The sequence below is a fragment of the Ochotona princeps genome, unplaced genomic scaffold, assembly GCF_030435755.1.
Source record: "Ochotona princeps isolate mOchPri1 unplaced genomic scaffold, mOchPri1.hap1 HAP1_SCAFFOLD_1443, whole genome shotgun sequence".
In the NCBI taxonomy this organism is placed as follows: domain Eukaryota; kingdom Metazoa; phylum Chordata; class Mammalia; order Lagomorpha; family Ochotonidae; genus Ochotona; species Ochotona princeps.
In genome coordinates this window covers 1-66,522 of record NW_026697448.1, presented here as the reverse complement: position 1 = coordinate 66,522, position 66,522 = coordinate 1, and the positions used below count along the sequence as shown (strand labels likewise).

The 66,522-nt window shown below is 48.1% G+C and overlaps 1 protein-coding gene across 1 annotated transcript; it reads left to right on the top strand.

Moving 5' to 3' along the window:
- Positions 1-33,620: 33,620 nt before the first annotated feature.
- Positions 33,621-61,710, top strand: LOC131478957 (staphylococcal nuclease domain-containing protein 1-like). Its single transcript, XM_058659640.1, is given in 18 exon segments — positions 33,621-33,693; positions 34,694-35,059; positions 39,661-40,059; positions 41,885-42,129; positions 43,321-43,350; positions 43,352-43,612; positions 44,878-44,934; positions 44,936-45,154; positions 47,392-47,616; positions 48,905-48,962; positions 49,062-49,219; positions 49,330-49,614; positions 51,014-51,190; positions 53,408-53,476; positions 53,478-53,589; positions 55,218-55,370; positions 58,109-58,304; positions 61,680-61,710. Coding segments are annotated over 18 exon segments (3,114 nt in total).
- The last annotated feature ends 4,812 nt before the right edge of the window (positions 61,711-66,522 follow it).

Sequence of the window (66,522 nt, the reverse complement as noted above, 5' to 3'; positions counted from 1 at the left end):
TATTTGCAGAACACCAGCATAGTGGAGTCCATTACATTTTAATACCGTCGATAATACTACTACTGCTACTACTACAATTACTCCTAGGGCCACTACTAATACTACTATTAGTCGCACCTCTAAACATGTATATAAAGAGGTACGCACATGTGTAAAAGGAGATGCACACAGCAACATGATATCATCTCCATGAGAGGACGTCATACTATATATGCAGTAGAATAAACTTTGCTTGACAGAAAATATATCTCTAAATCCGCTAAGATATATTCTACACGGAAAAGAGTCCTCCGATAGATGCACTAAGATACATTCTGCATGACAGCAAGTCGTTCAAGAGATGGACTAAACTATAGTCTACATGACGGAAAGTCCATCTAGGGATGCACTAAGTTACATTCTACATAAGAGGAATTCATTGTATGGATGTATGATTGCCATACAAAGCAAAAGCAGAATGAACAGGCGGCCAACACAAGGAGAGGACAATTATATGGAAAAGAGCTTCACTTATTCTATGGAAATGAGCGAAAACTATGAGTTTAGATTTCATATGTTTTCGTAAAAATTAGATCGCGAGTAATGCTGGAACTTGTAGTCCAAACAGCGATATTATGTCTCACAATATATATATAACTCACAAATATATATATATATATACAGCTTTTAATGCGTTTATAATGTGCGTCTATCAACACACCGCGTCGTTAGAAGGCGGCCGCGACTGCAAATAGTATGAACTCCAATCACATGGCGAGAATGGTAGACAAGTGCTGCCTGTGGGATGATAGAATTGTTAGTGTGCTAAATACATGCAGATGACTACCATCAAAGTGGCGTTGTGTAAGACTGGAGACCTCGTTCCTGAGTCACGTACCCCTACCTCCTTGTCAACACACCGGTACGACTTGTGTGCGAATTTCACCATCCCCTTTATACTACTCGCTGCTTTTCCATAAAAAGAAAGCCTCGCTCCTCTTGTGGTATGTATGAGGAGTGTTTCTATTCGTGACGTCTCCAGAGTGAACTATTGCTGTCCTAAGCTGATACACTATCACACTCAAACCTCGTGGCCCTGTCGACGCTACGCAGTTGAGAGAAAGAAAAAATAGATACTCAGCCGTATTTAAAGCCATTCAGGCGCCCAAGGAGACAAATATATGGAGGCACACGGACCCTAAGCAGGGACCAGGCACCCGCATACAGACACACCCACGAAGCACGTGCACAGACGCACACGCGCTGAGCACACATGCGTGAACACACACGAATAGAGGCACTCACGCTGGAAGGCACACACGCGGGGAGGCGCACACGGGGACAGCACACTGGAGCGGCGGTGGCCACACGGGTGCGGCATAACAGATATGGTACAGTTGGTGCAGTAGATTCTCTTGTGGAAAGACCCCTGTATCGGCTACAATATAGTTTGGTAGGCATGCAAAAACCTCTATTTTGTAGGTTTTTGACAACTGTGTGCCTTTTTTTGAGTTTTAAGGCTACATTCACAAAGGAGATTTGATGAAGAGTGAGTATTGCTCTTGGTGCTGACTGACTCCCTCTCACACGAGTGGAAAGATATTATGAAGAGATGATATTATATATATGTATATGTAGTAGTAGTAGCTTCAAACACAAAAGAGAAAAAGTACATCAAGGCGCGGAAACACCTGTCCAACGTGTGCGCACTGCTACTGTATACTTTGCATCTGATATATATGTGTATGTATGTATGTGAGTGTGAGTGAGTACTGGAAGGAGTGCTGCTGTCAATTTGCTTCCATCTGCGATAGCACGCGGGTAGTCCTGACTACTTTATAAATGTACGAGGAGGAGACGAACGAGAAGGGAGGAAGGCAAAGACAACTTTCGCGCAGTTCCAACGACAACTATAGATTCCCATACATGTGCAGAAAGATATATGTATACACACACATAAAGCTGTACTAGAGAACGCTACTGGTTTCATGCTGCGAGAATGGGGCTACTTGATACGTTGGACAGATGATATTTATTGTATTTGATCTTTCATATGAAAGACTGTCCGCTCAGAGTTTGTGCGCTCTGGTCCAGGAGAACAATCGGTTTGTTGTTAATATCGAATACAGCGCCGTTTCACGGAGAAGGCCCTGTGTTTGCAATGGAGTCACTCGTACCTTGATTCAATATTCATTTTCCATAGAAGTATAACAATACGCAAATGAAGAAAGAAGGCCATATGTATTTTAGGGGTACAGTCCGAAGTTTCGTACGTGGTATACGTTAACTATTGTAGAAGCCAGTGGCACCACACGTATTACGTGTACAACGGACTGAAAAGCAGCTCCGGGTGCGCATGAATAATATCAGTGGTATCACACATATTGAACAGACAAGGAACTGAGAAGCAGCTGCGTGTACGCACGAATAGTTGCATCATCAATTCTACACCTATTAAATGTGTAGACACATGTGCGAGCATCCACGTTGGGAAGGTGATCTGACCTGCATAGAAAGAAGGTCTTCATCTTTGCCGCCCTCCAGGCTAAAAAATGTCGCCCTCAGTACATCCCACTGAGGCAGAATGATATCTGCATAGCGCTTTCCTCCAGACCATCCGAGGAGGGGGAGAGCTTCACCATCGGATAGCCGTCTCTGTATGGGCCAGTCACCCAAATTAAGGACGAGCTCTACATCTGTAGTAGTAGGAGAAGGAGGAGGAGGCAGAGGAGCATTACTTGAAAAACTAAGTCATAAATAGCTGCACACGCGACTACCTTGCCCTTCCAACATGTATTCACGGTTCACCTTACACGTTCCCACTGATCATAAAATGAAAGAGAGAAAACACTCTGCCTGTCTTTCATTGCAATGTAATCTTCTATTTCATGCTTCTCTGTAGCCCCTAACTGCAACATGATAGTAAGTATGCCTGCTTATTCAAACGCTTTACGCTTTTTCTTCTTCTTCCTACTCTTCGCTTTGATGAGCACAGCCACCCTCTGCGACCTGCCTTAGACTTACAAATGCTTCTACCTGTTCTGATGATAGTGTTAGGAGGTCTTTATATTTATGCACATTTTGTATGCCACAAACAATAAGAAGAAGGCTTTTCTTCACACCACAGAGTGTTCACGTAAAGATATCTGCATACTGCTGTGCAGGCTGATAGAATGAAGAATACGCACATATACGTATCACATGCACAGGCGCTTGCAAACGCATAACTCTGTGCAACTAGCGATACAGCCATATTATGGTGTGTTACGAGGATGTGTGTTCATATCCATACCCCCGCATTTAGAAGTGGGAATATATATATATATATATATATATATATGTGGACGTTGTGTGGTATGAAGAGAAGCTTTCTTCCGATTGTTCGCGGCATACCGAAGGTGTATGAGTAGACAAACCTCCTATATGTCTCTCTATAAAAATACATGTATATATACACACATATTTTACATATATACACATATTATACATATACATATATATAATATATATATACATATACATATATATAAATATATACATATATATATACATATATATACATATATATACGTATATATGTATATATATATATGTACTCCCACATTCAAATGTGGGGAAAGTATATGCATGGATGCATACCAGTCATGATTGTTCATTCCTATAAATACCCATGCATACATACTTACATATATATACGTATATGTGTATATATATATATATATGTACTCCCACATTCAAATGTGGGGGAAAGTATATGCATGGATGCATACCAGTCATGATTGTTCATTCCTATAAATACCCATGCATACATACTTTCACACTACTACACACGCATGTGTATGAATGTGAATGTAGCTGTTGCCAGAGGCGAATATATGAAAACACGTGCCCAATGGTAGTTTATAGGGCCGTTTAATGTGCTGTTAGAATGTTGCTGAAGGCAGGTGCTATAGCTAAAAGGCATCACACGTGCTAGTGTTGCTCCAATACAATTAACATGCCATATTTGTAGCTGCGTAATCTTTGTTTGTTTGATCTACTGGCGCCACCCCCCTGGCTGTTGCTGAAGTCCTAAACGGCTCCTCGCAGCGCACTTTGCCATGCGTTTGTGGTAGTAGCACGTTTGGTGAAGGAAGGAAAAGCAGCGATTTGTATCCTACCACCGCTGTTGCCACCTAAAACCCTTTTACAAAAGGCTACCTCCCCTCAGTATAGCCGGCGCCCTCTTCCACCGCTGCCCTGTGGTTTTGAATGTAATAGCGCATGACTAGTGAGACGCTCAAGACCAGAGTTGATACATTTATGTACGTAGTACACGTATTAGGCTTTTCAAATACAGCCAAATGACAGTTCAGAAAAATAAATCAAGGCACATGATAGTTACTTGAAGAGTTACCAGTTCTGCAAATGTATTGGCACTATCTCTCCCTCGTGCTCCGCTCCCAGTGCTATATAACGTATCTCACTTGTTGACTGGGTCGACTGTCTATCTTTCTGTCCACTACATGATGAGATTTATGTGCCACGCTGCTGTGGTCATTGCTGTTGGTACCACGCCTGCCACTATATACATACATATAGATTGCACAGAGAGTATATGCGTCTCGCCCGTGCAGGAAACAAGGCGACAATGACCTTCTCTTTCGTATGCCACTTGCTACACGCGTTAAGTTGCGCAGTGAGGCTGAGTAAGATAGAGAAGAAACTGTACTCCTAACCTTTATTCGTACATAGTGTTGCGAAAGATTGGTGCTTTCCTACCAGGCAGTGTCACAACGGAGGTCAAGTAGAGGAAAATAGCATCAGAGAAGTACTGAAATCCTGGTAGGGGGCCGAGAGGTCTGCGATATACTTTGTTGTTCTTGATGACGTAGTGCACAAAGGTACGCAGTACCTGTGATCTCACTAATTTTGGTGCCTCCTCCCGAAGGCGGTGGAGATCTACCACGGGGAACGTAGAAATATCCTGTTCAGGGCGCAAAGCAGGTGGGGCGGACCATCCATTATGCAGAAGCAATAGCTGATAAAGTCTACTATCACACAGAGGGACTGGGCTGCAGCAACACTCAACATCAGGCTCTAAATAAAGGAGACAGAAACAAACGCTATCAAGTATAAGCGCCCTGCAACCCCTCTTAACGAGTCAACGGTTGATAAGGAAGGAGCAGCAGTAAAGCGATAGAGGCTCTGTTGGGGGTAATCAGCAAGGAAGAAGCAGAAGCAACAGAGGTGGGGCCTGGTCTAGTCGGTGGCGCTGTAGATCTCCCACTGCGGGAGAAGAGAGATAATGCCCTCCTACTCAAAGCAGGTAATTACTGGCAATCAATAACGAAGAACGGACAGCTCAGTAGGTAGCAGTCATCGAGGAACAAGCACAAATTACAGAGATGGATCTCTGTGTACTCGTCTTTATCAGTCAAAGGAAATTGGTCTTCGACACACCAATGGCAGTAGCCACTGTTGAACACACAAAGGCATACATAGGTGACTGCGGCACGTACACACAGTACATACACGTCCACCTGGGCGCATAGGTTAGTAATTGGGAGTATAGATGCAAAGCATTTCCCCACAACACAACCTCCTTCAAAAAAAGCGAAAAATTATTCGGCGATGTCCTTTGCTTTAGCTACGCTCCACAGCACACATTCAAGGAAAGCCTAAGATAATGGTTGAGGTTTAAGTGTGGCTAACGTACCTGGGCGTGTGCGATGGACTACGATGTGGAGCATCATCTCTATCTTTGTGTCTCTGAACGCTCGATACTCGCTGGTGCTACTGGTAGTTCCTTATCGTCTGTAAATACTAGTGACCTGATGATATTCATTGGGCTGCATCTATCCATGAAGATGGAGAAGCACATCAATCTTTGTCTGAGGGACAACATTGTGCATAGGAAGTTCCAACTTTCACAAGAGCACTCAGGAACGGTTTTGCCTTAATGCTGCAGATTCAACCCCGCCTTCAGGCAGAAACGTCTAGTGTAAAACCGCAGCAGCAACAGCCGGTCACAGCTCGCTACTCACAGACCATCAGTGACGCTAATAAATGTCCAGTTCCCCTGGGAGAGTCTCGGAAAGGTTTTCTCGCAGTCAGCTCAGATACTGTATGCGCTACCATATCCACACATACGTGCGGTTCACTGTCAAAATCTTGTCAACCACCCCACTTCCTACTAAAACAAGTGTGAGAGTTTCTGTTTTTAGAGCATCCCTATCTATTTATGTCTGCTCCACCACAATAAGCTATACGCCTGTGTTTAACACGCTGTGCTGGTGCTGAACATACACAACGTATGTCAAAGCATAGTAGTTGTTGCTCAGCGGTTTAGAATCACAGAAATACAATGTACATCGAATCACAAGTGTACACTGTGCACCGCGAAAACAACATAGGTGATACAGGTAACGTAGACGCGTAGATTTGCAATGTTCGTTGAGGGACTGGTGTTTTATGAATGTCGAAGCATGTGTATTTGTACTTTGTACATCTGAGCAGAACATAGAGGTGAAGTAAAAGACAGTGCACGTCGAAGCATGGGTTGCACCGCGCACATTGACGCATAGATTACACAGTGTGCGTCAAAGCAAAGATGTCTTAGTGTGTATGTCGAGGCAACAGTCATATAATAGCATACGTCGCTGGATCGGTACAATACTGGATACGTCAAAGATAGGGATACGATCCACTCAGAAAACTTCAATCAGTCCACTTCCACCAGCAGTTTACCGCTGTAAGTTGTGTGAATGTTTTGGGGCATTGCAGCGCTTCAAGCCAGCCATCATTTCCATCTCTTGCCGGGCACGGACAGGAAGAGGGTACGTACACCGGGCCCTTCATAATAAATGTTTGAGGCACTATCTGTATCTGTGCGACGGAGGCCGAGGACTGCGTATCACGACGTTCCCTTTCTACTCTCATGCTGCGAGTTTCCCCCGAGTGAGATATCGTAGCCTCCAGTGTGTAATCTTGCGGGACACTTTGCAGCAGGCGGAACCGTAGGATAAAATCTCCACCACCATCGCCATCACCACCTCTGTCAACGACGCTGGAAACAGCGAGTCTTCTCCCCGCGAGCTTACGAGGAGTCGATGGCCTCAGTCTCCACGTGACGTTCCACTGCGATGGAACTAGCTGATGAGGACGGAAGTTTTCAGAATATTTTGATTGAGAGGCAGTTTTTGAGTGCGGAAGCATCGCTCTCAGATAAGAAAGCAGAGAGTATATCTTCTGGCACCATGTTGACAACAAAGTACTAGTGCGATGTCCGTCAGGATCCGAGGGTGTCAAGGTGATATAGATGTAACGCACAGGAAGCCTGAATTCTGGTGAGAGTCCAGGACCAGAGAGATTGAGGGTATATTTTGGCGGTAGTTCCGAAAAGCTCCATTGATGGAATACATGATGAACAGCGCCGGCAATCGTCAATATGACCAAAGACAAAATCAACGTCCGGATCCCGACACTTCCAGAGCTACGCGCGAACCAGCTCATCACGAAGCTGAGGAGGCGTTTTGAAGCTCTATGTGACTGTGCTGTGGATGAGGAGAGCCGTCGTACGCCCACTATGCCGCGTTTGCCTGGCTTAAGTGTCGACAACGGAGGCGGAGAGGGAGAAGGACTGGGACGGAAAGTTGGCAGGAACGGTAGCCAACGCTGCCATACACTGAGCTCTCTTTCTCCGGGTCCTCCCTGCTTTTTACGCACGGGAGAGCGCTTGCCCAAGGGAGCCGCCATTTTCTACTGTAATGACAAAGACACGAAAGGGTCTCTTCTTCGGGCAAGATCACGCCGCCCGATCTGAGCGGGGACAGACGCCCTACTGTTGCGAAGGTAGAGGAGGACCACAAGCTATACAAGAGCAAATCTAAGTAGAATGTTGGAAATAAGAGCTATTTGCTTACTACCCGTATACGTCATATTGTACGCGTGTCGCTGTCGAGTTGCGGCCGTGGTAAGCGTGTATGTTTTGTGCTAATCGGTCGAGATTGACAGTTGTCATTGGGAGTGTCTCTATATCTGGATGGAACAGAGAAGCGAACACGGACGGCGACGGTCTTCTTCGGAAAAAGATCAATCGTGCCCTTAGTAGCGAAAAAAGCCTTTGTTGTCTTGTGAAAGCACAAAAATACGTAGCTCCCAGTGTCCTGCAGACACATTTGGACGCTTTTGTGCTCTACTCCCCATTGGGCGGAAACACAGACGGCCAGTGTGTATCGTTCCACCTTCAGAAACCTGGACATAAATCAAGCAGGTCTACTGTACTATGTGTTGCTGGTTTATGCGCATTAGCAATGTGGTACTAGTCATCAAAACATAATGACAACGCGCTCCTCACGGCCTCTTCACAAAGATTCTTCTGTCTTCATGGGCGCCAGAGTCATGATCGCTGAACTCTTTTTTGCTAACAAATCAATCCAAAGCGTACGTTCTACTCCAGTTACACTTTTCCGTCACCCAGAGGGTCTCCCACATCATATCACCTCCCAGGCCGCCCGATGTCTCTGCTGCTGCCGTTGCACGTGCTCCTTACGCCGTTGTCTCGCCGTTATTCCTCCGCCGTCCTTCATACCGCGACCTAAAATTGGGCTGGAGGGCTAATCGCTCAGAGCTTCGGTGCCTTTTAAAGGCCGGCTGCAGCGCACTATGCTGGCACCAGCTGTCATATGTGCCGCACGCTAAGAACCGAAAACGCTACCTAACTATCTACAGATGGAGTCGTGGCTTATATATATCATGTAATGCATTCCAGCTCCCAGAATGTTGAGAGAAGACGCACCCTTCCGCAAACAACGCGAACCGTTGTGGTGCGCCTTTTCTCCCTTCATATAAAAACGTGCTCCTGGTGAGTGCTTGTTTCGTGAGTCTTTCAGGCCTGCTACTCATAAAGTAGGTGACCGACAGCCACCCGACAGTCGCGATGTCGCTCGGATATGATAGTATTGCACGTTCTGGTTACTTCTGTGCCGAGGGAAGGTGTTCCACCTGGCAATCGGGAAGCTCTAATCGCAAACGGATGGCAGGAAACGCATAAACAAAAATCGGACACTGGGGTTGACACCACCGTTCATGAGCCCCTCAGTCTATCTTCAGTGCGCCGCAGTGTAGACTGCGCGGGTGCCCCCAATAAATCCAACGCGCTGTAACATTGAAATGGCGCTTGACTGATGCAGATATGTGAACGAGTGAACGTCCAAATCTAGGAGGATCTACTTAAGACACGTCAGGCAACCAAAACATATGAGGGCGGATGGGAGACAGGGGGGTTTCCGATATAAAAAAGACGCTCGAGAGAGAGCACCACATCAGCTTGACTGATGCAGACTGGTGAACGACTGGACGTTCAATACTAGGAGGAGCTATTTACGACACGTCAGGCAACCAAAACATATGAGGGCGGATGGGAGACGGGGGGGTTTCCGATAAGGAAAAGACGCTCGAGAGAGAGCACCACATCAGCTTGACTGATGCAGACTGGTGAAGGACTGAACGTTCAATACTAGGAGGAGCTATTTACGACACGTCGGGCAAGCAAAACATATGAGGGCGGATAGGAGACGGGGGGTTTCCGAAGAAAGACGCCCAAGAGAGAGCATCACATCAATGGAGGGAGGGCCAGTAGGACGTTCATATGCGGCCACTTATCGTCATAGACACAAAACCACAGAGGCAGCATACATACGTCCGGATGAGCGGGGTTTCTGGTGTCCTACGGACACAGAGTGACAGATCGTACGAAGGTCTCCAGGATAATTAGATACCCCTTTTAGTGCACATGCACCATCGCTGTCGGGTATGCGGCAGAGGGCTAATTCTATAGGTGTACTAGACGGTCGCTGACGTCGAAACTACGTCGCTGCAGTTCTAGTGATAGCATTAGCACATCGGAACTACACGTTCGCACAATGTGCGTGACGTCGTCCCGTCACGGAAACGGCAAGGAGTAAGGGCTGGCATAAAGGGGAAGCGTTATCACTTCTCAGTACAGGGAAGTCGAACACGTCACCTCGTGGACTTCTAGGTGACTGGAGAGAAAGAGTCCACTGTAGAAGTGGTGCACGCTTCTAACACACACACGCACACACACACACACACATATTCAGAGAAATGGCCGACGCACTATCGCCTGACAGACGTGTCCGTGATAGCAGGGGGGCACCTATGATCGTCCCCTCTTTCTTCCTAACCTTCGAGTGGCACGAGGGCGTGACTATATGCTGAAATCCGTTCGAGGACGCAGCTGTTTTAGCTGGAAAGAATCCGCCAGTCATGCACTGCGTGGACTGCTACAACGGTGTCCCTCATCCGCTGGCTCGGTAGTTGAAAAGCAGCTGTTAAAGACGTATCCGCTTCTGCATGTAAAGGCAGAAACAACATGACACAACAATACATTTGAGCAGTGGACGCCCTCGTGCCCTCCTCCTCACCGCCTGATTCTGGTCACAGGTATTCTCCTGCGCAACTCATCTACTGGCGGTACCGACGCAGCTAGTCGCCCAGCTGCGGTGCGCAGCAGGGGTCACTGTCTCCAATGCCTGCGGCGCGGTAGCTGTGTCATTCGCGCCTACTGTTGGTTGGTACTAGTGCGTCCATCGTCAGACATCCCCGCCCACATCAATCCCGTTCTTCTAGCTTCAGCTCGGCAGCTCCTCAATGCGTCACCGTAGGTCTGTCTTGTCACTCTGCTGCTCGGCGGCTCTTGCTGTTGCAGGTGCAGAGGTCATGCTGTATATCAGCAGCCAGCGTGGACCGCCCTCTGTGAACCAGCGTCACGTAGCTGTGATCCTTCCTTCTGTTATGCGCTAACGCAGCTGCACACTGTGCGGTTCCGCCTAAGAATGCTCTTAATACCTATTTCAAACGTGGCTGTCGACGCGTCGTGTTTCTAGGGCTACCTTTCTATCTGACTGGCAGCACTAACGTTAAACGTCACAGTCTGGGGGTGCTGGTTTCACCTTGTGGCTACACAACATGCTAGATGAATCTGTTCTAATTATACAGGCGTCTGGGGAAGGGACAGTCTGAAGCGGGAGATAGGCAGAGCAGCAACCGCAAAGCGCGCTTCACGGGTGACACACATTAAATACATGTGGGAGACGTATTTTTGAAGGCAGAATGAATACAGAAGCACGCACAGAGTCCTACATCTTGACCGCGTTTCGACTATAGCGGGGGTTCGTCACACAGGAAACGTCGGAATATGCCGTCGGCAGGGGAATCGATGACACTGAACAGGGGTGAGAGATGACCGCGTCATAAACGAGGTACAGGGTAGCGCGTGCTAAAAGACCGCAGAAGCACCTAGTCTGGTTGAATGAAGGCTGGAGTCAGGTCATTTGTCTGTATCGTCAAGTCTCAAGCTGGTTACGGTTTGATTTTCTTCACGATGAGCTGCAATGAGAGCTACGTGGTAATCTGAAGGGTCACTGCGTGAGGATGGGTCAGCGCCTCATTCGTAATAGCGATACAAGTGAACGAGGTCGTTGTCGGGCCGGCGTTGCAAACAGTTCCCCAGATGAAAAGAGTCTCACTGGTCCGTTGCAGTCATATACTCTGAGAAGCCTTCGTTGATAATTTTCCGCAGGATCACGGTTCGACGAGGAGATAGTGGGATGAGCTCGGTAGCAGGAGACAAGCTGAAACATGTGTGCAACTCGGGCTCCGCGCGGAAAATCACTGCAGAAAAGCAGTGGGGCTTCAAGCAACCATAGAACTGCTTGAAGGAACAGCTTGTCACAGTCGGCTAGAGATATGCCGGCATCACATAGGAAGTTCCATATTCACTGTTCAACAAGAGACCATATACACGCAGACTATGCAGCGAGACTGAAGTTTCATAAGCAACATCAATCAGGCTTTCGCACCAGAGATATATGAAGCGCCCACTCTTCCCGTGACGCCTTCCATTCTGGCGTGAGGTCGTGTTGAGCGCTAAAACTTGGAATCTGCACCAGGCGAAGCGTATTTCTCTACAGCGACTGAAAAAACACTACTGCCTTTTGAGAAAGTGATGTGCTCTGAGCTGTCCGAGGAGGAGGGACCACGTACACAACTTGCTGTCATGGGAACGTGTTCAGTTCTGGCTTTCGTATATCCCGCTCTGTACAGCCGCCTTCCTGGAATGGCTAGTGCCCTTTCCTCTGGAGGGGAGCACGTGCTAACTACGTCATATACTCCAGTACTACAAATGTTCATATATGCATACATTTTACCTTAGTAGCATTCCTGCGTGAATATTTTTGTTCAGTGTGAGGTGTACCGCAACGTATTGATGTGTCTTGAGAGAAGAAAGACAGCCTTATACATGTAATTTTTCTTGTCGTAGAGTACCAGAGACCTAGCTACGAAGAGACAAGGCCAAAATAATAGCAGGTTCAATGCTGTTGCTAGCCGCTGAAGCTTCGACCCGGTGGCGGACTGCGACAACCTCGTTTGTGCCACAATGTACTGTCACAAGGTAATCACGGACTGTTCGCGTGCGTCCTCAAACGTTCGTAGAGCAGGCGCTTTTGCTCAGTCAAGTGGCTTAGCAGAGGTGAAAAGAACCACAGATGTGGAGGCGCTTTCACAGCTGGTTTTCGTCTCACACGTACTGTCAACTGCCCCCTCTGCACCTCAGTACTGTTCAGGAGAACACTTACGCCTGTGTCCATATGATCCTGTATTTATGCATATATATTTTCATACATGGATATATACAGAAAGATTGAAGTCTACATATATGTACAGCCACACCGTCATTTGCGCGTGAACGCACCCTGTGGTCACTCAGCTGACAAATATCAACTTAGGCCTCATAAGGATAACGGATTTTCGTGTTGGACAGCTTGGAGATGCAAGCGTTCAGTTGAAGATGTACCGCAAAAGACGTCGAGCACACCGACATTTTTATTGTGCACGCCTTGGTTCCAATGCGAGGAGTTACTTCATGCAATACTGAGATGCACTTGACGGAGTCAGTGCGCCTTCTCTCGGGTAGGCGACGTCCCACGCAGAATGAAGTCGAGAACGATATGTGATTCGCTGCACCTGAAAGCACGCGGCGGTACTCGAGTAGCACGTGGTAAAGTGCTTTTCTCACATGTGATGAGCAGTTCACGTGCAAGGCAGCCTTAAAATCGAATGGGCGGTCCTCGATTCGAGGGGTGACGGACACTATCTCGCACTGCTGCTAGGGAGAACAGGCGCACGCGTTCTTAATGGGTAGACTATGGCCAGAAGCACATTTCTTGATCTTCTTTTCATATGCAGTCAAGAGGGCACCTGACACCATGGGAACCGATGCGCGAGAGCAGGCAGTTATCCCTCTCTCCACTTTACATGATCATACAATATAGGACATGAAGCTGTTTGAAAGGAAGGACAACGCTACCCGGGCGACCTACCTAAGTAGAGGAGTGTATTTGCGTGCATGTGCACAGTAACTTCCTGCCGGCTTTCATATCTGCACCTGCCGCATACAAGAGGAAGCATCAAGTGAATTTACTAATGCTGAATGATTACAAGACTTGACGCCGATCACAATGAGCTCGGGTTGTCTTGAGAAAGTATGCCACTTGCGCCAGTGGCACGAAAATCTTTCGACGACTCCGTTTCTGACCAGCTCTGCCACGTAGACGTCGTGCGAGTGGCTGATATTCGGTCTGGTGCCAGCTAAAAGTGGTTAGATCTTCGCCTGTGAGCGGGAACTGCTGGTAGTGAGGTTAGCTGGAACGTTGACATCGGGATATCCCGCAGGGGAACTCGCTTGGTAAACGCAGTGCACAGGGCATACGTCTGGCTGATCCGTGGGTAGTACTGAAGCGCTCGGCGCTCGCGGTAGCGCGCTCTCTCGCAGTTCTGCCCTCCAGTATAGCTTCTCTAGAGCAAGAGAGAAGAGAACACCGTAGCTGCAATAACAGTCTTTTCCAGCTGCTTTACGGGTACTGCTAGGGGTCATTCAGTGACTGTCGCCGCTGAGCAGGCTCCCCTGACTGTAACGCTACAAAGATCGCCAGTAAGCGGGATTCTTACGTTATTGTGTCTTTGCGTGCTGACGCGACATGTTACGAAAAACTTAATGCGAGGAGCCCCAGATGCAACAGCTCCCTTATTCGGCTGTTATACGTTCACGGCGGTGCTAAATCCTGCTCGTGTGTCCGGCTTACGTAAGGCGAGGCAAGCTTCAGTGTATCTCGCCAACACTAAATGGAGTGAACTACGGTTTTCACTCCCGCACGAAGTCGTTTACGCCGGCATACCAGGGGGGCCCGCCGGTGTTAGTGCTCACGACTGATGATAGTTCCATGGACGGGGAGAGGAGGTCTTTCGTTGTCAGCTGTAATCTTCTGACATGTTCAAAGTACCCAACACAGACAGAACAGCTTTTGATGGGGCACTCATGCATAGTCGGTGGAATCTCTCGCCTAATGACATATACGACACATCAAAAAATACCGTTTGTGGAGAATCAGTGTTAATAGGCCTCCCTTGGCTAGTGCAAGTCCCTTCGTTTGTACAAGTCCAATGGCTGGTGAATTCAGGGTTATATTGCTACGTAATTGTAAGGAACAGCCCGACTAATACGGGTTCCTGAAACTCACAAAATTGTTCTGCTAGCTAGGGCAGCGCCAGCATCACTACAAGAAAGGACTAGGTGGAATACAGGCAATAACTATTCTCTTTGTGCTGCAGATGATGTACAAGACCCACCTCTATACAGCTTCTCATGACTGCTGCGCGGCCCGTCCTGCTCTTTCAACGTGGGGTTTGTTTACCAGCCGGCCTGTGAGCTTTCTACTAGTCTTTTTGTGCATGATCAATTGCCCGTTCCCCGCCCTTTTCAATACACCTATTTCTCTATGTAGACACTTCCTGCATCCTTCCACGCTTCCTCCATCTCTATGGAAATCCCTCTCCGTAAAATAACATAGACGCTTACATACACGTGGTGGCTAGCTCTCCCATTATCTCTTTTCCTTCCACGTATCAGAGGACTTAAATTGACCATGAGATCCCCAGTAGCAGTGGAGATCCCCACGATGGGGTGTCTTGTCCCGGTACAACTCACGCCACCACGTGTAAATTCTACTTTATTTATCGTGTCGTGTTCCCCCCAAGTTGTGTGCTCGAGAAGTACGCAGGCATCGTCTATCTTTCAAGACTGGCTCTTCTCTCCGACGTGCATGTTTTCCATCGTCCATGCCGACCATCGATCTCCTGCAGCCTTGCGCTATCCTATGACTTTTCATGTGTGTGCGTGTGGGGGTGTGTGTGCGGAAGCACCCTCCATGTTTGTCTTGGAGGCTCGCAGTTCAGTGACGACAGCGTCGAGCTTCAAAGCGGCACATAAGAGCCGAGGAGCGGTAACTACTCGCATTTGCACTTGACTGTCACGTGAGACCGCAAAGTGGCACACCGGCATCAGAGGTGCGGCACCCTTAAAAATGCCATGCATGCAATCCTTCGCACTGAGTCAAATCATTAACCTCACATGAGAAAGCGTCTTTCACTTCGTCATCCCTGAACGTCAAGAACGGAGCCTCAAACTAAGAGGTACAGAGTATACGTACGGGGGACCTTGATGCAGTCCTGTCCGCATTATTATGGGGGTTGAGTATCAGGTAGGTGCAGACGATCGACCGGCACCAAATCATTGCGCGCCATCGAACGACTGCTAGTGACAGGAACTCGTGCTGCAACTGGCTTTTTGAGATACCTGTCAGTTCAAATGTACGGATAAACAGCAGACTTTCTTCGACCATTATTACGAGAAAGCTGAGGGCCCGAACGGGGGTCAGGAAGTGATCCTCGCGAGCCTATGGCTCGCATGAAGCTGAAAACGAGTGTAAGTTTACTTCCAAGCCAGAGGGGTCACTGGCAGCTGTGCGCGCCCCGGATCAACTCTGGCCATGCGTCTTCATCACCTTAAAGCTAAAAGAACGTTTCATCAAACGCTTTGGCACGCCCTTCCTTAGGAGTTCTGGAGGCTTTCGCTCCTTCTCTATCTCACTTTCTTTCCATTTACTCCCATGTGACTACTACACGCCGCTCCTCGATCCGTCCAAGGCTTCTGCCCCAACCTTCCATCTCCTGCCCCTCATTCTTCGACTGCTCTGCTCGTTTGCACAGGGAACAGCAGCAAAACGGGAGTGACAACGCTTGAGGGCGCGTCCGCACGAGAAGCACGTTGTGAAGCCCTCTTCTGAACACATAATTACCAGTATGTATAGCTATATGTATATCTGCATACACATATATGTATGCGTCAAGTTTCTGTCCCCCTCCCTTCGTATAGATATAAAAATACACACAAGGACACGAATGTAAGCAGACGTGGTGCGGACGCATGCGGTTTTTCCTATATTGATTACTCCTAACCTTGTATCCATCTGACAGTCAAGGTGTTGGTAGGTCACGGTTATCGAGATGCCCTCTAGATTCTACTCGGTGTAGTTTCCTTTGCACTCTGAACAAGGCTGTTGCGTTGTCGGAAACATGGCGGTCGGCGCTCCTAATTCGTAGTCAAGTGCGCAGAAACCTGTGTGACCCCGCTGAACAGGAGGGCACCACGTAGAGATAGCGCACTGATGTGTATGTATGTGTGGGTGCGCGCATAGATGTGTGTACGCCTTGCAGGGCCATTTCGTGTAGCGCAGTGGCGCATGCAATTTGTCTGCGGAGAAGTGGCCGCAAATTTATACTTCACCCACATGATTACCTCTGCACGAGTGGGAGGTAGATGACACGAAAAAGACAAGTATGAAGCTTTGTCTGAATATAATCTCCACCTATGTAAGTAACAGTACGCCTTCCGAGCCTACAACACACGTGCACACATGTAAATCACAACAAATGCAAGTACCTGCTTAAATATGTTGTCGCCAGTGTATCCATTTTAGTGACACGATGGTTTCACGTCGATTAAATGTATTACTAACCATCGGTTGTAGAGCCGCGTATTCCCTCTTTTTCATTTCGAAAAGGACTTGCGTGCTACTCAGATTACGAGAATATACATATATACGTGTATATTTATGCTTATGACTGGTAGAACAGATCACTCGTCTTTTCTAGTCTGGTCATCAAGTTATTCATTACTCGCTATGAAGAGCTGCAGGCGGAGAAGACGACTATCGCTACGTCTGCCGCTCCTCCTTACAGGCACTACCCTTTCCCCCCTGAGGTTATATATACTGTTTTACATCTGCAGCTGCTCGTACACCTAAGATGAATCATCACACTACAGCTACACCTACTACATCACTCGATTCCTGCTTCAACGGCAGCGTTATAGAGCTCTGTGTAGTACCATTTGTGCCAGACGTAATACACTTTACAGCAGTACCACTAATCCTTCTAATCCTGCTGATTTGATTACTACTTCACTAAGCGCACTACTACTGATTTGAAGCCGTGCGACTATTACTACTACATTGTACTCCTAAAAGCAGCGATATTACTAGCATAACTATACTAGGAATACTCCTAAATCCACCAATATCCTACCACACCTAAGGCTTCTCTACTACTTGTGTAACTAGACCAGGACTAGTAAGTAGTGGCCAGTGAAGGCGAGCACAATGATACGACGCTTCAATCATATCGATGTCAGCTATACTTCTACGCCTACTACGAGCACTAAAGCAGCTCACCTGATACAAAACTACAGCTAGTGAGAGCTCAAGTGTTGCTTGTGCTTCGCTCATGCTACCTTGTGACAATACTACGATTTTTCTAATCTAGCTACTACCACTTCTGCCGGTATTCAGACAGCTCGTGTATATGCTGTACTGCTTTTGAAACTCTTGTACTGAATTAAGTCCCACCCTTTCAACTAATGTCTCTAGCATTACTGGTACTACTACTAATACGATAAGTGATACCGACAGCACAACATCTAAGGAAACGTTTTTTTCTAGCATTAGCTGTACGATTGGTGTCTCAGCAACTACCACGCATCTAAGACCCCACCGGCGAATCGTCGTGAAGCAACTACTTTGCTACTACACCTCCTGTCATATCTACGCTGCACTATATTAATGTTTGTATAACAACACAATGATATATGGAATTCCAATCCTCCAGGACCACTTGGTACTCCCCCTTCTGTACAGACATAACTTAGCAAGTCTCTCTGAGCTACCGACGAGCTACAAAGGCAATTAATACTCCCACTATCAATCCTTGTACTTGACGAGGATACACCTTACCGGTCCTTCCCTTCCCCCCCTGATATTACTACGCTCATAACTACGATTATTGCTACCCATATAATTGCTACTACTGCTATCACACTTACCCATAGTATTAATGCCACTTCACTACGATCCTATACAGCAATAAGCTCTTCAGCTCCAGCCAATAGTGCAGCCACCAGTCTCACATTCGTTGCCACTTCTAGTGCAACCCCATTTCACGCTGAATACCACTCCTACCACTATTACTGACACTAGTACAGCAACGCCGACTACTACAACTAGTAGTTCTCCTAGGTAAGATCAAGAGTAGGCTGAGCACGCCCTCTAGGGTACATGCAAGAAGAAAAGGCACCCTAAGTGTGTTCATTCATAGCACATCAAAGAAAAGGTGCTGAAGAGAAATGGTTGCCTGGTACTGCCGCTGTTGCTCCTCCAGGTGTGTGTTGGTTTCGCTCAAGATGAATAGGCGCGTATTAGTATAAATCAAGTCAAACGAGAGTATCCTCGGCTCTGAGAGCTGGGGACTAAGGAGAAAGCACCGTCACAAGCAGCCACAGCAGCAAGGGCAGCAACAGGAGAGGCAGTGTTGGTACTGGCAGCACAACGGGTCCTGGCGGCACTCGCGGTAGCTAAAACCGAAAGAGAGGGGTCGCCGCTGCCGTGTCAGTTGAGGCATCGCCTAAGCCCATTAGATTCGCATGTCAGCAAGCAGCCGACGAAGATGCACCAACGATTGCAGATGCTTGATTCCACGAAAAAATGGTGGAAGCGTACGTACCCCAGAATGAAGCTACAGGGAAAGCTTGCTCCGATTCTCCATGTGGCAAACGAACATTTGAAGACCCTCAAGTACAACTGATTCGAAAGACATTGCTCAGGATAGTGTGTGGCTGTTGCCTGACGCAGGTTTGCCTTGACGCAGTGGCAAGGCTTGCAGGCCGTCATACAACTCATAGTAAAAATAGCAGCTTCCGCGGTAGACGTGAATGAGGTTCGCATCGTTCCTACCATTTTGATGCATTTTTGTCTGCATCCACTACATACACGATGGAAAGCATCCCTGTGTGCATATATAGTGAGTGATCCAATCTACCCTATTCGTTGTGAGCCTCCTTTTATCCTCAAAATGAGAATACGCTGTAGAGAGCAGAGCAGGCGTTTAGTGATAACGTTCAGAGGGATGACACAGACCGCGACCGACATTCTACGTTGTGTCAAAGCGGATGTTTAGCGCACGCTTCATGCATGCTCTTTTAGGTAATGTCACTTCTCCCCCTCTCACACAGTGAACTTCGTCATCCTGAAACGGAATGCGCTGGTGGGGAAGATGTCACATATGGCTCTCTCGGAGATCTGCAGTAGGACTCATGCACTCAGAGACTGATTGTTTGTGTGCCGGCTTTCGCGGTACTTGTGTACAGCTACGCTGCGTGTCCCCAGATGTACTTAGGTAACCTTTGAAGCGCTCGAGACTGTCGAGTGACTAGGGTGGGATGTATGTAGGCCTTCAGTGATCTACGCGCCCAGAGAGGTCAGCTTGAGAAGCTCTGATACTATTTTTGCCTATACGGAAGACCTTACCCAATGTACGCTAGCTATGTCTACTGTGCGCGACTAAGTGCCTCTTTCAGCTACAGAAATACAGCGCCGAGTGAAGCGGTGCTTACTTGTGTTCTACACGTGCTAGCAATGATAAACGCACGTGCGAGCAGTTGTAAAACTTGCGTAGGCCATGATATCTGTGCCCGTGTATAGGGTCATTTTTCGTACACTGCGCGCGTTTTGGAATATGAGAGCAGCTTTAATAGCTATCGTCACGCACATAAATGTGAATGCCACACGTTTGAGTGGCGTTTGCGCACAGAGGGAAACGGCATGGACCTGTACCGCAAAGCAGCCGCACCGGAACAGGCAGAGCAGACAGACACAGACATAGACAGACAACGGATTGAAACACAGAGCTAAAAGCCCATCAAGAGCACAGCATCTACACGCATGCAGCGGTATTCGAGCATACTTATGTGCACGTGTGCGTGCCTGCACCTGTATCCTAGCCTATGCATGTATCCGTGTATAGTTTGCGGTCGCCCCATAGTGAGATGAAGATGGCTACAAAGCGATTCATCTTTGCAGCGCGCCTGAAATGCCTAACTCTTACAGTCGGACGAAGGTGCGTACAGCTACGATGTCTAGCGCACCTGAAAAAATATGATTCGAAATAGGTAGCCCGCATCTGCCACGTGTTCACCCAACTGAGCAAGAAGCGTCCGCGAGGGGGCGAAGCAAATCAGTACGTCCTCGTCATTGCCGATATTCAGTTCAAAGGTCTAACCGTCCTAGAGTTTGCGTCCGACGCAGGCCAGAAAAGCGTCCGGCCTACATGGTTTTCTGCGATTCGATAGACGAAGCGACGAGTCCTGCTGCGTTGTCCTTTAGATGATCAGTTTGAGTGACATCCCGTGAGCTGTACTGGAGCTTCCTAGAACAAGGGCTCGTTACGTTCAATAGTTCGCACGTGCGCTCGTGATCTGTAACGTCGAGCTGAGTAGACGCAAACACAGATGGAAGGAGACGCTGGTACGCTTACACACGAAAACTTCAGCAAATGCGGGCTTCTTTCGCATGTATGCAAGTGTGTTCCTGTGTGCATAAGAGTGTGATCGTAATCTTACAACGAGTTAGACCTACAAGATTCCTGATCAAGCAGCGCTGCGTAGCTGACTTGCCACTACTTTTAACGTGTCAACTCTCTGTCGCGCAGAACTACTTTTCTTGCGCCTCCAAGGCACGGATCGGACGCGTACTGGCAACTACGTATTACACAAGCACGCCTGCTGACAATGCTAGTGTTAGATGGAGTCACCAGCCTACAACTTCTCGCGCGTCGATCAATACACAATCTGTGCACCGGTGACGCAGCATCTTCTAGCGCGCCCAGGAAAGGTGATAGTTTGTCCGACGTGACGCTGGACGGACCCGTTCTCTCACATTTCCTACCTGCTAATATGCACACGAGCCGCAGTTCGCCGCCGAACACCTTATGTGGGTAAACCTCATGGGGTGACTTGACACAGTCATGGACGCAGGCGGAGAAAATATCAACTTGAGGACACATCCACATGGCGCCTCACAAAATGTGCCTCTATGTGGGGCGAAATCAAATAGCAGAGCGCCTTATTCGTGCACGAAGGAGAGAGTGCGCGGACTCTGAGCTGACCACTTGCGGTCCGTGGGTCGTTTGCTGGTTTTACAGAGATTTTGAAGACTCATAGAATCTGCTGCAGTCTCATGTGCAAGCAAAACGAGAGCCTGCATGGCCGCAGAGTGTGCTTCCCAATGGAAGCGTGCATTTGGAAGGCTATAAAGCACCGCTGTTGCTAGACAGAAAGATTCTATACCACGCCTCCCTACTACTGGCAAAGGCCCGGTTGATCTCGCCGTGTCAAGCTGAGGCACAGCGCATTGTGCACATTTACGAGTGCTTGACCAACAATATGCGGAACTCTGCGTGGTCACGTACGGTCTCTCCTCCGGATGTAAGTTTGTCATCTAATTGCAGCCATAATTGTCAGCGCGGATATGTGCTTGGCGGCAGCTAAAGGAAGGAGGACAAGCCGCACACTGCAGACAATGCGACAGAGTTGTTGAACGACTCGTTGCCGGTGTGTATCTGGCTGTCCTGTCCCGCGCTACGCCCCCGATGTAAAAGTAACGCTACGGATAGTACAATAAAGCTAGAAGTACGTTTCCCCCATCTCGGGGTCGGCGCACACCTCCCACCTGCTTTACCGAATGTACGGTCTCGCGGTTTGCTCGCCTTTTAAGTAGGGCGGAGCAGCTGTGACCACGGAGAAAAAAATGTTTTCTGCTTTTCCAGTCGTTTCCAAGCTGTGTAACTGCGTATACATCTACCCCCCCTTTACGTGGGGGGTATCTGCAGGACACCGACCTGCTGATGAAGGCTGAATGCGGCGCACGTATGTTTAAAGGTCATGCCCCAGGAGTCTGTAGTGTCGAAGACGACTGTACTTTCTAGAGCGGAGGAGGTACTCGCAAGTAGTGCGGATCCAAGCTGAAACAAAGATGTCTGCAGGGTACAGGCGCTGCTCTTCCGTGTTAGCTATCTCACACTTAGAGTTTTTGTTCCTATTTTGTAGCACTGCTCGCGCAGTGCCGTCTTTGCTTCGTTATATTCTTACAACAGCTCTCCTGAAAAGGAACAAGGAAATTACAGGAGAAATTGCTGTGCAAGATCCTCCGATCAAGCAATTACCTGAGCCTGCCGACACTTTACTATTGCCAGCAAGCCCGAATCTTTTGACGCTGACACGATCTCAACATAGCCGAGGCACGACCTACCACACGACTCCTATAACTCCCCTGCCGCTTGATCCCAAACGCACATTCCTCAGTGGCTCTGAGTTTCAAGATACACATTCATCTCGCTTACAGAGTTGCCCAATAGGAATTATGACGTGGGTGCATTGCCCTTCGGCGCCATCCTCTCCTAACAAGACCCAGACACGTTCGACATGTTGCCTAACCGTGCTCTATCAGCCGAAGAACTCTTTACACGACTTTTTAAACCTTGTAAGCGCCGGGTGCGTGTCCTGCAGCGTTTTCGACCGGTTTCCTCAAGGATGGCTGTCTACTTCCGCGCAGTGTATCGTCACGCATACTAGTTGGATGAGCGTACGTGTTCGCGCTTGCTGTACTGTTTAAAGCAAGGCAGCTCTAAAGGAGGCCATGAGAGGCGGCGGTACTACTGACCAGCTCTCCGTTCAAATCCAGCTCCTGCGCATTTTGAAAAGGGTGCACCTCTGTCCTTCTCCCGGAGGCAGCTCAATCATGGAGATCCAGCTTGAAAACTTGAAATTGTGGACACGTCGGATCATATGGCGTCAGAGGTGAGGGGCGCAAAGCCGCGCCGCTTTCTGTAAGAGAACTGACCCTCACTAGGGAAGCTCTCGACACACTTAAGAGAAGAACACGGCGAGTGCGCATCGTCCATTCACGACACTGATGGTTAACTGCGCACAGGGTTTGCGCACCTTGGTGGCTATCGGTGTTAGCAAGTACTGTGTCAAGAAGACCTGTTGAACGGTGAGGTCATCCCCCTGTATGGTCCGCAGAGGCCCCGACGAAGGCAAAGGACGGTTTTCACACTATCGATACGACTACATGATCCTTCCGCGTAGCGCTTGCGGGGGCGCGATAAGCGGCCTTCCATTGAGCGCGATCTGGATCAGGCGTTTCTTTGTTGTCAGGTCTAGCAAACCAGAGCGCAATAGTCTTTCCTGACGTTGACCGCCTAATATCCACCCACAGGATCACGCCCGACCAACACCGAGAACAGAGCCAAACGGACGTTTCATGGAGTACATTTTTCACATCGTATCCGGCTTGCGTTACCGTAACGGATGTCAGGCAGTACTGGGGCCAGTTTGGGACGTGTACCGGAAGCACTTCGCAAACTTGACAACCTGTGGCCTTCTTAGAACAACAGCTTTCCACTCCCGATGGCCACGCCAGCCTGCGGCCGTGAAGCGCCTGGCTACCGTTCAGCAGGCACAAGCAACCTCGCGCACTACCGTCCACATTCCCCAGCCGAAGCTTAGCAACTAGGACAGCGTGGAGAGATACTTCCGCTCCCTGCGTCGGCGAACACTGTTCTAGCGGAGACGAACCTGTGCACCGCATCGCTAGGCGTTGTCATCTCGAGGTGGGTTTCCCACAGGGAATCGACTTTTCAAGGTTCACGTGCCCCATCAGCGAAGTACCACGCCTGCGAACAGTTTCTGTACTGCGTGTCTGGGAGAGTCACCCCATGGGAGTTAACTTTTGAGTTTCACGTGCCCCCGCAGTACCGCATCACACCTGCAAACATTCCCCATACTACGTTGATCGGTGGATTTGGGGTTGTCTCTAAGTCCCCTAGGTGACCAGGACTCTCCTTCACTAGAATGTCTCACATCTCGTTTCATTTGCTTGTCATAACCACACATCCTTCCAAAATGTACAGTCTTGTCAGATGAAACGAGACTGCACTGCACAAGGTGCACGACAACAGATCACATTCAAGCTATCACCATGCTATGCTTCAAAAGGTGCCGCCACTGAGGAATCTATACCTGCTTCACCCGTCATCCACATTGCTGGGCTGCCTGCACCTTGAAGAGCCTCAAAACCTACGCCGGTGTTGGCAGCGGCCGCTGTTTATGTATGTGGACACCAGCAGGGAAATGCAGTTGACTTATTGATGGCTGCGCTGGCTTGCTCCAAGTGACCCGGGCTGAAATATCACCCTGGGTCTGATGCGAAACCCTGTGTGTCTTCCAGCAAGAGCCTTTAGTTCCTTAGAACCGCAAAAGCCTGAAATATTAGATTCCGGAGAGATGCTCCCCATTCGAAGGGGTCCAGGTGTCATCCTCCTCCGCATGGATCGCGTGCTTCACAGTCAGCTGTGCGCGGTAGAGCAATACGCGCATACGTTTGCAGCCACGCAGCTGGCCTCTTTGTCCCGTAGGTAGCACTCATACCCTCAAGCGGCCGCGAACTCCGTCCTGAACCGTCAAACTTCACTCGTCCAGCGGCTCGGCTTGTGCGGAGATATCTGAGAGACGTTGCATAGACAATGACTGATGATGCTTCAGAGCAGACAAAAACTCCCATCAACTGTTCTCCACGACGGTGACCCGTGCAAGTATCAGCGAACACTGTGGCACGCTGGACGACCGCGCGTTTGGCTTTCCCCGTAAGGATGCCGAACGACCGCCGCAGTGTGAGTACCTCGGACAGTCAACGTCCTCACGCGCTTCTTCGGCTGTATGCACCGCGGGTAAAAAACATGAAGGCACTTAATCCCAGACACTACCAGTACGCACCCTTTACTGTATACTGACTATATGCGCCATGTGGTCGTCTCCGTACCGCCAGCCACTTCATTTTGAGGTAGCTAACTGCCGCGGGCCCCTGGTCGCTGATCTTGGCGTCGTGGTGGAAATGGGATCATGCCGTGGACTGACGATGCCACGGGCGCAGTGGTGGTACCACACAACACGCCGCAGCTCAAAACGCCGTTCAATACTGCGTGAGAGCTAAAATACTTCGTGCTGCAGGTGAACATTCAAAGAGCATCACTCGAGTCTCCTTTTGGTCCTCTACCACTGTTCCTAAGTGCGCGGATCAGCCGCCAGGGTCTCAGTTCCCTTCTCAAAATGGTGAAACCGGCTCGAAGTACAAAAGCCCGCGATTCCCGCGAGAAGGTGCGGTAGCAAGAAGCATCTTTTTAGGGGATGCAAGCAAGAATCTTTTACTCTTTGACGGGAATAGAGCGGAAATCTCGTATATACTCCGAGGACGTCAACGAGTGCTTTCCGTTGTGAGCTTCGGAGTGAGGCTGTCGTTGGAAGAGCTGTGCCTTTTTGATATGGGTCCCTTTAGAAGAAAGATAAGCCTTTCTGCAGGTCATTTTTGGGGCGGAGCACCACAAAGCTGGGTTCCATAGACACTCTTGAAACTAACACAGTGCAGTGGTTACTGTGACGGCCAGACCGCCGTCGCGGACACCGCTGCGTCGGGCACGCTCCACTGTCGACTGCTACGCGGACGCGCCTGTGATTGACGACGAAAGGAGGCAGATGAGATCCCACATAAAGTGGGAAAAGTGACTCAGAAGAGAGGTAAACTCCTGCGAAGACAGGCAAACCGCTTCAATTGTATCCTGCCTGCGCAGGGCGGATTACTCCTGCGGTCGGTAATTCGGTGTGGCTGTGGACGGCCTATAGCACCGGAGCGCGCCGAACGCCCGTCCCTCGGGAGAGGGCTCTGCTGCTTAGACGTCTCCTCCTGTCTTTCAAAACATTCTAACAGCTTATTTGGAGAGATGAGAAAGACCAGATCGCCCCGTTGATCGGGTCTTTATGATAGTGCCGCTGGGGACAGCCGCCCTGCGGATGCCCTCGCCAGTGAGTGGCTGTCTCCCAAGGACGTGAAAGCAAATGTCAAACTAAAATTGTACTGTAGAAGCGCTTGGTGAGGTGATTTAGCAGCGGGAGCAACATTAAAAAGCCCTTAACGATCTGCCAATACACATATGTGTGTGTGTGGCCAAGGGTCAGGTGACCTGCGTTGGACGTGTTCACGTGCATGGAGCGCGCCAACGGTCGACGAGAGAGCTCCGTGCGTGTGCGGCGTTGTTATTGCTGTCGTTTCCATCCTGTCGCATGGTAGGGTGCTGAGCTCTTGTAATGTCTTGAAAAACAACTACAGTGCTGTCCTTTACGCTGCTGTTGAGGGTGTTTGTTTTCCACAGTCTCCCTTTCCTGTACGTGTAGAACACTGGTGGGAGCTATTGACATCTGGCTGGTGGGGGTGCAGAGCAGTGCGCGAGGCTCACGTTTTTGTTGAGCAGTAGAGTGGCGCCTCAAGGGCTTATAATTAGGTGCCTCTACCCTGGAGTAGGAGAGGTTGAAGGTGTGTTGCGGATTGTTGAGTGTTACAGAATTCCAGGGTACACCTGTTGACGTCACTTGTGAGTGTGCAGAATCTCTTGGTAGTTGGTTATGAAATCAATCGTGTTAACTGGAGAAGCTGATGTGTCTAAGCCAAGCGGACCTAGAATATCAGAGCTGGAAACCTAGAGGTAGCTGAGGTTGAATTCGTCTCTATTCAAGGCGCGCTCATCGCGATCCCACGAGCAAAGCCTACCAGTTACCTGCTCGTATCAGTAGTATCGGATTTCCCCCTTCTGACCGCCGGGGCCACTATGGGGGCAATACAAGCTAGATCCAGCACTTCGTCAGTCGCCTTTGACGCGCTGTTTGAATACGGCAAGTGGCACCGGTCTACGCGGAATCTCTTCAAGGGCTCTCATTGCCTATAGTAGTGACAGGTAACGCAATCCTTACGTCGCTACACTGCTGCTGTTCGGTGCTTCCTGTAGCCACTCTACCCATCGGAATTCCCCCAGATTCCACGAGTCCACCTCTGGCACCACGTGATCTAACCGGTCCTCAACTTCACAGTGGCGGGTCGGATCCTGCTAATAGAATCGTTTTTCAGGCGTGCGCGAGAATGTACGCTCATGTCGTGTACCTGTGTCGAGACCAAACGTCCGCTTGGTAAGCCACTGTCACCTGAATCGTCCGAGAACTGCCGCCAGCCATCGAGCACTGCGCACATCACGAACGAGCTCAAGTGTGTGTATATGTGGTCGAAGACAGAGCCTATGAGGAGGGCAAGTTCTCGAAAGTGGTGACGTCTCACTGTGAAAGAATGGCATCCACAGCGCAGTGGACCTACGGCGTAAACCGGCAGAGGTGTGCTTGAGCCGACTGGATGATTCACAAATTAGACTGGGGGGGAATCTGCGCGTCAGAGCAAGAGCGGTTGCCGTTTTGATACCGGTATGCGGTGCCTTTTCCTTTGTCTTGTAAGCTCCGAATAATGTAGGCGTGCTGTCAATGGTTCAGTATTGATGTGCTGAGGTGATGGCCTCTTCACAGAGATCTGTCGAGGTGCTCCGCGTGTAACTTCCCCGTCGCTCTTAACGATGTTCTCCCAGATTGTTAACCTGGAGCGGAATAGCGGGAGCGTACTACAGGATAGGACTCGAAATTCTTCTGGGGCTTCTTAACGCCGAACGTGCCAGTACAGTGAACGTGTGCATACGGCGTTCAGCCTTAATCAGCAGGTGAGTATCTCGCGAATTCCCCCTATGCGCACACATATTTACATCCCCGGAAATTATCCTTCACACACACTGACACATGTACACTAACCGAAATGAAAGGGGGGGAAAGTCTGTGTGCTGGCATTTGTTGAGTCTGCCTGCAACTGCGCGCAACCTGTGTATGGCAGGTTCGCGTCTGTTCTTGCTATCGACATCGCGCGTGTGAACGAGTGGCCGAGACTCACTCTACGACTCGAGCGTCCTTTTAGGTTTTACTAGAGACGATAGTGTGCGTGTTGCTCACTCTACGATGAACGCAGCTATATCGAGAAAATGCAGTATGGTGACATGTCATCGGCAACGGCTACTTGGGGAGTGACCGCTAAACTGCCGCCTCCTCCACCACCCACAAGCAGACCCCTCTTCTGTGTGTGTATGAGTGTGTGATCTAACTCACATCACCCCACACATAAGCACCCATGTGCACTCATATTCTTGCTCCCGTCGCTTCCACATGCGCTCGTGTAGCCGCTTCTGTCTGAGAGGCCGGCAACCGCCGTTGTTACTACGTCTTCCTGTGTCTGCTGCCAGCCACGTGACCCTCACTGGCGCTGGGCCCATGGACCTCGTGTGCGGAGGTGGCTGCCGCTCACGTTGCTGACCGTGCCGCCGGTGCTCCTGGGCCCTCAACTGGTGTTGCAGCAGTTGCCTATGCAGCTGTACTAACCTCCAAAGCCTTGGCGACAGATTGCTCCTTTTTCTCTTGCCCTACTCTACAGTGTATTGTGGGGGTGGGGAAGTGTCTGAGGCAAATGCTGCTGCTGTTGTGCTGTAGCACCTCTGCTATTGCTATTGCTCTCGCGTGTTTGCGGTTGTTCTTACTATTGTAGTTTCTCTCCTGCTACTGTTGCTGTAGTGTTTCTGTTGTTGCCGTTGCCCTAGTGGTTTTGCTGCTGGCGTTGCTGTACTGTCTACGCTGATGATGTTTAAATACACCTGTGAGCATATATCTTGGCATTTCCTCCTGCTGCACGCTCTGCTGCTGTCGTTGCCCTACTGCACAACACCCACGTCCCACCGATTCCACGCAGCTGTTGTTACTCCCCGTCCTTTATCCTATCAAAAGGAGAATACAGGTACCAACAGACCACCTACATTCACGTCGCTCTGCTAATGGTACTCGTACCAGTATCAACACTAAGACTATTTCTACTACTTGTACTGCTATCAATGCAGTTACGCAGGCATGATTCGTTAAGTGGTGCCCGTAAGCTTCCGTTTGCTGCGTACGATGGCCTGCTGCTCCGGGGAAGTTGATGGTGGGACTGTCCGTGTTGCTGATATTGCGTCAGTTACACAGGAGAGAGGGGGGGAAAGCTCAGCGCTTGTACTGCTATTTCAAGTTAGAGGCCTGCAGCGTGTGCCTGGAGGCAACAATGCGGGGAAAAGGCTTCTTTATCAGTCAATACATATAGGAAAAAGGGAGACGGGTGGCTCCAGGTATGTCTGCTGTACCAGCGTTCTGCGTAATAATGGCTTCTGCCTGTCGCAGTGGCTAGATGATCACATATGTGTGTATATCTACGTACGTGTATGTTTCTTTTTTGCGAACCATCTTCCCATTTTGTTGTCATGCTACCGTTTTCAACCGAGAAGTGCGCTGCATCTTTGAAGAAGAAATGGTCATTCATAGAGTTGCTGCGCTCGCATGAGAGCTGCTGTGGCGGCTGTTATTGCTGCTGCAGTTGCTGTCTCTATTGCAAGGAGTAAACCAGCATATAGTCTCCTGCTGCTTGCACGCTTGTTGATAGTGTAGCCCATTTACAGAACAAGGCCACGTTTATAGCTGTATGTCGAAGTTGCTGCATTGCCGCCACCATCCCTCTAGTGTGTAGCTTTTTATGTAAATTGTGTGGTGCTCACCCCATCTCAAATCAGTTACTGCCACTCGGCCCGATGGTGCAGCAGCAATATAACATTGCCAAAAGCAGTATTCAGCAGATACGCTTCTCTCATGCAGCTGGTGTGGTGATTGTTCTGAACAGTCTGTTAATGTATGTGGTGCTTTGTCCCACCTACCGTGCTCTCAACGGCTGTTGTACAACCCGATGGTACACTAGTGATTCACCTTCTCAGATGGCAGCGCCTACACGTACATGCACGCGTTTCGTGTGCATGCATGTGCAGAGCTCTGTTGCTGCTTCTAACGGTGTCCTGTCTGCTATTGCTGTTGTGCATACGGAACGAAGAAGAGAAGAAGGGAAAGCTGTACAGGCAGCCCATTATAGTGCTGCCCTTAGGGTAGATATGCATGAATGGGGTGTACAGTACTCCAGGGCTTTGCTAGTGGTACCCTGCTGACGCGTGTGAGCCACACGAGAAGATGACTTAGATACGTCGAGACTGACAAGTATTCTCGTGTTTAACCCTCGACGTCGACGGAGAGTTTGTACAAACAAGCGTACAGACCCACATCTGATACACACGCGTAAGATTTATACGGAGACAAAACAAAGACTATCAGCACCTGCTTTACACACTGACAGCGCTGTTCAAGGAGGCCAAAGGAAGGTAGTAAGGAGAAGGGGAAGGCAAGGGCAGGTGAGTCTCACACGTTCTGAAGCAATATCCTCGTTGCGTTCGGCGCACCTTAGAAAGCGGGGGCAACGTTTGATGTTCATAGTAGGGATATTCATATCGCAGCTACTGTTGCGTGACGGTTGCTAGAGTAGCGGGAGTAACAGAGGCGACTGTAGACGAGTGGCACAGGGGCAGTACAAGCGTACGCACGCACACCCTCGCTCAATTCAAGCGTGCTGCAAATCCTGTAGGATACAGCACAAGGACTAACGGCAACAACTGTGGAAGAGGGCGGCACATCTGTATGTGCGGTGGCAAAGTGATCACTTTTTTCTGCAGCACCCCACATATATGCATGCTAACCAAACCAGCTGCACAAACTGCGGACGAAGATGCGATACCAACACGACTGGAGCGAGGGTGGGTAGTAGTGGTATTTGCAGTCGAGGTCGTAGTAATACTAGTAGGTGTAAGAGTCGGTAGAGCATCAGTAGTAGTAGCGTCCCTGTCGCCTGGCGAGGCAGCAGAAGAGCAGCTATGGAGTTGGACCTCGATTGGTTGCACGCTGCATGCTAGGGCACGACTCAGCCGTTTTCAGGACTGCTGCAAAACGTTCGTGCGGCTGTTGCTGCTTCTAGCGCCAGCGCAACAGGAAGAGGAAGAGAGGTGTCGTGTGCCGCCCATGTCTCGATAGGTGTGCTAAGCCGCCCACACACACATGCTGTGCTACTACCAGTGGTGCTACGGCTGCAGCAACGCTGTGGCGACGGTGGTGGAGCTCCCTTTTCTATTGTGCTGGTGGGCAAAAATGCAGAAGCAGTGCTGCTTGGAGTAGCAAGCACGTGGCAGACGTGAATACATTCGTGGTCGTGCGAATGCTACTTGTTGCTCACGAGTCCTAGAGATCTTCTGCCTTCATGGTGGCAATCAGTACAGCAATGAGGCTGGAAGGCCTCGGTAGGCTCGCGCAATGTCACCTGGTGGTAAAGAGTACAACTCGTATCTCCAAAGCCCCGCGAGGCCGCACTAGGCGGCGGCCTCTCAGTATTGCTGTACGTGCTTATCACTGTCCTGAAGAGCGTCTTGAAAGATCAGCGCTGAATTACTTCTTAAGTAGATTGCTACGCGGCTATAATGGGCCTCTTCGGTAAACGAGGGGAGAGGCTTACACTTCGAATGCGTCGCAGTTTAGCCCTCCCTGGTTGTGTCTGGGTAGCCCGCACGACGTGAAATCTCCCTAGTGGGATGGCGAGCCCCCGAGCGACCAAGGACGTCGTATTCACCTACTGCTTCAACGTGGACATCTTCGGTATAGTTCGCACTTGCTCTTGATCTACGCTGTAGTGTACAGAGATACCGGGTAACCAGATTGCAAACAGGGAGCCCCTTTCCCCGTAGAGCGGGGCTCCCTGTTTCACTGCCAGCTAGCTGTTTTGACGTCTTCACCACACCGTACACACTTCCGCGCGTGGCGTTCTGTAGCATACTGGGTCTGCTTCCGCTTGTACAGCGTTCTAGGGGACTTGCATCCCTGGTCGAGCGTTTCAATAAACAAATGTGTTCGGCTTTGATGTCCGTGCCTGCGTTGTACGAGGAAATGTCTTTGTAGATACTACTCGTGCAGCACATCCATTAAGATCGGATGTAGCATCTCATGTCCTTTGGTCGCCAAAAAAAGGCAGCTGCAAAACTACCGCTAAACGTAGATTAGTGACGGTATCATGGAGTAGCATTTTAGCACGCAAGATGTTGTTCCCTCCCTCGATGTTATTGGCATCCCCCTCCTCTGTGCATGCTGGCTGCAGCTGCGGCCGCTGCTGCGCCCGTCTGACGTCAACGCGGTTCCAGGGCTTCCGTATGTTGGCCTTCTCTCGTGGAAACGTGCGTTCTGGTCGTGCTGTGACTCGATCAGGCTGCATTCTTTGTATCTTTCGTTCAAACGATACCGTCCAGTTCCCTAAGACTTCAGGAGAGGTTCTTCGACAAAGTACAACAATAGTTACGTCCCTCATTTCAATGCTTCTCCGGCCGGGGGCAGTGGTTATCGAGGTCTGAAGAGATGGCTTAGGGCAAGTTGGCAGCGGCCGTTAGCTGTTGGCAGTGCGCCTTTCGACTTGACGGTGCTTCCGCGATAGAATTCCCACGTCACACAACGGGGATACGTATTCGAAGTGTTTTTTAGTTCAATCGGGCTTCTTGTTAGGCCGTTCAACCGTCTCGTGTCTTCAGGTTGTATGTATGGCAGCGAAAAGCCTCCGCTGTTCGTGTTGTCGAGACACAGCCAAAAGTCCTTTGCTTTACGTTTCCCAGGTGCGATAGCCATCCTACTGCAACGAGTTAGAGCGGTATGGTTGCAGCGCCTCACGCGGCCTGTATCGATGCGGGATCTTCGCGTTTTTGGCTGCACGCAACCCATCGACCATTTCCGTGTTGACACTGGATATCAACGGTGGCATCCCCGGGTATGGTGCGTAGGTGCTGTCTCATGATGAACGCTCACAGCCAGACTGCAGGAACAGAATGTGATGCCCGCGTTTCATGATACTCTTACAGAGCATACATCGAACCATAAACCGTTTGGAGCTGATTTTTTCCGAGACAACCATACTCGCTTTCCAGGTCTCGCGCTTTCCTTATTCTCAGTCTGGGCCCCTTCCTGTGTGCTTCACTGTGCGACGTCATCGAAGAAACACGGCGCAGAAGAAACTCAGTTGCAGCCAAAGTTCGAACCCCCCTCGATCGGCTGGCGTCAGGTCATGGTTTTTCTCGCCGTGCTCTGTAAGTTCACCCTCTTTCCTTGTCTTTAGCATTAGATCCCCTCCTCCATTGGCGCAACGCAACAAAGCGGGGAGACGATGGCCGCTCACTTCCCCGCAGTGCCACGACATAAGTAGGATATTTGTCAACCCAGGTTTGTCTCTCTTTTCTGATCACGATGTTAGGCATGGTCTTTTTCTGCTTTGATATATAGAGAGCTGACGCGGTCAGTTGGCTTCCGTCTAGTTGTCGATGCGTGTTTGAATCGAAAGCTTTTAAGGCCCTTGCCTCCTGCCCGCTCCCTCTCCCACTGCGGAACCTCGTTGCCTTTTGCACAGGGGCTAGACAGAAGCAGTGCGAAGAATTTCACCCGTTCCCCTTTCCTCCCGCCCCTTCGTGTGAAGGATTTCCGTCTGTAAACAGGTGCATACTTTTTGATTTTTGTGGCAACTATGGCGAGCGGTGTTGCAACAGTCAAGGAAGTTGTGTCAGGAGACACCGTCGTTATTGTCGGCTGCCCGAGAGGTAAACTGATTGGTTGATAACAGTGACCTGGAGCTTTGCTTGCTTTTTTTTTCGCGTCACTTTCACCAGTGAATCTCTCAAAGGGTGTTGAAGTTTAGCAACTTTCAGCCACCTGCACCGCACAGCATTGTGCTCCACGCGCATGATGGTCACAGCGTTGCAGCTGCGTGTACACATGTATTGACGGTCATGAGGTTCTGTAATCTGTTTTTGCCCTGTATGCATATATACCAGTGGAGACATTTAACGTATATGCTGTCTTACGTGTACATCTGTTTGCACAGAACTACTTCTTTTTACGCCTGCTTCAGACCACACACAGTACTGCTGGCTCCGGTACTTGCAGTTCCCACGTGAAATACATGATCACTCAGTTGGTTTTCCAGCCTTGTGGGCGCGCACTTACTTCGCTGATGGACTCTTAGCTCGATCTGAGACTGACAATGTTAGAGGTATTTGCAGAAGAGAAAATCAACCCGAAGCTCCCACGCTCGTTTCATGAACATCTGGGCAGCACTACTCGTTCGATGCTGAGGCGTCTTCCCCTGCTTCTACGCTCTCAACTACTACATGTTTCTACCTGTTGCTGTCTACACAGGTTCCATGTCGACTTCTGCACATATGTAGTGTATCAGACGGCCGTCAACTGTGTATGGTCGAGGACGTGTCTCCTGAGTGAACTGAGAACGGATTGTTCATTGTTGAGCGGTCGCGGTCTTATCGCAGAATATCGGCGGATATCGTTTCATTTCCTCTTCACCTAGTTGTCTGAAAGAAGCGTGCGTTACGTGCGGCTTTTTTCTTCCTGAGTATACGCTATACGAAGACCAACAAGGAATATAACGAAACGCATACACGGGTCTACGTCTTCATAAACACACTACAAGCCGTCCTCGTTTTTGTATGTAAGCGGAGACTTCACGTCACTAGCAACTTTCATCACTGCCGCATGGACACACCAGTCAACTTTCTGAAGTTTTTTTTTTGTTTTTTGTTGCAGGAGGCCCTCCTCCGGAGAAGCGTCTATCCCTCGCATATGTGCGAGCGCCGCGTGTAGCAATGAAAAGTCTCTCATATGAACAGCGCGACGAGCCATACGGGTTCATAGCCCGGGAATTCATGAGACGAAAACTCATCGGTCAAACAGTGGAGTTTTCCGTGGATCCTGTGGCCACTGCAGCGGCTACACGGTCATTAGGAGCGGGGAGCTCTAGTGCTGATGGTGGCAGCGGTAGCAGTAGCACCAGAGCTATAGGCACAATCAAATTTAACGGAGAAGACGTACGTTTCGGTTTAGTCAGGAATGGACTTGCTAAACTCGATAATTCTGCGAAGAACCTTGCTGCCGAATATCCTCTAGTACAAGGTAATTACTTAAACAGGTGCCTGCATTTTCGTATAGATACACGCAGAAGTCCATAGTCATAAGATCCATGTTGCAACTTCTTCTAGACACGCAAACGCTCGTACTCAAGCTCCTGTTGAGTATCTAGTCACCTTTCTCTGTCTACATCACTCAGTCAGTGTGTAGTAGCAGTAATAGTAGTAGTAAGGCTTGTTCCCCGGTAGTGAAAGCGGAGGTGTCGTCATATGTGTACGAAGACAGAAATAATAGCATTTCTATCTTAGTGACCGCTGAAGCATCAAAATCTTACGATGCTCTAGGGATAATATTAGCATTAAAAGCAGCAGCAGCAGCAACAAGAAGGCCAGTAACAGAAGAGGGCGATAGCAGCGGTAGGTGCACTAGCACGAACGATACGTGCGGCAGTAGATGTCATATTCGCCCCAAAATCGTCAGCACCACGCACGCAGAGAAATGCGTTGGATCGTGTTTTTGCTTAGGCTGTGAATTCCTCCGAAACACCTGGAAGGGGGGCACAGACGTATATACGAAGTGAGCTCAGAGTAATATTTATTACTGTCTGTAGACAGGCTGAGGTGTAAGTAACCCACTACCTTCACCAGGAGCACATATATATACATACACAAACATTCGTATGGGGTTTGTTCATATGTATATAGGAATATAGCATCTTTCTCTCCCTCGTCCTCTGTCCTTATATATACTTGACCACTATTTGTGTGAAGACTCGGTAAAAAGTGTCACGGAATGTGGAGGGCAGAGGCTGTAGACCCGCGTGCTACTACAGTGCTGCTTAGCGCATAAATACACATCTCTTTAGACGTGTCGAGGTGCACTTGATGCAAAGGTTTATTGCATAAATATGTCTGCGTATATACATAGCAGGATCGATATAGTAATATCGCGCTAGGAGCTCCCGTAGAGGGGAGGCAAATGCGGACGGACGGTCGCGCGGTAGTTCGACTCACCTAGTATTGTGTATGATGTGTAGGGACACTGGAGTGTATTGCAACACCAGTGTGACTAGGCATACTGGGGTGTGTCCATACATTAACACGTGGTCTATGCTTACTGGGGTGTATTCGTAGACAAATGTGTCTAGGCATACTGGGATCTGTTTACACCGCAGTAGGTCTATGCACGCCGGGGCGTATCAAAAACACACGTAGACGTATAGGTAAATTGGGCTGCATTTACAGAATTATATGTGTATGCGGAATGAGTTGTGTTGACACACACACATGGGATACTGGGATGTATTCATATAGTACTACGTGTATGCTCACTGGGGTATATCTACACACATACATGTCTAAGCATACAGGGGTGTGTTTCCACAGCAATATGTCTATGCGCACTGGGGTGTATCAATATGATATTGTTGCTGGCATACTGGGATGTATTGATGCAGTAATATATCTAGGCATACACTGGGGTGGGAAAAGGCACGATTACGTCTGAGTATTGCACGCATATATATATATATGTATATAGATACAGTTATGAACGAAGATGGATATAGTATTGCACTTAGAACTTACGCGGATGTGGTGGTGGTAGTAGTATTGTGTGAGAGTAGAGAATTAATGTTTTGAATGGTAAATATTATGTAGAGTATAGTATAGAGTATACGTAAGGTATGTATATTATTATTTGGACTTGAGTAATCTATTCAGTGTATTATACAGTTGTGTACACAGTCGGTTTGAAATTTACCATAGCTGGTTTTCCTACTCCCGCGCTACTGCTCCTGCTGTAACTACCACTCCTACAACTACTGTTAGTACTAGTGCTATAAGGACAATGATCAGATCACCCCGAAGTGTTCGTCTGCTGCGTAGTATTCGGACGTCGCAGAGTTGCTTGAAAACTTTTCCACTCAGCAACCACCGCGCACGCTGCTCTTGGTGATGTTGTTATACGCCACCTCTACACACCCGTTCCTTTGATACATATACCCTTATAAGACATGTGCAGACGGGGGGGGCGGTGTTGTGTACATATATATATAGATATATATATATACATATATGTAAACATAGATGTGTATATATATATAGATCAATAGCAGAGACTTTTGTACAGAGTTTGAATAATATTATAGAACTGATTGTGAGGCCTACTAGAGTTTTGATCATGACTTTGAAGGAAACACTAGAGTAGGTGTTTGTCTTATTCAAAGCTTTTCAACAACCATGTCGAAACTGCGTTTCCACGGCTTAATCAGACTAAAGTTTCGATCGTGACAGGACATAGAGAACGTTTAGCTTCTTTTTGTGCGCCCCTATTGATCGGCTACTGAGTTCTCGCTTGTTGATATGGTCCGTATGATCAGCTTCTTCAAATTCTTGCAAGTAATTGTTGCTCGAGTTAGAATTTTCTTCGTTTTCGTTCAGCATACATTTACCAGTGGGAATACGTACTTCTGATGTGACTTCTGTACTGTCGCTGTCTCTCTAAGTCTCTCTCTCCCACTTCTCACGTTGGTGTGCCGCCGTTCTAGACGTCATAGAGAAACCACCTATCAATCTGCTCGGCACCAAATATGCGTGTCTCTCATATCTTTGCAGTAAAAATATGCATGTCTGTTATATTTCTGATACAGTTGATCTTTAGCACTGAATGTGCTTATATATCTTCACACTAAACGTGGATATCTATGATGTCTTCAATACAATCAGACGTTTGCACTGAATGTGCTTGTCTATTATCTTCAAGTACCAAATGTGCATGAGCAGTGCCTCTTTACACTGCATGTGGCTGTGTACTATATCTCTAATATAACTGACGGCCAGCACTACATATGCCTGCTGTTGTATCTCAACACGAGATCTGCATGTGAAGTATCTTTTTGCAGTGAATACGGCTGTATGTCATATTATCTAAAATACAGTTGACGTCCAGCACTAAACATGCCTCGTATCACATCTCCACACTGGATGTGTGCATCTGGGGTATGCATCTCTACACTGAAGGTGCATGAGTACTATAATATCTGCAACCCAACTACAAGGCGGAGGTATAGAGAGGCACAGTAAGAGGGAGGTGCAGACGGACATCTTTAGCGTCTTGTTGGGAAGAAGAGCTACCATATAAGGAAGAGGACAGAGTAGCCCTTCACAACAATTGAATACACGCATGTGAAGGGTTTCTTGATCTGTAAATAGAAGAACGTTGACAGACATGTGCAACACAGACGTCTGCACAGACGCTTTATGCTGCACCAGAGAGGGGGATATACCTTCGAAGACCCGTCCACGGCTTTTTCACGTTGTTTCTTAATATGCCGTAACACCCTTCCCTCTTTGCGTTAGTCATCAACGTACCTTCTCTTCACCAGTACTCCTGGCGGTAGTGTATGAGTGAGAGATAATCTTCATATATATATATATACATACATACATGTATGTATATATTTCATACACATACCTTCGTATTGGCTGTATACCTATTATATGCTTTGTGATGTACAACATTAGTAGCATTCACTGTGCCCGCAGGCTGCATACTGGTAGATGCTGTTTCTCTATCACGTCTCTATGCTACAACATCAAGGTCCTCTAGTCTTCTACAATGGCGTAGATGCCATTTACAACAACTTTGAAATATTTTATCAGGGTTTTTTAGTCTTGTACAATGCCACAGATGCCCTCAACTACTTCTCTATAATATTTTATAGGTGCCTCCTAGTCTTCTACATTGTGATAGATGCAGTAATACGCGCACAACATACATATGCGGCGGCGTAGTGCCACTTGTCTGTTTTCTTAGGTAGAATGAATATCACTGCGTGTATGTGAATACACTGCCACTGCTGTTATGGGATATACTACTGAATACCTAAGCGACATAGCACAAAGGCGGTTTAGAGTCTGCCAGAAGACATAGCATTGCGATGCCTTAGGGTCTGTCAGTGTGTGTGTCTATGTGTAGAGATATATGTATATATATGTATATATATATATATTCGAATACAAGTTATGTGTATGTGAAGGTCTCACTCAGGAGAGAGCAGATAATGTAGTACCACCTATTCTATAAGGTGTTGTGAATAGAACACTACGCTACTACTCTTGACACTACAGTGATGATAAGTAAGCTTATTACAAAGGGTGGATACACTACTGCTTATGTCGAAGAAAATGCGAGTATAAAGCTATTTGTGCTGACATCGAGAAATTACAGTTTTTTCAGAAGACAAATTCATGATGTATTGTTTCGTACCCTACAAATGCGATCAGAGCACTGCTGCTGATTGTGGTGTTGACAGCACAAGGAATAGCGGTAGGTCGCGTTCGCTGCTTCTTCACAGCACTCCCCCGGAAGAAGCAAAAAAAGATGACGACGAGGCTGCTACCAGCACACGCGCAGAAGGGAGGCACTGACGTTTCAGACAGAGAGAGAAAGAGAGAGAGAGAGAGTGAGGACCAGTGAGAGAAATGCAAGTACGTTGTCTTACTAAGTGTGGACTGTATATCCAAGCAACACTATACAAGAAGCAAGCTGTAAGTTGTTTTCCTCTCTAGTAATGCAGCAACGATCACAAAAACTCCTTTGTGTGTTTTTCGTGTGTGTATGTGTGTGTGTGATCTTTTTACCAGAACTAGAACGCTGTCAGGAGCAGGCCCAGCAAGAGGAGGCGGGAGTGTGGAACCCGGATGCAGCACCAGGAGCCGTAACTGTGCGTGATATACAGTGGGCGTTGAACGACCCTGCAGCAGCGAAAGCGTTTGCTGCTGCAAATAAAGACAAGCGCGTACCTGCTTTGGTGGAATATGTGCGTGACGGGGGTTGTGTTAGGGTGTCGCTGTATATCGACCCAAAGCAGCAACAGGAGCTTCAACAGCAGCAGCAACCCGTGCTACACTTGAAACAACCCTTGAAAGTACTCTATGCCTCTGTATTACTCTCTGGTGTTCAGTGCGATGGCTTTAAACGTGAACAACCGCAGGATGGCTCAACTGGTGGACCTGCGAAAATTGTCGCAGAGCCTTTTGCAGGTAATTTTATCGCGATGTATTGCACCCGTTTCTTCTAGACAGACGCCCACACACAGATACTCATATTTATACATACGCATATCTGCATATATATATATATAGATGACCCTCCTATGCGTATATGTGTGTGCAATACATTGAACGCTCTTACTATGCAAACGCCCACCCACACACCCACACACGCCTATATCTATACAAACACATATATAGATATATGCTCGTATATGGGTATATGTGTATGCAGTATATTGCACGCGTTTGCTTACTATACAGACACACGCACACGAACACACACACACGAACACACACACACACACACACTACATGCATTAGAGATGGATGTTTGCACATGCACATCTATGTATGTGTACGAATATGTGTGTGTATGTGTATGTGTGCATTACACTACGTACACACATAGACAACATGCTCACAGCTGCCTGTAGACACAATCAAAACATTGGCAGATGGTTGCTGACTATATATATATATATATATGTGCTCGCATGCCCAGCGCTATCTGTAGAAGTGGTGAATATGCTGACATAGGAATGAGTACATCCCCATATATATATATATATATATATATATATATATATATATATATATATATATATGCACGCTATCATGCCTAGAGCGATTTGTGGAAGCGTCGAATACCCCAGCTTGTGGGTGTCGATGTTATATACATGCACGTATGTACGTATATATATATATATATATGGGGAGGGTTATGCAGCGTATATTGTGCGAGACATTACATACATATAGGCCCTAATCTCCAAATGTTCTGAAGATCTGTTAGAACCGCGTCGTTTGTGGGGGGCTCCTGAGGTATATCTCGACAGCTTCCCCAAATGTGCGCATGCCCCCACACGCACTCCGTAATGGGGCTGCACATAAACACAATCATGTTTGGCTTTCGGCCTTTCTAAATTTGTATGCTGCTGCTCACTATGGTTGATGAACGGAGAGCGTACCGTCTCTCGTCACACGCATGCGTCTTCGTTGTGTGCATTTGTAGGGTATTTTATATATCTGCTTTTTACTCAATATGACACGTCTGCTCAGATTGTATGCATAAACACCAGTTGTGCTGTGGAGAAGACTGTATACTTACTGTGCCCAGTTACACAGGCATGCACATACATATATATATACATGTGTATGTATGTGGAGTTTGTCTGTAAGAGAAGACTGTATACTTACTGTGCCCAGTTACACAGGCATGCACATACATATATATATACATGTGTATGTATGTGGAGTTTGTCTGTAATATTGATGTCGTTATGCAGTTGTTGCTGCGGTCGCTAAAAAAGAGATACCCAGCTCCTATCGTTCTGGTCGAATTATCTCCTTTTAAACGTTCACACAAGGGGTCAAGAGGTCCTGTTTGGAGGCATATCGTTATAATGATACATGCATCTACTTTTGTGCAGTTTCATAAGTCAACTTTCAGAGTGCTTGTTCCTTTTGAATTCTAGTTCACTTTGATGCCTGCATATAATAAGTGTTTCTGCTTCTTCAACATGCGCTGATTAGGGGTGCTTGCGAGCGTCCATCATGCTGTTGAAGCGAGAAAGTACTCCGCGCCACTGGGGTAGTCCCTTGTTGTGCAGCCATTGCTGCAGGAGGAGTGTGGGGGAGGTACCTGTGGCTGCAGGAGGATTGCGGGTCAGGCACTTGTGCAATTATTGCTGCAGGAGTAGTGTGGGGCAGTCAGGTGGTACTGCAGGAGGAGTTTGGGGTAATCATTTGTTGCGCAGCTACTGCTGCATGGGGAATCGCATTGTGTTTTACGTTGTTGTGTGCATGCGCGCAGAGGAAGCGCGTTTCTTTGTGGAGGCAAGACTTCTGAATAGAGAAGTGAATGTTCGGATAGAGGGAGCTGATGAGGTTGGCAATTTGTACGGATCTCTCTATCACCCCCGTGGAAACATAAGTATACTTCTCTTGCAAAATGGGTTGGCTCGAATTCAAACAGCAACTGTTGGATTGACAGAAGCGGGCGCACAGATGCGAGTCGCAATGCAGGAAGCCCAGCAGAAGCGCCTTCGTCGCTGGAAGGTAATGTTTCAGTAATGCCAAAAGATAAGGAGAATACAGAAGGAAGATACGTTGTTCTGCACTAGCAGTACTTTTCGGATGGAAAGGAGGCAAAGCCGTCGGGATACTTGATAGAGTGAACGGATGTGGAGAGAAAATGTCATGAATGAATGGTCATGCACACACGTACACACGAACACACGTACACACACATATAAGCAGAGCCATGGGGGGGACGTACATAGAGCGGACACCTGTTCTTGCACACGCACAGTATATTCGCGATGTATTTGTTATTACGTGTGTGTGCGCGTGTGTGTCCTTGTTGCCACTGATAACGTACGAGGTGGTCGTAGCGCTCTAGTACATCTCGACGCGGCTTCTCTGGGCATGTGTACACACACAGACACAGATGAGGGAGCACTGAAATACATTTGTGTACTGCAACACATTCGAGGTCTGGTGTTTTGGTATAATATCAAGCACATAAAAGGAACACCATCCCCGCCCTCCCCACGCCTCTTCCTCCCCTCTTGTCCTCGACATCATTGCGCTTCGTAGCACTTGTATATATCCTCTTTCTTACTGAACTTCCCCATGTCGCTGCCGGTGTCGCTGCTTCACGTATGTTTCAATGACTACTGCGCGAGTGTGTACACATAACTCCTGCATACACGAGATATCTATGACGGTTGTTGTGCTCATGAGCAATGATGATTATTATCAAGAAGACCACTCACGACCCAGCCCATATTTTGAAACAAAGTAATATCGATTACAGTGGTCTGGAGACAATTAGGAGAAGTGTAGATGTGCGAGCAGCTTTTTTCTCGCTGTCTTCGTCCTATGGTGTACTCTTGAAGGGGATTTTATAAATATAGTCTAGTAATACGAATTGTCACGATGTCCTCTCCAATACACATGTCAGCTGCGCGTCATAGTGGTAGTGGTAGTGATGGTTGTGGTGGTGATGGTAGTGGTGGTGGTAGTGGCAGTGGTGGTGATGAGCGTGGAGATGCTTTATAGTAGGGTTGTTTCTTCCCACCCTGCTGCCTTATTATTACACTTCTTTTGAAAGTACTCATAGTTATACTGTTTTCCAGCATGAGGAGAAGGCATTAACCTCCTCCTGTGGACTTCATTATCTCAAAGTGAGCTGGAGATGGTGGCTTGACTGTCACGTGTGTGTATGCGTGTGTGTGTGATATGCAGAACTGGCAGTCGTCAACAGCTAATGTAGCTTGCGAAGCAGTATACAGCCGTGGTAGCAGAGGTTATAAGCGGTGACCTTTTGCTCCTGCAGTTACCAGATGGGTCTGAACGGAGAGTGTATTTGTCAAGCGTTCGTTGCTTGAGAGGCACAGCAGCAGGAGGCGGGGGTGGCGGTGGTGGCGCTGGGGCACCTGTAGGCGGCCGTGGCTCTACTACATTGAAGGACGAAGATAGTATGGCTTTCCAGGCGAAAGAGTTTGTTCGCAAGAAGTTAATAGGCAAGAAAGTGCGGGTACGTTCATAGTCGTTCTCGCCAAAAACGAGACCACCATCGTGCATGCGAAAAGAAGAACGATATGCAGCAAAAGCAACAACAGCAACAGTGACGTGCTGTCCTGCTGGTCGTGGTGGCAGTGGTGATACTGATGGCAGCCGTGGCGGTGTGCCCCACTGCGTGTGGAAGGCAGCGTGTTTCTGTCTTTCGTTCAGTCGTTATTAGCCTAGGGGTAAGGCGCAGTGCTCCTCGTGCGGTAATCAGACGTGTATATATGCATCTATACGTTTATATCCTCTTTCCTTTACAGTCAATAGACATCTGCAGCAGATGTTTTCTCGCAGGTTTACATACTTATTAGTGCATATATACACATATACTTATACATCTGTGTATATATATATGTGTACATGTTGTGTATGTGTGTGTGATTAGGAGAATTATGTGTGAAATTTGGTATGTGTGTGTGTGTGTGTGAGAGAGAGAGAGAAGAAATGATAGGCGATAATCCACACTCACAGTCATGCCGGAGGCGGCTCGTGTGTATTTCTCGCTGCACCTTCCCCGTGATGAACACAGCGTCTTTTTTGCAGGAGAGTCGTGTTATTTCTTCGGTACATGCCTTTTGCTTCTACTTAGATTGTCTCTATATGTTGTTTTTGACTCATACTTCATTTTTTCCTACTCGTCTAATGGTGTAAACAGCTCGCTTGTGAGGGTACGTGTAAGTTTCGGGTCATGTAGACGTATATTTCTTTTTTTATTGTCGTACTGTAGAATGTGTCACCTCAGGACGTTTTTTTTCACTGTCAGAGGAAGGCCTTACTTCTGTCCTACTGAAAGCACATCCAGGTGCTTACGACGATCGTTCACGCTCCCTCATGCTTCTCTGCATATATATATATACATATGCGTACAGTCTACATGTTTGTATATATTTATCCATCTATGTATTGTGTTAATTATATATGAACATACATATATATATATATATATGTCTGCATTGACATATACTGTGGTAACCAGATGAATATATATACATATATTTATGTATATGTTCCTGTACACATATACGCATATGTATATATATGTATATTATAAAGTATATGTAGTAGACAGATCACAACAGTGTTTTGCACACGGTCTTTCGTGTGTTGCTGTGTCCTCCGGAGAGGAGACGACCGTATTTTTTTCTCTTTTTTGCCTGGACGTCTTTCATCGTCGTTATCACAGGAGGCGTGTATATCATGGCACTGTATGATTGGTTGCAACATTGCTTTCAGGTGTGTGTTGATTATTTACGAGAAATTACTGTTCCTGCGCCCGCTGCTGCGGTTCCAGGGGAGGGGCCCGCAGCAGCAACAAACGCAATTCGTCAGTGTGTACCTACCAGGGGGTGGTGGCGGTGGCACGAAGGAACATAGCGCTACTACTAACGGCAGTGGCCCTGCAGTAGTAGCCACACCCGACACGCCCGACGGGCAGAATATTGCTGCTCTCCTGGTGCAGCAAGGCTTGGCGAAGACTGTACAGCATAGAGGAGACGACGAGCGTGCCAGGGTGAGGCCACTCTTACTACTACTAAGAACCTTTTCAGATCTATTATTCAGACGCAGCATATATACACACTACCCCCACCATTAACACCACCGGCTTTACACACTACCCGCACCACCACCGGCGGTACACACTACCCCCAGCACCACCTGCTGTACACACTACGACCACCACCGGCTATACTCAATGCCCCCCACCATTATCACCCGCTGTACACACTACTACTTCCACCACCCCCGGCTATACACACTACCACCACCACTGCCACCGATCGGTAGCAGTGTCTACCCCTTCAACCAAGACATACATACGTATACATACATACATGCAAACGTGGGCGCAGCGGAAACGACAGACAGACCTCCGGTGCGCTACCGTTAGACATTGAGTAAAGACTCACTTCATCCGCGCGAGGGCGCATACAGGTAAAACCTTATTGATATCCATAGTACATGTATACATGTACGTAAGCACAAGGCAGAATCCTGATACTGCAGTAGACAACACAAACAGTGCAGTAGACATGCTACAACGGGGTGTGTGTATCAATGCAGAGGTGCCTTCTTTCAATGGACATTTGCTGAGTACAAATACGTATGTGTCACAGAAAATACATGTAAGTACGTCTTTTTTTCTCTTTTGCCTGGTGGGTGGTGATTATGATTGGTGTGCAAGCCATGTGGGGCATGTGCAAACTCGCGCTGGGAAAAGTCGCTGCTTTCTTTCACGACAGCTCTCCCCACATAGTAGAGACATAGGCACCCTAACGACGAAACGCACAACCAAACAGTGGGCACCCGCTTTCACTGGGGACACTGATTAACGTATTAGTATAATACTGTCTCTTCACATATATAAATATATATACATACATGTATACATATATGTATATATGGCTATAAAAGAGGTCGCATTGACGCCCGAAATCAGCACAGAGCAGTGGACGCTCACTACGGTGCAAGCACGTATACACATTCAGCACCCATCCTGCACCCACGCATAGTCACACCTCCTTACACGGCGACCAAGGAAACGTACAAATATAATTGAGCCATGTCTACTCAGTTCTCGTATACACACACCCATTCTTCAGTCACCCATGATATACGCACGCACGCAAATACCCATATTTACACACACACGCAAATACACAAGTTTACAAACACACGACCACATACACAGAGGCATTCTGAGACACGTAGACAAATACGAGTGCACACGCACACACACACACACACACACACCGACACACAAATACACACACAAGCATACACACACACACACACATTCACACAAATACACGTTGACGCACCTGCACACAAATGAACACACACACGCACACACAAACAGATTAGTACACACACACACACACACACACATATACACAAAACTAGACACGCACACACACTTACACACATACGGACTCATACACAAAGAGGCACACATACATACACACACACACACACGAACACACACTAGCACACACAGAGGCGCACACACACAGGCACAAGCATACACAAATACACACGCGTCCACACACCCACACGCGCACACACAGAGGCTCACGTGTACTACAGCGTGCCTGTTTTCATAGGCATTTACGGACGGGTGGCACGAAAGGGAATTGACGCGCATCTCCGGCGCGTGTGTACAGGCGCCCGCGTGACTGTCTTTGCATTCACATATAAAAAGTGCTTTGTGTCTTCTGTGCGTTTTAGGGACAGAAAGACACTAGGCTCTCAAACACACCCTCTGGCCAGTGATGAGGCTGAGTGAAAGTTATATTAGTTGCACTATCAATTCATTGCTGACCTCTACACGGATACATAGCAAGTGTGGGTGGAGGGCTACATTTATATATATATATATATATATATGAAGAGCGCTTTCATCATAGTAGGTAGAATTTACATGTAACTACTCTTGTGCAGTAGACCCTGGTCGTATTTTACCGACAAAAAAGCTATCTCGTATCTGCAAAAAGCAAGTTGTCCTGCTCTTAGATTATGAGTCATGGTAAGGCGCATATGCGACTGTGCTCTTACATTGCTGCTATACGGCTAATCGTAGCAACTGAACGAATATTACAGAGAGGCCGTCGGCCTCCTGGGAGTATATATATAGCACCAAGTAGATGTACTTTTGTATGCACCATCTTTCTCAATATAATATATAAATATATTGCCACGTACATATATATGTATGTATGCATGAGAAGGGAGTCTTCTTGTGTTCTGTAGGACTACGAGACGTACGTGGAGCTGGAGAAGTCAGCACAGCAGCGAAGAGTTGGCTTGCATGCGCCACAGCAGCAGTGGCTAACCTTTCGGATTGTAGACCTCACTGGACCAGCAAACGTTCAGCGAGCGCATGCGCACTTTCAACAACTCGAACGCGTGCCTCGTTTGGATTGTATTGTTGATTATGTATTCAACGCTTCTCGATACAAGTTGCGCGTCCCGTCGGTAAGCATAAGCTGCAGTATATATATATATATATATATATATGTGCACATACACGTCTGCTTTGGTCTTGGGTTGTATTGTTGGTTATGTATCCCACGCTTTTGGATACAAGTTGCGCATTCCCTCGGTTAGCATAAGCCGCTGTATGTATATATATGTATATACATACGTCTGCCTTTGTTTAGATAGTATTATTGGTAATGTCTCTCAACACTTTTCGAGACAAGTTGCACCTTCCGTCAGTTAGCCTAAGCCACTGGTACATGCATATATAATATATATATATATATATGTATCTATAAGTCGGTCTTCGTCTGGAGTGTGTGTGTGTGTATATTGCACGGCACTACGTAGGATGGTGACATTACACTTCAGTATGTGTGTTTGTACGTGGTTGAGTGGGTCTGGGTGTGAATCTGCGTGTGTTCGTGTGTGTTTGCGTATATGTGTATCTGCGTCTGTTCGTATGTGTTTGCCTGTATGTGTGTCTGCGTATGTGTATGTTAGTGCGTGTGCGTATTAGGGAGGACAGCGGATGCTGTTTGTATGTATGTATGCATGTCTGTATGCATGTCTGTATGTATGTTTGTATGTATGTATCTATGCGTGTGTATGTGTGTGTGTGTGTTAGTATGTGTGCGTAGAAGGAAGGTCAGCGGGTGCTCTTAGCAGGCCCGACAGTGTGTGTCGGGTGTCCGTACGCTGCGAACTGCTCTCCACCCTGTACAACCATTCCCCTGTCTGTCCTAGTCTCTCTCTTTCTGAACCAGCTAGCTGTGCTTCCACATCTGTTTTTCTTTCTTTTCCTCTTTTCTTCACTCAAGTAATCTTCTGACTGCGGTAGATACATTTCATATGTTTGTATACGCAGATGTTTTACTCATATACCAATACTTCATGCAGACATATATTATACGGTTGTATGCACTGGTGTATTATCATAGACATGTACGTTTGTACGGGGTTTTTCATATATGCAGCTTTACGTGCTCTGATGCCCTTACCATTCTTGTTTTGGGTCGCGTACGTGTACTCCGTTGGTGGAAGGAGGACGATATTTGTTCGAGAGCCTGCCTTCACCATATGGTCAGCAGAGAGCTGCTAATGGGCGTAATATGCATACACGTATATGAGAAAGGGGAGGATGAGGATTTTCGTTCGAGAGCCTGCTCCACACTAGCACAGAACTGCGAGAGGGTGTAATATGCGTATATGTCTGTATGTACGTAGGTATATATGTGTGGACGTGCCTTTGTGTGTGTGTTTGTGTGGGGTATGGTCGTTGCAGCAAAACTTGTGGATATCATTTGCATTGTCGGGGGTGCGTAGCCCTCAGGCGAGTGCTCGCGGATGGATGGCGGGGGGAGGCGTTTCATCATCAGCAGGAGGGAGCAGTAGTAATAGCAATGGAGTAGCTCCAGCAGGAAGCACTACCAGTAGAGGAGGAGCAGGTGGAGTGAGTAACGTAAGAGGAGGAGGACGAGAAGCAGAGCCATTCGGCGATGAAGCATTAGCATATGCTCGCAGTAGGCTGCTACAGAGAGAAGTACGTGTAAAAGTAGAGGCAATAGACAAGGGCGGTAACTTTCTAGGAACATTGTGGGCAACCGGTGGCCCGAGTATTTCTGCAGCATTAGGAACAGAGGAGGAGGAGAAGGGAGCGCAGCCAGCAAGCAGCAGGTTGGTCAGCTCCAGCAGCAACAGCCGCAACAGCATTCACAGGGTAATAACTTTGCTGCCGAACTGCTCGAGCTTGGTCTGGCACACACTGTCGATTTCTCTCTAGCACGCACCCCGTTTAAGGACCTACTCATACAAGCCGAACGAAAAGCACAGGGGGCGAAACTCAAGCTCTGGTCACTACAGCAGCCTGCAGTGGACGCTGATGGCATCCCACAAGGTGAAGGGGGAGCTGCTGCGAAAGATATTGAGGTTGACGAAAGTTTGCCTGAGGTTATCATCTCTCACACTGAAAACGTCGAGCTCTTCTATATTCAGGTAGGGCTGAAGAAGTGTCTGTGTCTGACAGACGTATATTTACTGCACAGACAGCGTGTCACGGTTTTTTCGATGGAGTAGTACCGGGGAGCTGGTGGCTTCACACCTACCCGTCCAGTGTCTGTGCCCATCCGTCAGTGGCAACAATTATGTGACACAGAGTCGTACAATTTGATATATGTCTACATATACATATATATACGCCATGGACGACCCTCTGCTTTGAGGCGAAAGAAGAGCACTTCATCATCGAAGTCAGTGGTGTCCACGTACAATTACTGTATGAGAGAAAACGTAAATATGTATACAAGGAAGCTGTACTTGATGGTGTCGTCATATATTCGTTGCCACAGACGGATGGGGGCACACACACTGGACGGGAAGGTGTGAGAAGAACACCCTCAGCAGGAGGGGCGGGGAGCTATTTGCTTGCGTGTGGGCTGTCGACCGGAGCGGGGATAATTAGCAAGATGACAGTCACACGTGATGCTGGATATATAATGACTAATAACACTACTAACTGCTTCCCCTCATAATCAACCTTTATAGAGCCAGAGCAGAGGGCCGTCCACGGCGTACATATATACATTCATATACATATATATATACGTAGATATGTATACATATGTACAACTCTGAGTTTTATGTGCTTCATGTATATATATGAATATGTGTGTATATATTTGTGTCATTTCATTCTGCGTGATGAAGGGGAAGTCAACAAGTGCAAGCACACAGACACAGACACAGACACACGCACACACACACACACACACACACCGCGAACCTTTCTAGTAGCAGCAGAAGAAACGTCTGTGTGCCCCATAGAACGTATACACACGCTTTCAAAGACATATATACGGATCTCGTGTTGTTACCTATGCGTAGGTGTGTGTGACTCTTGGTAGAGGAAGCGTCGCGTATGCACAGCCTCTGCATCTCACGGGGGGCATGACAGGAACGCAGAAGAGCCATTGCTGGGCATCGCATTCGCTCGTCGGGTGCTTCGACCCCCGTTTCTTTGATTTCATGCCTTGTGTACACAGAAAAAATACATCTACGTAGCTCAGTATATCTCTGTCTCCAGTGCACCTATATATATATATACGTATATAGATCGGTGGCAACCATGTACTTACAACCTCGTGTCAGTACGTAGAGCTCATCAGGAGAATTGTTGACGTGCACGTACTGCGTGATACGACGAAGGAAATTCTTCACGTGTGTCCGCGTGTATGTGCATGCGCTTATGTATGTATGTCCTGCGTGCCCTTTTCGCCCCGCGTTGCGTGTGCTGCGCTCCCGACAGCGTGGGTGTATATACGTGTGTATGTATAAGTGGGTGTGAGTGTGTATATGTGTGTACGTTTGCGCATGCACACGTTTGTGACTGGCACAGGAGGCGCATAATAAAAATTTGGAGAGAGTAAATCAGGCGCTGGCACAATACGGAGAGAGAGAAATGGACAATGCAGGAGGCCAAGAGACCGCCATCACTGCGGATGACGTCTACACCCCGGGAGGACCCCCTCGTCGCGGGGAGCTAGTGCTTGCAAAATTTACAAGTGATGGAACCGTAAGTGATGGGTGAAATGGTTCATGCTACAGGAGCGCTTTCTCGCACCCCATGTACGCGCATGGGGCGCATGCAGACAAGTGGTCAATTCTGTATCTTACAACGAGCCATTTTGTTCTTCTCTCTCTGTGTATCGAAGAGAGAGGCACACACATCTGTCCCCGCATGTCACTCTCGATAGACAAGAGGCTCTTCGTCTTACATTAGTCGCACACATAGAAAGTGGCTCTGCCTCAGTAACAAGACAGCAGTGTATGCTCTCTCTCGCACTATATGCATGATAAACGAACAGGCCATTATTCTAATGATAATAAACAAACAGGCCATCATTACTTATCAGCCTTGTGAAAAGATTGATTCACCCGTTAATATGCTCCGGCACATCGCCGTAAACAAACCAAGTGCTTCTCTTTTGTATTTGGTCTACAGCGTGGAGACGGGAAAGGATGGCAGTAGTCAGTGAAAATAGAAAAGATGAGAAGATGCTGCGTTCAGCTTCACTTGCAGGCTCTAGGGGATATAAAATGAACAGAAGAGATACTACGTTCATCTCTATGCGCAGAGTATCTACGGGATACCATAAATGAGGAAATATACCACCTCCACCTCTACGTGCAGGACTTAGCGTATGTTTACAGTACCAAACATCTTTTCTTGTGCATTACGTAGCGTAGTTTGGAACTACGACTCATGTACACGGGAGCATCCTACAACGTGGAGCGAGAAAAGCAGTAGCCAACCCTTTATATAGTACTAGTAGGAGTGATAGTAGCCTACTACTATAACTATAACTCTCATCAAATGTATACCTACAGCCTATGACAGCGTACAGCAAATAGAGAGGCTGCTGGTGAAGCGTATAGCGCTATTACGTGTGAACGTACGTTATAGTGCACATCATAGAGAAACAGCATGGAAAAAAGCCACATATACATATATATATATAAATGTATGTATATATATATATTCTGCAAGTCCTTTAAAGCTTAGAACAAGTAGAAAGTCAGTCTGGAGCGTCTGGTGCTATGAGGTGCGAAGGCACGTTATAGTGCAAACTATACGATAACACCATTGAACGAGCCCTATATATATATATATATATATTACAATTCCGATCAAGCGTATAGAACATACACAGTCAGTATGGAACGTGCAGTGCTATTACGTGTGGAAGTACGTTATGGTGCACATCATACAGAACCGGAATGGAACGCGGCCTACATATATATGTAGATGTATATATATATTTATATATATATTACAGTTCCTATCAGGCGTATATACAACTCCTATCAAGCACATACACAACTCCCTTCAAGCGTATATATAAATTCCCAGCAAGCGTATATACAACTCCTATTGAGCACCCATACAACTCCCATCTAGCGTATATACAATTACCATCAAGCGTATAATGCAATTCCTAATTGAGCGCATATATACAACTCCCATCAAGCGTATATACAATTCTTATTGAGCGCATATGTAACTGATGTCAAGCGTTTTAACATATTTAGAGTCAGCCTAGAGGATACAGTTCTACTACGAGCGAAGAATGTTATCATACTGCATACTTTATGTACACAACACCATAGAAGGAGTTTTATATCTTTGAACGTAAACCTGCTGTGTTTGGTTGCAGGGGGCACAGTTATTAAGACATTTAGTAGCCCTGCATATATAAGGCCACGTCTGCAAATACTGGTACAGTAAAACCTGTGTATGTAACTACAGACATGCTTTGGATGATATGCAGCCCCTTCTGAAGTTAGGGGCGATGTTTTCTCCACACACAAACGAATGCTGCAACTAGTTGTCAAATTATGTCAGTGTTTCTGTGATTTACTCGCAGAAGGCTCTTACCACTAAAAACCTGCTATTTCGTAACGCCACCGCCAATACACTTATATATGTATACATATATGTGAGGTTATGTACAATATATATATGTGTACGTTTATGTATATATATAGGTATAGTGATGTATTTACACTTTTGTGTAGTACACGTCTCTACGTGCACAAACATATCCCCACACACACAAGCACATACATGTACACAGCTTCCCTGTGAACATATATATATATATACAGCGTAGTGTTGAACGTATCCACACGTACTCCTTGAGAAGAGGTGTGCAGTAAACTTGATCGTGAATATTTACACACTTTTTTTCGTTTGTGTATATATTTTACTGTGGCGCTACTGTGACTGCAGTGGTATCGAGCTCGCGTAGAGGGAACCGAAGGAGGCGCCAACAGCAGCGGGGGGAAGAACGACGTTTCGTGTCATGTACATCGACTTCGGCAACTCGGAGGTCCTTTCGCTTAGTCACCTAAGGAGGTGTCCACCTGCATTGAAAGAGATACCTCCCCAGGCAAAGCCGTGCTGTTTATCGGGTGAGTGCACACAGCAAAACGATGCCTACTTCACAGGGGTCCTACACGTGTGTGATGGTGGCTTCTGACGAGCCTGAGCGCGGTAGGCACACGTATATGTATGGTACAGCGCGCGGGGACGTCTGTATATGACTGTACGATCATGTAAGGGGGGAGGGATTGTAAGTTTGTATCATCATACCTTAGGGGGGGTGAAGGGGGTGCCCTGTTTTATACGGGAAGGGCTACTTCATTATATGTGGAGTGTGGGTCACTCTAACGGAGAGGTCGCATTGGTCTTTCAGGGTGCTGAGCTGAACTCTTACCCGTGTGATAACACTAAAGTGTCTGCATGCATGTGTCTGCATGCAGACATCGCATACACGTGCGTTGTTATATGTTGCGTTCCGCGACACACACACACACACACAGAGGGAGAGACTTACAGTTTGTGCAGCAGGGGCAGCACTGAGGCTCGAAGCACGTCATGAATATTATACTTTTTGGAGCACACGCCTATAGCTGGTGGTCCGTCTAGTGCGTATATGAACACTTGTATGGCAAGTGGCATAGTCAGGCTTCGGTTATCGTAGCGACGGGAAGAGCAAACGCATGTAGCTGCATACGTACGTACACTTGTACATAGGGCATGAGACAGCTTACATGAAGAGAACGTCGCCCCCTTCCACCACATACATGACAAGTGACTGCGAGTACTACGTGACCGTGCACTTGTCGTTTGGGGGAGCGGGGGACGTACACGCCACCCACGCAGTTGAAGGGAAGAAGGTGTTTTGCTTCATAATGAGACTGCTTACTACGTACAAATAAAATACTTCTCTATTTGTGGTGATGTTCGGCTTGGGGGTGCAGTGCCCACACACACACAGAGACATCAGTTTAATTTTCATTTGTGAGTGTGGATCAATGCTGAGAGAAGTTGTCTATAACATGTGCCGCCTCTGCGAAAATACCCCTGCTTAGCGTTTGGGAGTATATGTATGGATTCTACGTCACATCACGAGATCTGGTGGACAGCAGAGGAGCGTTCTCAGTTATGAATCAGAGTTCGCGTATCTTGATACACATTACACACGGAGTTTGGGGGTACAAATGAAAAATATTACATATATAATCCACTGTTAATTCTGATTGATGATTGTACATAATGACAGCAAGAAAAGAAATGCGCGAAAGTGCTGATGTATCTATAATATGTGGGAGACAGGCTTCTACTTTGTGTACGTCTAGAAGCAGTAGCTACTTCATACGTACGCCCATATGGAACTTAGTTGTTTCGACGTAGATCTACGCGCCGCCTTCTTACCAGCAAACCCACACACACTAGTATTTTTATCGGCGTGTATTCGCCCTTGCTTTCTCGTATGAGACACCCACGAAGAAGAGTTCACGCTTTTCAGATCTGTGTCTTGGTGCGGCCTCTTCTATTATTTGTACGTACAAGTACATATCCTGTTTACATGTGTTCTCTCTGCAATATTGCATGCAGTGTTCCTCGGCTGCCTGTCTCAGAAGGGGTCTCCAACTCAACACTGGAGTCTCTCTGCTTAGGTGTATGTTAGATAGATATGCCGCTTTTCCAAAGTATCGTTCTATGTATGAATGTGGTTATGCGCTGGTACGAGCAGGACTGTTACCCCCGCCGGAGATGGACGTTGAGGCAGCTTCTTTTTTTGAGAGTTTGACGCACGAGTTGGTGTTTTGTTGCACCGTCGAGAAAATTGACACGCAGAGGCGCCGGCATGTAATTCTTACCCCGCAGGAAACGTCTGGCTCCGCAAGTACGTCGTGCTGCCCTTTTAAATACTTCCTCGATAGAAGAACTCACCAAACGACGTGTGTACTAGTGGTTACTGCTACGCAGTGAAAAAGAGTATTCGCTATTATCGCATGTAATATAGCGACCCCTGTCACGCGCAGTATACAGAGTGTTAGGAGAATACTGTGCTTAGGAGCTAGTGATACACAGCATACACAGATATACATACAATATATGGAGATATTCTTGTAATAATGATTGGTGTCACGCAGTACAAATATCATTTGGGGGGGAACACTACGTTTAATAGTAGTGACAGAATTCACGCCATGCAAATACTAGGAATAAATGTGCGTGCGCGAGGGTGTCCCCGTCACACACAGTGTTTCAGGCGTCATACGTAGTACTGACCGGCTTCACCCAGTATGTATACTCTCTTCAGCAGCTATTGAGGTGTGAGTGACTTGCGTTACCCGTGATTGAGAACAGTAGATAGACACGGTGTCATAGTTACTGCTATTATGCAGTATAATCACTGCTCATTATATAGCACACGCAATACAATAGCAGGCAACGTGTGTTGAAGGGACCTGGTGTCAGGACCTGTAGTGCGAGGTGGTAGTATGTGTACACTTGATATTCATTTCCCCGCGCCTTCTTTTTTTTCTTCGTGTCAGCTTTCCTCTAATTCTCTGAGCCTGAAATCACAGTATAGAGACAACGGCGGAGAGTGAGGGCCCTAGCCTCTGTTCAGCTTCCGCAGTTGAGATTCCGTGTGGGGCGACTGTTTTTGTTCTACGTTGTCTCATTCTCTTGATATCAGTATGAAACTCAACTTCCGCGCGAAAATTTTGCAGTTGTGTCGATAGCTAGCTACTCAGTCGAGAAATAGCGGGCGGGCCACGAAGTAGAGGCTATATAAACATGATCATTTTTGCTGAGTGCTGATTGCAGCAGTCATGTTTTTCTCGAAGCAATACAGTGGAAACAGCAATTACAAAAACTTGCATATATCTATTCTCGCTTCAACCCCTTTAGTATGCACAGGACCGACGCGCACTTTTCTCCCTGTCAGACGTACGCAACCTAATATATCAGGTGGTTGATATCGTGCGTTTTTTTTTAAACTCTACTGTATGTGTGTTTTTGTGTGAGGATGTCTGTATGCGTTTCTGTGTGCCCTTGGGTCTGCTAGTAATTGCCTTCACGTTAACCTTTAGGATTAATGATAGTGAGAATCCAGCACAGAGGTGAGCGCGTGCTGAAGCTTAAATTGTGATTTAAGTGTGACCTGTTTTCTCCCGCCTAGCAAGGTGTGGAGTCAGCCGCTCGAGCACACATCTCGAGGAAAGGATTGTGCTGGACCTAGTGTCTCTCCGATAGAAACACCATTAGCAGCAGCAGCAGTAGCCCATCGAGAGGCAGTTTTCGAGTAAACATTGTGAGGCGGTGGTGGTCGACGTAGTGTGGGAAGCGTCTTTGTATCCCCGTCGCAATGTCGTCTCTTTGCTCCTGCATGCACGATTGATGAATACTGATATCGGGCAAGCGGTCAAACAAGAGGGGCCTAGAGAAATGTTTACCAGAAGCAGATTTTGAAGAAAAGCTGTTCAACTCTAGCTGTGCTTCTCTGTGCACACTTACAGAGGAAGTCGCCATTTGCCTAAAGGGCAACATTATATGCTGTGAATATGACGTTTGTGTACGTACAATTGCATCAAGAAATATATTCATCTAGATGTACATAGATGACGTTTGTGTACGAACAATTGCATCAAGAAATATACTCATCTAGATGTACATAGGCAGTCGTCAGAAATTTTCTTACGATCCTCCTCTGGTGTATAGTGGCATACAACCGCCCGCACCTTAAAACGTATATTCACATAGATGTATGCAGGCAGTCGTCAGAGATTCTCTCCCCTGCTGTAGATACGTAATGGTGTATAACGCCCGACTCATCTGCAGGTTGTCACTGCAAGTGACAACAACTCTCCGGGAAGAGCGGGGAGATCGGGCGATACCATGGGCTGCTGGGCTGGGCGGGCGCTATATCAAGTTTTTCCTTTTTCCCGCCAAGTATACCTGTATATGCGTATAGGGTATTCGTGCATACGTACAGCATTCGTAGTATCTAGAATTCCTTTAAAGCTATGCATGAGCCCTGCCGAATCTGCGAGAGTAGTCGGGAAGGTTATAGCGACTCTACCAGTAGGGAAGATGTCGGCGTATCAGTGTTGCACGACTGCTACGTCTACGTTTGACGATGATTAAGTGCGTCCATTGTCAGGTAGGAACGCAGTGAGGGTTACTGGGGATGCTGGAATGTGTTTGGTTTACATAATACCAAAGCGTCCAAAAGCTCCTCACGAGCGTGTGTGTGTTTTCATATGCAGTATAGGCGTTTTCCCGGTGCGCTTTGGTTTTGTCTGCGCAGATGCACGTTCTGGTGCAAAAGTGTGTAGGGCCGTAAGGCACTTGTACATTTCCAGTATTCCCATCCTTTGTTTTGTTTCAGGCTGTCAAGAACTTAAGCTCGTTCGCTGTAGCGTGTCTCTTGTCACCTATGGCACGTACACGACATCCCAGCGAAGATAATATGTTGTACGCGCAGACATTGAATGTGGGACTGTGGAACTGCTTGCCACACACATGTGAAGGCCGGCGGCCAATTTGTTCTACTAGTTTCGCCTTAGTACCCTTGTATTGCTCTTGCATCTTACACTGGTTCGATCTACGTATTCTTGTGGGTGTTTGCAGAAGCAGGAGTGACCATCAATGAGAAAATGGTGCGACAAGGCCTTGCGCGCTTAGATAAAAAGTCCAAAACAAGGATTTTCCACCGGTTGCAATTGGAAGAGCAGGCTGCTAGGAAAGCACATATCAATGTTTGGCGCTATGGCGACTGCGGCGCCGATGATGAAGAAGATAATTATACGTCGCTCAAGGGCAAGCCGTAAGTTATGTTGTCTCGTACTTTTCTTGTGGTGGCATCTCAAGGAGCCAGATATGACTCCTCCTAGGTCGTGTTTCTGTATCTCCGTGTGTATACGCACCCACACCAGGTGCAGATTCGTAGTGACGGAAGACTGCATTTCCGTCCCTCAATGATGCTATCATCGCAATCAACTTGTCAGTCTCGTACGGCGACTGCTGGGATGCACAGTCTAGCGGGCGGCGCTGTACTACACATTGAGCTCTCTGTCCATCACATACGTTTGTATCCAAGCGTATGCTTATCCGTACATGCATTCGCAACACCTGCTCGATCCTGTGGAGACGGCGTGCTTTTACATTTGCCCAACAACGAGGTGCTGGGTGCTGAACAGGTGATACTAGAGTTATGTCGTGCTGTAATTCTGGAGTCCAGGAGCGTTTACTTTCTCACGCAAGAGCTTTTTGTAAAATCACGAAAGATGCGTGCATGCACACATACGATTGGGAAGAATGCAATGCTCCGCCGAGTTGCCACGCAGTGAAAAATATGACGTGCACCATTTTTCGAATTTAGTCTGTGGCGATTGTACCTCGATCTAAGTATGTGTTAGAATATCAGTTTGCTAGTCGCAGGTGATATCACGGATGCGCTGCGGCCACTGCGGCGATATACGCAGTGTATGCGAACATAACGAGAGGAGGCGGTTACGTGTACCTCACCAGATACCCTACTTCGTAAGACGGGCAGACTCTCTTGTGGCGGAGCGCGCTCAGGCAGTACTTCTATTGAAATGCCATGTATGTGCTCGTACAGCCGACTGACGCGCAGATCCTAGATCGCAGCAAGCGTTCTCGTGGTGAATGGAATTACTACTGAAAGACTATCATGCTCGAAAGATGATCGCGCTTTCAAAGCGACGGTCCACAAGAGTCGAAACTAAGACTAATCAAAGGAACAGTCGTACGATACAATAGACGGAGAAAACGGGACGGAGCTGCGTGGCGGGGCTGGGCGTGCGCTCGTTCGCTGCAGAGTGACGTCGTCACGTTCATAACCCAGTGTTCGCGAATGTGGATTGGCGGCATTCAATTACTATTGTTGTTCTTCCGTACGCATCTCTTCAGTGAGAAGTCAGCCATGCTCAAATGCACACTACAGGTGGGTGTGGCAGCTCAGACGCAAATTTGCGCTAAGCTGATATGAGTGGCGCCACTGAGTGAAATGTCCATCGAAGGGTCTCTCGTGTGGCGGATGCGATCTGACGCAGTTCCACTAAGGGCGAGGGTAGACCGAAATTGCACAGCAGGAACTACCAGCATCGTTAAAGTTTTGCGATTGACACTGCAACCAAGTTTCTGGTCTCAAGAACATACGGGTTTGAGTGGCATCTGACGTTCAGGTGAAATATTAGTTGCACGGTGCTATGGGCGCTGTGAATCCGTTATACGCAGTGTGTATTGTACGTTTCCTTCGTAGGCAGCTTCTTTTAGCTAATATTACGTGGTTAGATAAAAAAAAGGCTGTTTCTCAGCGCCACATGAAGTACACCGGGCTATCCTGGAATCCCAGAATCCTAGGACGCACCTAGTGTGTGGCTACCTTGCGAATCGACTCGCTTTTGGTAGTGTGTGCGTGGGAGGCGCAAAGATGAAGGAGAGGTGAAGGTGACACACGGAGTACGCTTCACCTTTCGTGATTTGCAGCGGCTCACTTGCGGGCCCAACTGTCTTGCGAATGCTCATGTCGTAACGCGTGACTGGCGCCCAAACAAGACATCACAGGATCTCGGAAGGCAGACCGGTGTTTGCTTGAGGCGGCCGCGGAGCTACTGAGGAGACTTCGGGGCAACAAGCTAAGACATACACGATATTTTTACAAATCCAGTGTTTCCTACATTCCCGACAGACACCACGCAAATATTAATATGGGCATTACGCGCCATTGTGCAGCTCGGTCTTAGGAGATCGGGCGCCGCCTTTAGAGATGCGTTCCCAGTTGGAAGGTTTCGGGCAGAGTGCAGGGACACACCTAAATTGCACGCAGTACCACAGTGTGTAACACAGGGCTATTGTATCTGAAAAGCTCCTGAATTGTGCTTGCCGCCGTCGATGCGTATCGAGCCTTGCGTTGAGATCAACGGGCTTGTTCTGGCTTGAGGTTCATGCGGTGCCATCGGCATGCAAGACTTACGTGATGCTTCAGCTGCGGCGGACGCCTAAGCCACAAGAACCAGTCATAGAAGGGGTCAGAAGAGCTGCATCTGTCGTCAGAGCAGCTTTGATGGTGTAGTTAAGGCGTCACTAGAACGAGGCGCTTTTCCCGGAAGGATGCGCTGATCTGCCAGAGTGCAATGGCACCGTCTCGTCAGCGTGAGTACTGTAATACTGAACTACGTAACACCGGCCTGAAAGAGAGGACGTCTCTGCACTCGGTCTCTTATCAGCAGTATCTGGTTTGTCCAAAGAATCTCAGCCGTTTTTCACTAACCATTCGCCTTCCGGGAGACAGCTAACAGTCGTGGAAGAACACCCACAGCCCCATCAGCGGCGGCCCCGCCCGTTCACCTCTTACAGGGGCGGTCCCTCGAAAGTGGGCTCCACATGAATGTTGTCTCCTCGAACACGAGACACAAAGCGCAGGAGAGTTTTTTCACACAGCCGTACTGCATCGAAATTATAATCCGTTGCGGCCGTGAAGAGCTCCCTCGCACATTTCAGCGGGGGTCAACGGAGCCTAAGGAATGAGGAATTCTATGGTGAAGGCTCTATCGAACATTTGCTGACGGCGTTGATATGGCTAGTGCGGGCGTGTGTACATGCCGAGGCGACCTTTGCTCCGTGTTGAGTGCGAGTTTTCCTCCAGTTGAGCTGGCAGTTCTACGGTCCACGGAGTGTGTATATATCGCTACCCCCAGGTGTGGCTGCATTACATTTGACTAATTATTCCCACGCAGTGAAAATTATTTGCACGATACTTGCAAGAGCACACCTACTGAGTGCGAACCCTTGCGGGTTTCTTGGGGCGGCAGCTGTCCGAATGTAGTACATTGCGCACTTCCCTCTATTCGATTGAACGTGTGTTGTGAGCTCGCAAATGCAGCCTTTGAATATCGCGCAGCACACTGTCCGGGTCATCCCCTAGGACAGAAAGACTCTTCCTGGGTGCCTGTGTAAGTCTGATGTCTAGGGATTCAAGTGGCAGCAATGTACTCGTGTGCAGTGGCCTTTCACAGCCAAAGTCGTTGTAGGCCGGATACCAAACATCCCGTAGAAATACTACCAGTATTACGCTCGATCGGTTTCCCTGAACCTGAGTGGTGCCTCCTCGGCTCTTTGAGTCACTGCTACACTGATGTAGTGCGAGGACGGTCTTTCTGTTGATTGTATCCGCTAGTGGTGGTAGCCACGGCGTCGACTTCGCATAAGCTTTTTTCTCCTCAGAAGACTGGACTGTAACCTTCCGCCATGCGTGGGCTGTCGCTTACTTCGTCTGTGACATCTGCGCCAGGACGCACTACTGGTAGACTAGGTGTCTCAGCTCGGAGAGAAATGGAGCGGCTGCTGACACCTCAAGAACTGGCGCCGATTCGTGCTGTCTTTGCAGAAGTCGACCATGACGGAGATGGCTGGCTTACAGTCTCCGATTTGCAGCGCAGTGCTGTCAGGGACGGTATAATTTCTCCGCACGACCCCTGCGCCCGTGCTCAGGTGCAAGAGTGGCTTTGGGAGGTGGACGAGGATGCAGACGGGCGCCTGAGCTTTGCCGACTTCGCTCTTTTGTACGGAAGGATACGCCACGGACTGCGGAAAGCAGAGCCACACCGGCTTTGTAACTACCTCATTTTCAAGCTTATAGACGCGAATCGAGACGGAGTGCTCAAGGTCGATGAGATATACTCATACCTTTGTCATATTCTAGATAAGGAGACAGCCAATTACAACATGAGTCGTGTGCTGGGTGCTGCGGTCGATTCGCCTGACACAGCCAAAAATGTCTCCTGCGGCCTGGATGCAAGTGATGGACAGTGCATTATGGGAAAATACGTCGCCTGTAATAGACTCGGGTAGACCCTCAGATGGTCAACCAAATCACCTGAAGCACCGTTCCATCAGCGGTTCATTACCCGCAGCAGCACCCCGCACGGCTACCCGTCCGCTGTAATTTCACCACCTACGTTTCCGCTTTTCAATCGCAAGCTGCCTCGCAAGAAGTCATAGCTCATCTCGTTTCATCTCGTTTCGCAGTGGTAGTAAAGGTTCAAAAAACCCCCCCCAAGGTTGCATTCCCCGTGGTGCGATGCTCGATTCGTCCAGCTTTTCCCTTGAGTACCGCAGTAGTTACGTGAATGCAGTGAGATCCGACTTTTTTGCACTCTATCATCTCCAACTTCCTTATGCGAAGCGCGGTTCCGTCATGGTGGAGCACCCGTACTTCTGCCAGCCTGACATACGAACACTGAGCAACCTTGTAGCCGTGTAACGGTAGTACTAGCAGCCACCACGGCCTGGCCACAATACTAATACAGGACCACACAATGCGAAGGAGTTTGTCTAGTCGACGCCGGCAGAATATGCATACCGGTGTGCACAGATCGGTGCTAGCTTCAGCGTGTGGGCCTTCGGCACCGCCTGTTGTGCGATAACTTACTCTGTAGGAGGGCTAATGCGTGTGAATGCGGGAGGACGTGCGGTTTCTCGTACAGTCGAAACAGTCACCATGAATGCAGTAGGGCTACCTGGTGAAGAATCTTTCATCTCTGATATCGGCTTCTTTTCCTTGCTTTGCCTTCCTTTAACTTCATACGCTTCGATGCGTAGAATACTCTGTTAAGCTACTGAGGTAGTGCCATAGGAAGCATGACGATCGTGACCAGTGCTGCTGGTTTCTTTCCTGCTCAAAAAGTCCTGAGGCTTTCGAAAGCGTGTTTAATCCTCAGGATGCGCCGCTGGTACATCTTTATGGAATCAGAGCATAGTTTTTTGCGCGCAGCTGCAGGGTTTCAACGACGGCTAGGCGGGACGGTAGTAAATCATCCGTGCACGGAAACGAGTGACTCCGCTTAGCGCGAGCACCTCTTGAAAACCAATTAATTACATACGGCGCAGGCACTGAAGCTACCTGTGCACAGCAACAGCAACCGTTCCGTTCAGAGGTGGGCCACGCTTTGAGGAAAGAGGCACAAAATGGGCTCTTTTTAGCAAGGAGTGGCGAAGGTGTCATAGCTTCATCTCTTCATCGACAGATCAGTTCCAGCAGAAGGCTCCCGTATAGAGCTCCGCTTGCTCGGGAGTCTCAGACACACTCTCACTTGCACGGCATATCAAGGCAGATACACAGCACGCGCCTGCGTTTATGATGACCGCAAAGGGTACGCTTCACTACGTTATCTGAGACCTGAAGCATTGTGTTTCAGTGCGCTACGTTCCGCGAAGGTCGTTAACCGGTGTATGCCTGATCAACAGAGGGTGATCAGCAGAGCCTGTGAATGGTCTTCCGCAGCAGCACTGGAACGTGTGCGCTGGTTGCAAGGCAGCTTTAGCAGGAGTCAAATGCAGGATTCTTGCAAGGAGATAGGTGTCATAAGTGCCCTCCCTACTGTCTTAAGCATTATGTGGCGTACATGGTGTCCGTTCCTGGAGTGTATTCAAACTTCTTAGCCTCTGGCACAGATTGACGCAGATAGAGGACGAAGGCAAAACGACCACACTTTGAGACCCGGCTGTGGCGAACGCATAACTGGCCACTCCAGTTCATCTATTTTCAGCACGACCTATTGACCCCTAGAAGCTATCTTTGTATGAGAACTCCACGAAGATCCTTTACAATGGCGCCTTCCCTGATGTCAGTTTAGTGACAGGCGCTGGCGAATGGACTTTGTGAACAGTCCTGTGAGCATCCACACCCTTTTCTGACCAGCACACAACAGCGTGGGCCAGCATTTGTAAAGCTATACAAATCTAACTGAATAACTGAGGCTCCTTGTTCCCTCAAGTGTAGCAAGAACCAGTAACGTTATACAATGTATCTCCTTTGGTAAAGTAGATACTGCTGACAGCTGCCGCTGGTATCGTTTTTGCCAGATCCTCCTACGCGCTGTTCTATATGCTCCCTCTGTGGTATATACACATTTGTCGTGTCAATCGTCGGACTCTATATTCAGAAACTTAATTCACTTCGTTGCGAAGTGCACCGCAGCCGAGCACGAAAATCGACTCGTGAGGTGGACGAAGCCAACAATCAGCTCAATTCTTAGTCAAGTGTTGCCGTATACGCGCTGGGTGGATCATAACACATGCATAGAGACAGTGTAACGCGTTGCTCGACAGCACACTACCTCTGTGTCCACTCGTGATTGGGGGATATGCGCTGCATTGCCTGTTGCCTTGCTCGACTCACGCCTAGGTGGTAGTTACGCGCGTAGCCAGAGGACATCCAGTCGGAAGCACGCCTGGGGACTGCGTGTAGGTGAGGCATGATTACTATGCTGCGTGAAGCTTATAACTCAGACCATGCGCAGGAACCTTGTGCTTTGATTCATATATGATCACTCCTACTCTTTTTTGTATGCCTCCTTGCCAGACACGAGCGGGCTAGACGTTTGTCTGCTGAACCTTGCCTCACTCGTGTTGGTTTCTCCTAACGGGGACGCCCTGCAGGTCAATATGAGTTTGAGGTGAGTCCTACCTCGTAAACTCCGAAGTGTATACGTGAATCAGCACGGTCATCCGAAAGCACACCCGCACAGACAAGCCACTTTCTGACGCCTTCTGTGAAGAGCCTGGACAATTCTTCCGAGGAGTGCACCGAAAAGCCTGTGAGCCTGCAGCGACCTGCACGAGCGGCTGAGGGTCAAGCTTACTCAGGGTACGCCTGGTGTGTACGGTCCACCGAGACTACTGTATCAATCTGCCACTGACGGGCCTTTGCGCGGTACCTTCAAAGGGGATAGAAGCCACCGAGGCTACCCGAATTTCTCCCATTATGAGAGGGGAGCATGTCACTAACTAGCTGCGTATCATATATAACGCGGCAGCCGGCTGTCTGGCTGAGTTTTGTTTTACAACACTCCGCATACGTGTCTTTTGTTGCGTACAAGGAGACACAGCATCAGTGCATACGCAGATGCTACCTAGCTTACACAGCAAACGGGTTTCAGGCACCCCTCCACGTTGTGTGAAAGTCAGGAAGACAACTAAAAGCACTCCTAGTGTGAGCGGTTGTATTTGCAGCGAAACCGTCGCAATAGTCCAAGACCAGCAACTGTCAAGCACGAATTGATGCGATTACCTTTTGCGGGCACAATGGCAGCTTCTCAAACCTATTTGTCCGCCCTGTACTGGAACCGCAGATTTAGAGGCTGTCATCAAGCACCATTGCGTGCGGCGAGCATGAACATGACACGGGCCCACTCACTGTGGTTAAACCCGGAACATTAACCCCCTTACTTTATCTACTGTACGCATAGGGCATCATATCAGCGTGAACGCTAGTGGAAAACAGTACTAGGGGCGAAGCTGGTCGTGCGTCGCAGAGTGTGCGCAACCAAGGAGCGCCGTCCTTGCGGGACCGTGTCGGATGATATTTCCTACGTGTGTGTCCAGTACACCGTTGGGAACAATATATGCGCCTCAAAACTGGAGTGCCCCTCTTCTTAAACAGCCACGCCAGCGTTTTTCGAGTAGGGGAACTGAAGGATACGGAAAGGCGGGTGCGACATCTATGGATCTCGACGTACAAAATTCACTGTCTAGGCTTATCTATTGAAATCCTACTTGCTGTAGAGACCTGGCCACAGTGCTTGAGGCCGGGATTGTCAGGCAAGAAAGCGAGCACAGGTTCAGGAGCATTCTTCAAAATGTCGTGCGGAACGTGTCCCCGAGCGATTTCGGACTCAACAGCTAGTTAAGCAGAGCCGCCCGTTGGAATAAAGAGTGACAACCGTCTACTAAGAAGGTCTAGTGAAGGTTTTGCGGTCCTATGCTACGTATGAGCTCCTAGAAACGCTAGGTCCTCACCTACGCGAGTGGAAGACTCACCGGAGGCCGCGTGGCACTTCACTTTCTGTGCACTAAGCGCGCCAAACAGGTTGTGGCAGAGACTGTTTGACCCGAAGCAACCTCAAATGTTGGCAGCCAGTGTTCCTTTACCCGACAAGGCGTCGTGAGCTCCCGACTCTGAGAACTGCTGCCATGTGTGACAGTACACCTGCGCGTACGCTACTACAGAACATAGTGCG